The 53679-nt window shown below is 39.2% G+C and overlaps 4 protein-coding genes and 1 long non-coding RNA gene across 5 annotated transcripts; 4 read left to right on the plus strand and 1 right to left on the minus strand.

Moving 5' to 3' along the window:
• Positions 1-5935: 5935 nt before the first annotated feature.
• LOC104958434 (uncharacterized) lies at positions 5936-9155 on the plus strand. The gene is made up of 4 exons (XR_799767.1): positions 5936-6226; positions 7191-7327; positions 8190-8234; positions 8333-9155. It is a non-coding gene; the product is annotated as an uncharacterized lncRNA (long non-coding RNA).
• A 1010-nt stretch (positions 9156-10165) lies between these two features.
• Positions 10166-15723, plus strand: paf1 (PAF1 homolog, Paf1/RNA polymerase II complex component). The gene is made up of 14 exons (XM_010786173.1): positions 10166-10376; positions 11315-11347; positions 11476-11568; positions 11651-11772; positions 11881-11947; positions 12035-12136; positions 12514-12619; positions 12766-12834; positions 12957-13060; positions 13153-13269; positions 13368-13496; positions 13747-13852; positions 14556-14640; positions 14800-15723. The coding sequence occupies exons 1-14, from the start codon at positions 10333-10335 to the stop codon at positions 15234-15236; spliced, it is 1614 nt and encodes a 537-aa protein (XP_010784475.1). The 5' UTR covers positions 10166-10332; the 3' UTR covers positions 15237-15723.
• gmfg (glia maturation factor, gamma) lies at positions 15692-17445 on the minus strand. The gene is made up of 7 exons (XM_010786171.1): positions 17311-17445; positions 16806-16902; positions 16600-16649; positions 16474-16523; positions 16298-16380; positions 16119-16192; positions 15692-15906 (listed from the first exon to the last, which is right to left on the minus strand). Exons 1-7 carry the CDS (start codon positions 17311-17313, stop codon positions 15835-15837), a joined length of 429 nt encoding a protein of 142 aa, XP_010784473.1. The 5' UTR covers positions 17314-17445; the 3' UTR covers positions 15692-15834.
• Positions 17446-18844: 1399 nt separating this feature from the next.
• On the plus strand, positions 18845-31321 carry samd4b (sterile alpha motif domain containing 4B). The gene is made up of 13 exons (XM_010786174.1): positions 18845-19168; positions 20861-21382; positions 21556-22026; positions 22210-22449; positions 22557-22666; positions 22985-23071; positions 23322-23607; positions 24381-24466; positions 24761-24876; positions 25096-25294; positions 25739-25865; positions 27388-27471; positions 28463-31321. The coding sequence occupies exons 2-13, from the start codon at positions 21187-21189 to the stop codon at positions 28489-28491; spliced, it is 2031 nt and encodes a 676-aa protein (XP_010784476.1). The 5' UTR covers positions 18845-19168; positions 20861-21186; the 3' UTR covers positions 28492-31321.
• Positions 31322-31495: 174 nt separating this feature from the next.
• Positions 31496-34469, plus strand: socs9 (suppressor of cytokine signaling 9). Its single transcript, XM_010786175.1, has 2 exons — positions 31496-31588; positions 32410-34469. The coding sequence occupies exon 2, from the start codon at positions 32561-32563 to the stop codon at positions 34208-34210; it is 1650 nt and encodes a 549-aa protein (XP_010784477.1). The 5' UTR covers positions 31496-31588; positions 32410-32560; the 3' UTR covers positions 34211-34469.
• The last annotated feature ends 19210 nt before the right edge of the window (positions 34470-53679 follow it).

Raw genomic sequence — 53679 nt, forward strand, 5'->3', positions numbered from 1 at the left:
CTCAGACCTTTTTCAGGTCACATTGCCACCATGATATTCATCGTCAGCGTGAAGTGTCTATTTCTGACTCATGTTTTACAAAAGCACTCTTGCTTTTAACCGAGTCTGCAAGAAATGGTTACGTGTTCTGTGTTTCCTACCAAAACTCACACTAAAAACAGATCATAGCTCTGAGGCCCCGGCCGCGCCAATTTTTTGGAGAACATCTGCTTTTTCAGTGCGGTCCTGTACCAGTGTATGCCAGAGAGACCTAATGTCTAATAACACATCACCTTACTCTGTCTTTTATTGGCTGTACAGCTGGTTTTTTGAGCTTAGTGGTATAACAATACAGTTCTCAAGTCATGATTCTGTACCAACATAAGAGCCTGTTGAATGAGGAAATGGGTACCAAATTACTATATATGACGGTGATGCTGGGTGGATAACCCCGGTAGATCCGTATCCATATAAACAGAACTAATCTAACATTGAGGAGCACTTGCAAACTCCTCGCACCTCCAATGTCCTGACTCTCTCCGAACCACTACACAGTACTCAAATGGGCATACCTCCCAAGCTACCGAAAAAACCAACTACCTAATGCAAAAAGCCAGAGGACCACAACTCCAGGGGAAAATGTTGTATCCTTTCTCAATGCTCCCCGCTCTCCAGACTGGAGGTGTACGCAATGCTCGCTACCCTAACAGTGATAGAAGTCGCAGTGCACTACAGCAGGCCACCCTGTCGGCCCACCTGTCATTCAACGCCTTAACCACACCCCTGTAACTGCCACCCCTCCATCTGACTATCAACAGGGCGGCCATGCTGACTCCTCAGAAACGAGCGCATACTACCACAGACCAGCAGGAAGTCCGCTGGGAAACAGCTGGAGACCTGCCAGGTGCACCATCAAAGAGGCAGACGAAATACCTGTTTACTGCAGCACCACCTCAGGACCAATGCTTCCGTCCCACTGGATGGTTCCTCGTTTCTTTCGTGCTGCCATTGCTTTAACTTCCCTTTCTCCTATGCTTTCTCAATAATGTTTGAATTTTAGTCTGGATGATTAACATCTGCTCAGACTGCCCCACATACTGTCATACTGGATGTTCTTATCCTTTGAACAATGACTGCGTCGCGACTGAAGTGAAAGCTATCGCAAGTTCAAGCACGGAAGACCAAAAGCTCCATTCTATTACACGTCACTTCTTTAACCCTTCTCCCTCCTCCTCATTAAGTGACCGGGGCGCGTCACTCGCAGCTTTACCAGTTTTTATAACTCCTCTCCCCATTCTCGACAAGCCTATCGTTGCACCCCGCTAATCCCTTTATATCTGCTCTTCCCTCTTGTCAGCTGTCATTTCAGGTGACAATACATACGCAACCTCCTCCACCCTACCTTCTCCTCCGTCTCCTACAGGGAACCAGCTAATCTTCTGCCTTCAGAGACCGGTCCACCCTACTTTATCACCACCACCTATGTCATACTTCACTTCTTTGGGGGTTTCTTCGGAGCGGTTCTTCCCCTCCTGAATGATAATCCTGCAAACCGGGGCCTAATCGCCAAACACCATTCCATTCTTCTGTCTCAATTCTGGCAATCATTATTTCAATCATATTATGTGTCCCAGTAATAAATATGTATTTCATACATCAACGTCTCTCCTGATTGAAGTGTTTTCAGGTAACTTTTAGTGAAGATCTTAGACAGAGAGTGCCTGGTTTATTTTTATGGCTTTCTGTTTTGTTCCCTTCTGCTTTCAGAGATGACTTAAACTGTTTTCAGGCATGTGGATGGCAATGGTCCAAACTGGAATATCTCAGCAAGGATTTTATGGATTGCCATCATCAATTTTGTTCAGACATCATTGTCCCCAAAGATGAATCCTACAGACCTCTTTGATTTTGGGCTTTCCCTCAAGTGACACAATGATGTCAACATTTTATGTCTTTAGTGAAATTTCTCAACAACAGATGGATTGCCATTATATTTGGTACAAATATCCATGGTAACAAGATAATTATTCCGAAGCACTTTGGTGATAGTGTCACTTTTTACTTAACTAGAACCATTTCAGAAGTGGCTTCAAAGTAATCACTGAGAAGGTCTGAGGCGACAGAAAGCTGTGACTCTGTGACACTGCAGGATGGCAAGCATTGATTTCAAAATCTAAAGTATTTCCAATACACTCTAAAATGTAAGGCCAGAAATGTTAGATTTTTTATATTTTTGAGAACATTTTTTTAAAAAGCTTACCATTACAAAAGAATAAGCGCAGGCGGAAACAGAGAGAAAAGATGCTTTTTCAGATGCAGACAATTGTTCTCCTTCTGAATCCTCACTTGTATGCATTTTCTCATAACTTTCTCATAACTTTCTCATGTTCTGAACCCATCTCTTCCATCCTTCTACCTCAGGCCTGAGCCAGAAGAGGAGGCTTAAGCTGGTGTGCAGCAGCAGGGCTTAAGTGTTTCCTCTAGGCCCTAGGGCCTGTGGACAGGAGGAACCGCCGCTGGCCCTCAGCCTTCAGGGGTGGAAAGTATGTGTCGTAGGCTGTGCTTCCACCTCCCACCTCCCACCTCCCAGCCTGGGAACGGAAGCTGGGAGCCGCCAGGGAAAACAAGCAGACAATCAGGTAGGGCCTGAGCGGGGAGAGAGAAAGAGAGGATAGGAGGGGAGGCGGGGCTGCTGGATACATCAGGTCCTGAAAGGCTCAACTGAAGCTCTAGGAAAAGCATACAGATGTAATGGGGTCTGGGATGGAGGTTTTGTTTATATGTTTGTGTGAGCATTTCCTCATCCATCAAAGAAAGTGAAAGGATGTGTGTGTTTTCAGAAGGACAGCGTGTATGTGTCTGTGTATGTCACACGCGCATGTGCATCGCTGAAACATAATCTGATATTAAAGTTCAGAGAGTGTTTGTACAGTGTGTGTGGTTTAGCGTGGGTGTGTGAGAACGTAGGGCACTGTGTATGTGTGTGTGTGTGTGTGGGTGTGTGTGTGTGTGTTTGTGTGTGTTTTGTTAAGGACAGTGTGTGTTTGGTTAAAGGAACAGTGGCCAGCAGGGGAACAGGGTGGGTTCAGGGGGGGGGGGGGGCTGCCAAAAGAGAGAGGAAGATTGTGGTGTTCAGTTTCTCCCCTCTTGGCGCTGCACGTAACCACAGTGTCTATGGGGGCATGAAATCTCTCCTCCTCTCTCTCCTCTCTTCTCACTCTCTCTCTCTCTTTTACTGTTTATCATCTTGCCACAAAACACACCACACACAAACACATGAATAAAACAGGAGCTGTTTCACTGTAATGAGGCAGGAAAACTGAAAAGCCAGGAATTTCCCCCTTTTGATATTTATCAATGGTTTTCTGAGTGACTGACAGGGCCAGCAAATTGACAAGACTGGCATTTGTAAATATTGCTGTGTCCTTTTAAACATCTAAAGTTAGTAATATAATAAAAGTGCTCGGTGAATCATTCAAGAGGCGAAGTTTCACAAATGCTACAAGTAATAAATGATTCAGTCCCGACAAATTGAATTACTGTTTTTGTGGAGCCCAGATTCATGTCAACTTTCAAACTTGTTGTATAAGGCATCCAACTATAAAGCAGTCATATTAGGCTTCACAGTAAAAGTGAGATCAAAACCACATATTTGGTCCAAATGTGACTTTTTATGGATAATGACTTTATTTCCGTTGTAGGTGTAGTGACAGAGAATAAGCCAAATGTACATGTATTTTGTTGTGTTGCTATAAAGTCCAGGGATTACGTAATTATCCTGTGAATGTCAGGCTCCCTCAATTATAAAAGTTGGCTTTTTAAAGGATTTACACCTGCCCTTTACTGGAATCTTCTATATAGTTGACCACCACAAGCCGTCCATTTAGGGTATTTATGAGCGTTGTCCCGCACAAAAATCCAACAGATACAGTGGAAAGTTCTGGGAGTGTAACTCATATTTTGCTAATAAATTAAGGAATTTCAATTTCTACTATTGTTTACCTGAAATTACTTAGAAGTGATGGCATTTCTAAGGTAATTCAAATTTGTTTTTTTTTGACATAAATCATTTTAATCTCAGGAACACTTGTTCGATTTATTCAGATCTTATTTATAATGATTGTTATAGTCTGTTTATCCACTTTACCAGCCGGCAGAAATGATCGGGTACGAAGGGTGTTTTGTTTTTTTTACAAAAATAGTACAGTTGCTGTTGAATATTCCAACTGATGTCATCTCTTTTCTCTGAAACAGGGAAGTCACTAACATTTTATTGGACTAAGAGGTCCCAAAGAGGTTGAACAATGGCTTGAGCAGCCTCTTTATGGTTCGAATTCTTCCCATAAATTCTGTCACCTACTTCCTCCCCCATTGCTGATGAGACAGTTATTGAAATGCGTTCATAATCCAGCTCTAGTGCTATTCTAGCCCTGTAATGTGAGTTTTTTTAACCACTGCTTGCCAAGCCAAAAACGTGATTTTATGAGCCAAAACTGAGTTATTAGTCGTCGGTTTACTGATATAAACAGACATATCTTTAATTCCCCAGCCCTTGCGTTCACGTGCTCTTACACTATGTAATTGAAGCCATATGTGATCAAATCAGCAGCAGTCAGGACTGGTTTGGATCATATGTTCTCTTGAGTTTTTTCTGTAGCAAGGTTCCCGTATGGGTCACTGGATCCGGTGTNGCCTACTCTCTTACTTTTAATACTTGTAAATAAAACTTTTGGCCCGTAATTTATTTTCCTCATTGCGACCAGAGAGGTCGAGAGAGGTTGTTACGTTATTATGAGAGTGCTCTGTTTGATTCTGAAATTGTATATATTTATATAAATAATATATACATATATATATATATATATGTGTGTGTGTGTGTAAGTGTGTGTGTGTCCCCGCATCTGTAGCCTGTTATTCTCATTATACTGCACTGTGAATGAATTAAAAGTAAATATATAAGTCGTCATGAACACATCTGTCCATCAGACAGAGGGCTGCTGTGCCTCCTGTCACCATTAGTGGACGTCTCTTTAAAATGACCGTTCAGAGGAGAGGAGTTCTCATTTCTCTAACCGCCTGCTGCTTCCCCTCCTCTCTCCTCGGTTCCCCTCCTCGGCTCCTCCGCTCGCATCTCCTGTGGGCGGGACTAAGTCTCGAGGATAGGAGTCGAGGAGGGGAGTTAGAGAAATGAGAAAGGGCCCATATGTGTTCGGGGTCCGTCTCTTACCAATGACGTCACTGACGTCAGGCACACCAATTTCCCCGCAGGCTAGGCAGTCAAGAATATTCAAATTAGCTTCGGCTTGATGTGGAGATGTGATTTGATGTGTCGTTTGTCCCCCAACTCCTCTCCAAAGTTGAGATATGTAATAAAATACTCAGAGTTTTCCTGAATTTTCATGCCCAAAGCTAAGCACTAGGCCCTGGGTAAATTAAGAGGCTGATCTGGGGCATTTGTGTCCACTTTCCCTGGGGTACTAGAAACTCAAGTCAGGCATCCCTGGAATCGTCTCAGAGATTAGATGATCAGTGGGGCCTTGTTTTTACTGAAACATGATGTTTCGATGTATATTTCCATTGAAAATGCTAACCGCTAGCCACAAAGCTAGCATCGCAGCCACTGCTCCGTTTTCAGAAACATTTTACATTGTTTTTGTTACTTTCGTTGCAGTGTCTTAAATGTAATTTAGGTTAACTTCCTGTTTGAAGTTGTTGCTATGGAAACAACATGACGGAAAAAAAAGTAATATCTTCTACATATAATAACGGACAAAGTAAAGAATGAAATGTAGGCTATGTTTAAATGTTCGGAATTTGACCGTGTATGATGGTCCTCTTGAGTTGTCGTACAGCCAATGGCGTACAGCCATTGCTCCGTTTTCATGTTTTTTTAACATGTTTTTCACACGCTAGGAGTATAGGAATACTTCAATTCGGTTTGTCATGATCTGTAGATGTGATTTGCCCCCGAGCACCCCTGGGTAAATTACCGTACAGCCAATCACAATGCGTACAATGCGTGACGTCACTGGTAAGAGACGGACCCCGAACACATCGTCTACACCGACACCGCCACTGCCTTCATGGGATTAATGAAAAAAAGGCCCCGACCTAAGAAGGTCCGAGAGCCACAGCTTGGAACCAACCGGAAATGCATGCAGCGTGATAAAGCGACGAGCGTTGTAAACAAACGTGAAGGGTTTTGATAGCTGTAACAGGAATGCCGTTTCAAGAGTCCTTTACTTGAGTGAGTAAATAAAACAATACAATATGCCTCCATGCCTTTTTACTGACCTTCTGCCACGTAACTCTGTACAAGTGACATGTTACACGTTAGCTTTTAATAACACAGTGGCTCCAGCGTGTCACCTTGTGCTATTTACATGTAAGAAAGTCACGTTTAAAAGCAGTCATTAGCAATTGGTCAAGTCAAACTGTAGCTGATCATTAGCTTAACCAGCTACACAGACACGATATTTTGAAACTAGTAGCTAGCCAGATGGCTAGTAAAGTAACTTGTATCATGACTTCAGCTAGCCTCCTGAAATATCTAATCTCATAGGCTAAGTACATGCATCGAGGATGTGTAAAGACAACGTTGTACATGAATATTAACGGTTGACAAAGACAATTCCGTCAGCCAGCATCTTACTTATGCTTTCTACAACTGCATACGTTAGCTAATATTTGACATTAAAGTTAGCTGTGAGGACACTAGCCACTTTTTTTGTGTTTTTATGCTAAAAAAAGTAAAAACATTGATTTGCAAACTCAATAAAGTGTCATACTTTTAATACTATTCAATTATGCATTTGTTTGTGTTGTTTGAGCTATCCATAAACGACCTAGCAGTATTTAACAACATACTATTCAAAATGTGTTCAACAAACCTATATTGGGAGCATTGAATTGGGTGTTCAACAAATATAATTATACTTATTATTAATAAATATATTGTAATGAGTAATGTTAGAAAAAATACTGATAGTATCTTGAAATGCCATATTCACAATAAATGCAACACTTGCTCATTATATACTTGTTTTTTTAATGTATACAATTATAAAAAAAGGTTATGATACATTAGGAACTGTATGGACAATTCTCTGATGGGAGACATGAATACACAATACTTGTTACAGTCACAGTATGTTGGCTCATAATTATGTCCTGCAGCAGACATCGCTTAATTCTACGGTTTGTCCTCACAGAACTCCAGGATGTTGTGTGAAGTCCTGTTGTCATCGTTATGGTTCCTGTTTGTTATCTTCTGGGTCGAGACAATAGGTGTTTGGCTGTTTCTGTCTATGTTCTACCAAGACCGGGCTTTTTACTACTGGGGAGATGGGTAAGAAATGTGTTTCTGTGGTTTACCTTTTTATCTTAGTCATTTATTCATCATAGTTTGTTCATTATAAGACTTAAAAGCAAAAATAGTTACTCCACACTTTTCAGTGTTATTTCTAACTTTAGCAAAAATGTAACATCAAGATTATCCTGGTCGGGATAATTGGGATTCTTCCTTTTATTTTTTCAAATATTCTTAAAATGGCAAAAACTTGAATTAAATAGCCTTGCATTCAATATTACATTAGTGAACATACTTTTTAGTGAAAGACTATCTTAAATAAGTCAATCATAAATCACACGTTCCATCTGCATAAATAAAGCAATATTATGTGAGTGATGTTTTTAAATGATCATTCAAATCCACTAGAAATCTACCAAGAATATTTTTTTACATTTATTGTTTTAAGCGCAATCCACAATTAAAATCCTGTATCGTCTCATTCCGGTCCTTAGCCTTACTTTTTGAAATGATTCTAGCTGTTACAACTTTTTGCCATGAGTAAATAATCATTTCATCTTGTTTCATAAGAAAAACTTAATGAAGTTACAGGTCAACCAGCTAGGATCACCAGTGACTGTGATGCCACTTTGTTCACAACACGTGACTTGTCTGTTTATGTATAAGTACAGTGAGAGAATAAACGATAGAATCACATGCATTGAAAGTTAAAAACCATGACTCTATTTTCTTCATAGGACCCAAATGCAGACTTTATGACTCCTCAAGCCCCTACTGAACAATGGATGGAAAAACACTTAAGACCTAATTTGCAATGTCCATTATTGAATCATTTTTGCATGCTCTGTTCATGGTTTAGTTAACATGATGTTTTCAGAGAACTATTCTTTCGATGTTACAGGGTATTTGCAGATGATCCTGGACAGATGATAAACATGTTTAGCAGGCAAGGACTTCATTCAACATTTTTTAAGATTATTACAAACAAAAATAGGACCCATGCATATTTAAATGCAAGGTTTAATCTCTTGTCTCTCTTCACAGAGCTGATAACGACATGCAGACAGAGATGCAGACCTCAGACCGGCAAAGATGAAGACGTCCTTCTAATGGACTTTCAATAGAATGCATGGATACAACGAAGAACACATACAGAACTGTAGCTATTTCTCCTTTGCACTGACTAACTGCTGTGCACAGCGCTTGTTAACATAAATATATGTAGGCCCCCTCTAAGTAACTGTTGGGGAAGAGTTACCACTAAGACTTATAGGGAATGATTAATACAACTTGTATGTTCCCTTTCAGAACTTTAATAGGCAAGCAAAATCAATGTAGCAGAAAAATAAACCTCATATTGTGTGTCTTTGTTTTAATTTTGTCTTGAGACTTGGGCAGAGATTCTGTTTTATTCATATGTTGTTTCATGCAACTCGAGTTATTGCTATCTGCAGTGAAATATGTTTTGAATATCAAATTGCAGTAAATCTGTGCTGAGTTGTTTATATCAATGTTATAGTCAGGTGTGTGGGTGTATGTTTTATGTCACAACCTTCAACAAATAAGTAATCTAGCTTTGAATATCAGAGGTGATGGAACCATGAACTGAACACGAAATAACTATAACAAAGATGTCATTATTTGATCAAGGAATTTATATTTTGCTCTCTCTTACAGTAATAATCTGGTAATAAAAAACTACACTATTTATGGTTTAAGCATTTCAAATATGGGAAATACAACATCATGTTATCTGTTGATTTTGATCAGTTGTGTATCTCTATTCCAATATAAGACTTGTCAATACTGAGGACACATAATAACCGAGCTATATTTATAGCAACTGCAAAAGCTCAAAATGCTGTTGAAGATAACAGGATGGGGCAGAGAGCCCTGAATTATTTTTTGGACAGAAAGATGCAATATGTAATTTATTTGCCAGAAACAATATGGGAGCGAGTGAACACAATGGCAAATATCCTCTCTTAAAGCAATAGTTATACAAGTATTTGCAAGCCTGTAAGATTATTTGTCTTCCAACACATTGCTTTTCAACAAAACCAGCAAATTATTTGGGTTTTATTTTGTAGCTCAGACAAAGAATGTCAATTTGTTTTTGTATCAATATGTAAAATAAATGGAAGTATTTTGAAGGCATGTTTTTTCTGAGTGTACTTTCGAAATACGTTACATGCCAGGACAGCAGGGGTCGCTGACATAAAGCAAACCCTCTCTGTGAATCTCAAACATCCTATCCTGCCGGGTACAAATAAAAACATGCCATACAAATACTGATTAAGCTCTTTGCTTGATGAGCAGATGAAGACCAGTGCTCTTGGTCGGTGATCCGAAAAATCGACTGAGATTGGAGAAGGTAGACTGGACTGTGACTGGATGAGAGATGGCAGAGGGAAGTGACGGGCCAGGAAGCGAGTTAGGAGACATGGAAGGAGTAGGCGGGAGTTATGGAAATGGAGAATGGGATATAGTGAGGAGGAATAAACGTAAAAAGCAAGGAAATACTAATTCGGATGAGAGTAATAGTGAGGGTGAAAGGAGAGAAAGAGTAGTCGGAAATAGGCAACAGGAGTTCATGGTGGTTGATGGATGGGGCCTAAAGAATGCTAGCTAATCTAAATTGGCATATTCCCAAGTGTGAGTCGTTTGTTCGAGGGAGAAGCGTTTCTAATAAAGNGCAAATTATTTGGGTTTTATTTTGTAGCTCAGACAAAGAATGTCAATTTGTTTTTGTATCAATATGTAAAATAAATGGAAGTATTTTGAAGGCATGTTTTTTCTGAGTGTACTTTCGAAATACGTTACATGCCAGGACAGCAGGGGTCGCTCACATAAAGCAAACCCTCTCTGTGAATCTCAAACATCACCGCCGGGTCAAACATCCTATCCTGCCGGGTACAAATAAAAACATGCCATACAAATACTGATTAAAGTTGATTTTGCGTTAAGCGTGGATCATCTGCCATATAGTTGTTGATTATTTGTGCAAACAATTGTTCACAGTTTCGAGCAGTTTGTTAATAAAAATGGCTCCGACGATTCAGTCCCAATCCCGAGAAGACGGACACAGGTAAGAAATAATATCTAACAAGGTTCTCAAACTGGCTGTTGTCTGCAGTGTTGATGTGATCGAGTTCATTCTTAAACCTTGACGGGACATTATAAGGTGTCTCTGTTGTGTACAACATAAGCTAACAGTGCTAGTTAGCTTGCTAAACTAACAAGCAAGCTTAGTGTCAAGTTAACTTATGCTAACCTGCCTGCTAAGCTAACTAGGCGCGCTAACCTTAATATTGAATACTAACACTAACATATAGGTACATTTAATCTATCGAGTTAGTCCAAGTTATTTAATATAAACGCATTTCAATTTGCTTAAATTGTGTTAGTGATAGCTAAACGTTGTTTACGCTAATAAAGCTTAGCTAGTTCTAATGCTAATAGTAACGTAGAATTTCTTGTTTTTTTATGAGAAATATGGAAATGTATGAATTCTATCTGCATTATATTAAATTATATAACAATACATGTTGAAACAAAAAAAAAACATATATATAGGCTAACAAAATGTAAATAATAATAATGCAAATGTAGACTTATGATTAGGGTGTTAAACTGCAGGATTAGTACAGACTAGAATCTAGTTTAGTTTAATATGTACTAAAAAAAAATATATAGTGTAAATCTAGTTTTAATAGCAGAGTATTTACACAGTGTATTACAAAATGATTGTAGGCCTACCGGTGAATCCGTATAACACGAGTAATAATAAATAAATACTTTGTGAGGTTACCTAACATTAGTAGTAGTAAGTTACTGAAAATGTAAATACTTTATGAACAAGAATATCACAATAATTGACTAAATAGAAAATGTGGACTACATGCATGATGTATCCATCAACCAGAATGTAGAGAGAAAGTCAAAGATGGTATCAAAAAGAGTAGAACATTATCAATGAACTTTATTTATAAGGTTATAGTCTGACAAATATGTTTTCTCTTACAGTCGGCAATCCTCTCATAGAACTGTTCCAGAAAGGTAAGTAGATTAGGCACAGTTTGGTGCATTTATTTTACAGTCTCTCCCTATAAAAGTAACACTTGTGAATGCAAATGTGTCTGGGTTACCTAACAAGTGTTTGTCCCATACTTTTGTGCCCATGACAGGTCAGGGGTGGTCTGTCGAGTGAAGTACTGCAACAGCCTGCCGGACATTCCCTTTGACCCCAAATTCATCACATATCCATTTGATCAGCACAGGTGAATATTCAGCGTCTTCATTCATGAACTATGCACTGATTAACATGGGCGCAGATTGACATTTGTTTTTCTGTTTCTGCAGGTTTGTACAGTATAAAGCCACCTCTCTAGAGAAGCAGCACAAGCATGAACTCCTGACTGAACCAGACCTCGGGGTCACCATTGATCTCATCAACCCAGACACTTACCGCGTAGACCCAAGTAGTAAGTCTCCTGTTGTTTTTACGTCACTTCCTTTTTATTATTTTCATTTTAAAGAGACAACTGGGCTTTATCGTCTCTGTAGACTGACCAAATATTTTACATTTTCAGTACTGTTGGATCCTGCTGATGAAAAACTGTTGGAAGAGGACATCCAGGCTCCATCCAGTTCAAAGAGGTAAGGCTGCTGAATAGGCAGCTGTGTTTTATTTTTACTTGCTTGAACATTTTTTCAATTTAAAATTGTTTTCTTATTCCCTATTAGGTCACAGCAGCACGCCAAAGTGGTGCCGTGGATGAGAAAGACAGAATATATTTCTACAGAGTTCAACAGATATGGCGTTTCTAATGAGAAAGTGGAAGTCAAGTAAGTTGGCTAAATAGGCTTACCGTAATTTTCGGACTATAAGGCGCACCTGAATATAAGCCGCAGCAGCGGCATACCACTCTCGGTTCCACTTTTACTTTTGCGCGCTACCTGTCTCACTCTTTTCCGGCCTCCAGCTTTTCCTGCTGGAACCCGCCGCTTAAAGGTGGGGGTCCGCGGACCGGCCATAGAGCCCATAGAGTTAAAGGTGTTGGCCGTTAGCTGTAAAAATCCATAGATTAGCCGCACCGTTATATAAGCCGCAGCGTCGAAAAATAGGGAAAAAAGCGCGGCTTATAATCCGAAAATTACGGTACTTTGAAAATACCGAATAGTGGACGAATTTGTGTGTATGACATGCGTGTTTTTGTTTTAAGGATCGGTGTATCTGTCAAACAGCAGTTTACAGAAGAAGAAATCTACAAGGACAGAGATAGCCAGATTTCTGCTATTGAGAAAACATTTGAGGATGCACAGAAATCGGTAAGCGGGCCACAACGAGCCTTCCCAAATTATGGCTGTAAACTGCTCTTAAATTCAAGCAACTTCAAGGGTAAAATGGGCATTAGTTGTTGTGGTTTTCTCCTAGTTATTGCTCTTTTTTTAAATGTGTTGTTATTACTCTTCAGATTGCACAGCACTACAGTAAACCCAGAGTTACTCCCGTGGAAGTAATGCCTGTGTTCCCCGACTTCAAGGTGAGCTATAATTTCCCTATTTTTAATTAATTGACTCGGTGTATGATTTTTGTTGACTGTAGTGGGAGAAGTGCAGTATGAAAATAAATAAAAAATGTGTACACTTGTTTCTCTTTCCCCAGATGTGGATCAACCCATGTGCTCAGGTCATCTTCGACTCTGATCCCGCGCCTAAAGACTTGTTAGCACCGCAAGGAGTGGAAAGGATGTCACAGGCTATGATCAGGTCTCTTCAGAATATGTGTTGCATACATGTGCGTTTAAACAATAACATTTTTGTATAAACACTAACTTATTTTACACATCTGTTCAATACAGGGGTATGATGGATGAGGAAGGCAATCAGTTTGTGGCCTACTTCCTGCCCAATGAAGAAACAATCCGCAAGCGCAAGAGGGATTGCGATGAGGGCATGGATTATATGCCTGAGGATCTGTATGTAGAAATATTGCATTAAGAAAGTCATTTAAAAATCACCTTGTTGCTTTGCTTGTACACCAGGGAGTAATAATGTATTTTATTCTGTGTTTCAGGTATGATTACAAGATAGCCAGGGAGTACAACTGGAATGTCAAGAACAAAGCCAGCAAGGGCTATGAAGAGAACTACTTCTTCATCTTCAGAGATGGAGATGGTGTTTACTACAATGAACTTGAGACAAGGTAACTAATTGATCAGAAAATAGCTTGTTTCTTGGTCCATCTAAGAATGTAAAAAGTGATGTTTGCTTTTTAAGAGGAATCATTTCAGCTGGTGTGATTAGATCAAGCTTAAGTGTGGATTTTTATGCCTTAGAAAGTTTAGTGTATATTGGTAACGCACAAAACAAACCGCACCATCACCATGATATTTGGGGCTTTCGTGGGAAACTGTTGGACCTTGTCCTCTAACCGCCTTTTTTCTGTGCTGCAGAGTGCGTCTGAGCAAGAGGAGAGCCAAGGCTGGAGCGCAGTCAACCACAAACGCTGTGCTGGTGTGTAAGCACAGAGACATGAACGAGAAGGAGCTTGAAGCCCAGGTGAGTGTACTTTTTACTTTCCAATTGTTGTTGTTTTCTGACTTGGACTAAAAGTTTTTTCTTTTTTTTACTGTAAGGATATGGGGTGCTCACAGTTGTAAAGTAGGAACATTCCAGATGAACGCTCTGGCTCTTTGACTCTTTCCTAGTTAAACTGGTCAACAATTTAGCTATACTTGCTAGTAGTTTAAAAGCCTCTAATTAGTTTAGGGCATATTTAAAGAAGAACACAGATCGGTTATGATTTTAATATTCTTTCGATAAATTAAAATATGTATTTTTTCTTTAAGGTACTTGTTCCTTATTTAGTCAGTACCTCGTTAAGTTAAAATTAAAATGAGTAAATAAATCATATTTTTTGTCTTATTTAAGTAAAGCTAACTTTGTTTTACTACCTTCATATCTATTTAAAAAACAAGCTAATAAATCATATTTATCATGGATTACACATGTAATACTGATTTACATTCAGTTGGTTATTCAACATGAACGAAACAAAGTAGTTTCAATAGTAAGGTAGTTTGTTTAAACCATATTAGATTATTTGGCATGTAATACATGTTGGCATTTCTTTTGTTTTTAACCATCCGCTCCAACATGACTCAGCTAATCTAATGACTGAAACAGCTATAGCAGTGTAAAGCTGGAGTCTTGGACAACAGTAGTTTACTTGTGACTGATTCAGTTTTATCTTGATTTTCAGGATGCACGTAAAGCTCAGCTGGAGAACCATGAGCCAGAAGATGAAGAGGAAGACCTGGACTTGCTTAAGGACATGCAGGACTCTGGTCAGTTTGCTTTTGATCTACCAGTGTGTATCTCACTACTTTTTATTTATCTGGCTCCTTACTGCACTGTAGTTGAGGTTTGTCAGCTACATTGTTCGTCTTCTGGATTGACGACAGGACTTCTATTTCTATCTGTGATATTTAAACTGCTTCCTACAGGTGATGAGAAAGAGAAGGGCAGTGGCAGTGAGGCAGAGAACTCTGGCAGTGACTCTGAGCGGGAGGAGGAAATACCTGAACCAAAACCAGAGGAAAACGCGGAGGAACAGGGCAAAGAGAAACGTAAGAGGACGACAAGTGGCAGTGGGAGCGAGAGCGGTGGGGAGAGGACCAGAGAAATGCGAGATGAGGAAGAGATCTTCGGCAGTGACGATGACAGTGAAGACAACGAAGAGGAGAACAAGACCTCAGCCAGGAGCAGCGCGGCGGAGGGAAGCGGTAGTGAGGATGAAGGAGCGAACAGAGGAGGCAGCAGGAGCCGCAGCGCCTCTCCAGCACACAGCGAGCGCAGCAGCGGCCACTCGGAGACCCGGGCTCAGAGCGGGAGTGGCAGTGAGAGAGGCTCAGACTCCAGTGACGCCAGTGACAGTGAATGAGATCTGTGATCAGGACAGCAAGGTGACGGCCACCTTTCTTACCTGTATGTTCATCTCCAAGACATCGGTCACTGACCATAACATTAGCGCAGTCTGGGGATGTAGCTTATATATTGCAAATATGAAATGATATTTGTGTGTGAGGACATCTCTTTCCAAACACCTTTTTTAATTGTAGATTTATATCCCACACCTGTAGCCATTTGTGCACCGTATTCTTAAAGGATCAAGTAAAAATGTCTTTGTTCTCTCTGTTTTTGACTTGTCATTGTGTTACGGCTTCGAAGCGGATAATAAAATACAGGTGGATTGTTTTTTTAAGAAGCGTTGGTCAAAGTATTTGTTTTTTTCCCTCATTATTCAATCTGGGGAACCACTTGCATGTAAAAAAAGTATTTTACAATCGGCTTTAAGAAGAACGGTAATTATTTTCGTTTCAAGAAAAAAGTTTACAATCAGTTTACTTGATGCTTTATTCAGAGTATTGGGGAAAAAAAGGGCATTGTTCATGTCTAAAAAGATTGATGACAATAAATAATTGAAATCCATGGGCATTGGTCATGTTTCAACCAAAATAAAAAGTATTGGAGATCCAAATTTAGTTAAAAAATGACAGCTGGTTCTTCAGCCATTCTTCTGTCAAGTCATCAGCATTTCTTGTTTCAAAGACCTCCGCAAAGAAAAACAAAGAGACACATTAATATAAATTAATGTGCAGGTATCATAACAAACAAATGATGCATTTTAAAAGTTTAAATATTCTGATTTAAAACAGTACCTCATCTTAAAGATAATTAAGGTTTTGTCGATATAAAATAATTGTCCCATTTCAATGTATTGCTCAGTATACCACTGGAGTATTGGTAAAGTACGTGTAATCACCTTTGTCAGCTCTGCAACTTGGACCAGTCGATTCTTGCTGCCTGCATACATCATCTGCTGCTCTGGCTTACATCCTGTTCAAATGATTAAACATTTTCCCATAGGGGTTCATCAAACATTCTTTAACTAACAAATGCTACCTTTACATCACTTTTGATCAAGATACCGTGATTACTTACCCATTGGACTAGAGAAGATGAAACACAGAGGGTAAGACACCCTCCCATCAGCATGGACATATTTGTAGCTGTAGACGATGAATGTGCAGTACTGTTAAGGGTTTTAAAACTTTTCAGAGTTGAAGCTGATATACCTTGTGTCAAGCTAAGGATTTGAGTCGGGATAAAAAGGATATCTGGGTTGCCGCTCTGGAAGTTCATTTCTCAAGTCCTCCAGCGAGATGTCCTAAAATAAAAATGTAAGTTACCTTTTAAAGAAAAATGTACAACCCATTAAACAAATGAAAGAACATTGGACTTGCCTCATATTCCTCTTCAAGGATAACATGCTGTTTCACCATGTCTATTTTCACTTAAAAAAAAATCAAACGATTATTTAGGCTTTCGGTTAATTTTGTATGTTAGTTGATGCACTGATATTTGTATTCGATTTCAACTTGTGTTGATCATTTTACAAATACAAATATTCTAAGTACCAAAACATTCAGTATTGGTATTTGATACTTACTCAGTATGGCAGCATTGCTGGTCTCTTTTCGAAATCTTAACTTTTTCAGTTTTTCTTTCAGACTTTCATCCACTTCACACACAACCAGTGAGCTCGACTGCAAAGTGGCATAAAAAAAGGCTCAATGTGTCAGTCTAAGAAATATCAAAATGTCTCCCGTGCTGATAAAGTTATGTGGATTGGTCTACAGGCCGAAAATAGAAACACAAATGTTAAGAGACATATCCTCGGGTCTGTTCAGATTTTGAGGCGCCTATCCACTCTTTATGTATGCATTAAACATTTATAACACTGTTCTGACATATTCAGGGCAGGAAATGTTTTGACTGCAACATGCAAGAATGAAGCTTCCTGTGTGAAACTGAGCGGGGAATGGTCGACTTCTGTCGCAATGGTTAAGTAAAAAATATATAAACACTAAGACGTATGAATGACATCTCATCATATCGAGTGGATTTAAACAGAAAGGCAAAATCTTTCAAACAATTGCATCAGTTTAACCTACCATTCTCAGAGGATTCTTTCCTGCCTTCCTGTATTCAGAGGGGCTTCTTGAAAAAGGCAAACTTGTGACAAACTGACAGCTACTCTCAGACTGTCAAGATCCTCCTCAATGCCAAAGGGAGGCAAGACATGCATCAGCACTGCTTCCTGTTTTGACACAAGTTGAAACCAATAGTTGAAACCAGTGCACAATCAGCAGAGAGTTCTAGAAAACAATCTAAACATCTCTTAGTGCATATGTAATACATGAAGGGAAATCCTTTGCATAAAAAAACCTATAAATCTCACTTTGACAGAAGAAATGTAGTTTAATGGATCCATACTGTTTGAAGTTAAGGAAGTAAAACTTCACCATTTGACTATCAGAATCACTAATGTCGTAGCATCAATGTGATTAGGGATAGTTTCACTTCCAGTTACCATCGAAGTGTGGACATTAAATAGAAACTTGTATAGCACAAAGTTTTGTCATATCCTTTCGCAAAAGCATGATACAATACATTTACACGAGAGTAAAAATATATAGATGTATGTAGTAGAAAAGTAAAACATCTCCATAAAGGTTGGGTGTAGTTACTGCTCTCTAGTGGTGAACACTTTCTTCATGTTGCAGCTCTGGTCACACCCCAGTCAGTGATCTCACAGCAGGTGCCATTCACATCTGTGTGTTCTGTGTCTAGGCTACTGACAGCTGAAGGCAAACACCTACTGTGACAAATGATGTGACTAGAAGACATTTGATTCTAACCCATTCAGACTAATGAGACAGCAGTTTCCTTGATATAGTTGCTGTTGATGCATCCTCAACAGCATCTACTTAATGGAGAAATGTATCTTTATCCTAATTCCTAAAATGATCTTGTCTAGTTAGCTGCAGTAATGTCCAAAATGAGTCGCTCGTTCGCTCCTTTAATTTCCACGACATAATAAACACGACGTTTTTTAATCTGGTGTCAAAACAGTCAATTACCAATTTGTAGATCAGCAGCAAACTGGCACAAATATTAGTCCATCAAGCATAAAGGGGTTTGCTGTTAGTAGAAGAGTCTGGGGTTCAATATCCTTATCAGGAAATTATAATAGAAATGATATTACAATTATAATGAAGAGTGAGGTTTTGCAAATTTATGCTGTTACAAATCAAATATCTTAAGGTTTTACATTGCAAATTAAAGACAATCCCATGGGCTTTGGGGACATCCAATGGAAATTGTTCAGGACTTCCTAACATGTTTTGGATTTATAGATAGGATTAAAAAAAGCCATGTTATTTACCAAAGAAAACCTCAAATGAAACCTTTCTTACCAGGAGGTATATCTATAGATATGCACATGCACATGTACATAAGTTGACCATGCCTACTTATACAAAAACAGAGACAGGTGTTTACTTAATTTCCCCTAACTCATGAACATGGAACATAGTTATGCTTTATATATTTTTTTTATGTCAGGGTAGGAGCTCTTTATTTACCAGACAGTGGGCGGAACAAAACATTACGTACCGTCCAGACGTATGACGTTGTACTTACGTCTTGCGTCAACTCAAATCGAAGTAGATTTCTCCAGGCGTACACTCTTAATTTTCTGCATTGCAATAAACCTTTTGTACATACATTCTTTACCATGGCCTGTTTGAAACCCCGGGAGCTTGCCGCTGTAAAGGAATATCCTTAAGGGATACCTCGAATGGGATCGAAATCAACGCCTCTTTCAGCTAAGCTAACATTATTGCATCTAATAGCAAAACTTGCTAGCTAAGAAGCTAGCGCTAGCTCTTAGCTATCCCTACCCTACCGTCGAGCTAGCTATGCATTAGCACTTTAGCCTAGCTCGCCAACCAGTGACAACTGACAAAGGTAAACAACACACCTTTTGAGTCTGTTTATGGATTATCATAACTCAAACAACTTTAGCGAGTTAACTAGCTGCAACATGCTGACGAATAAAACTGCGTCCTAATGTCCCTGTTTGCACCGCTAAACAGAAGTAACGCTACGATACGGAGAAAATGGGCAGCAATAGCTTTAACGAGAATAAACAATACAACGATTGGATCCCTTAACGCTGGCTTAGCTAACCAAGTTTATGACGTGTGAAAATAAGATTTTTGTAGCATTGAATAACTATGAAGCAATTGTGTGTTGAAAAAGGTTTACTGTTTCGAAGCTTTTATTAGTGAAAATGGCGACACCTGCTGGACAAGCCCTTTGTATTGCATTTGTATAGATGGATTAAATCCAATAAATCTGAGATCATGATACAAAACTGTTAGCTGGTTTAAGGATGTTTCTGTTTTTATTATATGTATTTTGTTTGGTTACATTAATGACACAAAACATCTCACCTTTACTGTTAAATACTAAAGCAACTCATCCCGACGTTAAAACGAGCACGACAGCTCTCTGATACGAGTTTGACTTTACGAGGCCTCGGGTGGTCACTTGATTTTTGGCGTGGTAAAGCGAGACACCGAAATATTTAACATTACTTCTGCTATAAAAAGGTTTGAACGGCGTGATGTGTTGTGTGACTCGAGGGTAACATCACTGCACTAAGCTAAATCTGGCTAACTGCTAATGCTAGCCTGCCCGGTGTAATATTAGCCTGTTTCAACTCAATAAACTTCGCAGATATAATGATAACAACAGTCTGCTGAACCTAATATACAGGCCCTTATGTTTGTTCTTTAATCACAATTTTAGCACATTATGTTACAGGTGCTGCATTTAGAAGTGTTTTGAGTATATAGTTTTGGCATGTAACGTTAGCATACCATTGCCGGTTAGCATATACATAGTGAATTCTATAAAGCTGTTATAAATAAAAGGCACAAGTGGTTGTAAAAGTCACAAGTGGTTGTCACCACATCATTCTTTTGAAAGCAGCCCATTTTGGTGTTGCCTTAAGCATGACTCTGGTAATGGCCTTTACTGTGCAAACATCTTTTGTGAATGACTTATATTTTCATATGACTCGAGCTTTGTTATCAGGATCGAATCTATATGCATTGATGTAGTTTACCAAAAGCTTACCTCAAGTAACACCCTTACAGTTAAAGTTATAACTGAGATGTGTTATATTTCCTATTCTGATTTGAATAAGTCAATGCTGTATGACAGCGTTCTAAAACTTTAAGTAATATTAGTTGTTTGCTCATCATAAACATGTTAAAGCATTTATGTGTGTCCTATATTGTTGTTGTGTGTCATATTATCCTACGTACTGTACAATCCGTCTGTCACCCACTAAGCCTGATGTTCTATCACTCAAGAAAACTTTTTTTGTTTTGCGGCTTTTGGTCTAAAAATAGGCCCAAACAAGACTATTCTTTATTTGTCAAAGGACTCATGTTCACTTGTTTGTATATATACAAGTGTGGTTGGTATTATGCTAAATTGATTTACATAAAAAAGAAAAAAGGTAATCACATTTGGATTGAATGGGTGTATAATGTCTAGATATTTGGTTGGTTAAGGTTATTCATTTAATTTAGAAAAATGCGCTTATTGCCATCTGAAATGTTTCTCTCTGTTCTTTTATTTCAATAGGGCACAGATGATGTGATCCTGAACATGCTAGAGTGAAAAACAAAGCTTTTCCTGTTTGTGGCACTACCAACCACGATTGACACACTATAAGCCTTCCATCCTAGGATATCTTACCAATAATCTACACTGCCACCTGTCTGCAGTTCTTTCTGCACGTGAACCATGTGAGGGCCCCTCGGTCCAGTCTGAGGGGATCCCAGGACTGTTGCAAATACGACCCCGCTGTGCGGGGTGGGACTGATCCTGTCTGCGTCTAAGAGAGCAGTCTTTCCAGTATCCCCCAGCCCAGCCACACGTTACTGTTCTCCCGACCAGGGAGACACGCCATGATGTTCCGGGATCAGGTAGGTATCCTCACAGATTGGTTCAAGGGCTGGAATGAGTGTGAACAGACGGTGGCACTGTTGTCCCTCCTGAAGAGGGTGTCGCGCACCCAAGCTCGCTTCTTACACATCTGCCTTGAACACTGGCTGGCAGACTGCACAGAGATACACATCCTAGAAGCTGAGGCCAACAATGCAGGTATATGAGAGTTTATTATTAGTGAGTGAGTGTTTTGTTATATATATTTAATGATCTCTGTTGATGAAGCATTATTAGAAGTTTCTTCTTCTTAAATGAAAAAATGCCTATATTCAACCACTACTAAAATATGAATTGCTGGTGAATCTCTCTGTATTCCCTTTTGTAAATAGCAATTGTCAGCCAGTGGCATCAAGAGCCAAAAGAGAAGGTTGTGTCCTTGCTGCTGTCCCATCTGCCTCTGCTGCAGCCACGCAACAGCGAGGCCAAGTGTGAGTACATGAAGCTGCTGCAGAAGGTGTTAAGTCACACTATTGAGAGTAGCCTGTTTGTGGAAGAAAGCCGGCAGCTGCTGTCCTACGCACTCATCCATCCTGCCACCACACTGGATGACCGCACCTCTCTGGCGATGTGGCTAAACCACCTGGAGGAGCACCTATCCAGTGGCTACGCCCCCCGGCCCCCATCTAGCCCCTACCACCCTCGCCAAGGCTCAGATGAATGGCCCAGCTCTGCTGAGTCTCTGGACCCGGGCCACGCCTGGCACGACCAGTCCCCTTCATCCAGCACATCTCCAGCAGGCCAGAACGGACACATGCCTTTCCCGGGCGGGATGTCCTCTCCCATAAACAGCAATAACACAGGTGATGTTAGCCATTGTTATTTTTCAAATTTAGTAAAAACACAAGGAAATAGTTTTGTACCAGTGTTTAAGCCATTCTAGACACCCTCTGTTGTGCTAACAGTATGTACCATACAATAATTTCCTTAATTTTTCTCATCAGCATTTCGATTGTTTCTCATATATTAATTGTTTCTATTCCCAGGTCTGGGTGGGCAGATGCAGCCTAGCCCTCTGAAGAAGTCCATGTCCGTTATTCCTTCCAGTCCCCAGGCTTGTGGCTCTGAGTGGGTTACCCATGAGGATATAGGGGGCCGGCAGAACTACATTCTAGACCATGCGCCCCTTTCACCCCAGAGCAGTGTAGCCTCTTCTGGCAGTGAGCAGACTGAAGACCAAGGCTCCGCTCGCAACACCTTCAACGAGGATAGCAGTGGCATGAAAGGTCAGAATTCATCGCCTAACTCAGCCAACGGTGCTCACAAAACCACGCACAGTCCACAGCTGTGGTAATATTAGCCGAAATGTAACATTGCATTTTTTTTGTTCTAGATGTTCCTGGTTGGTTGAAGAGTCTCCGCCTCCATAAATATGCATCACTTTTCTCCCAGATGAACTATGACGAGATGATGATTCTCAATGAACACCACCTGGAGTCACAGGTTTTTAAGCCTCTTTTTTATATACACTGGGGCTGGGCTTTGATTACTCCACCCTCCTTATCAATTGTGAACATTATGGGCCTCTAACCTCATGATACATCCACTCTCAATGAGGCATGAAATTAACCGACGCACCCCACAGTTATATGGAGCCTGTCAAACATACAAATGGTGGATTTTGCCTCTGGCCCTTGGCTTTAATGAAACAAATGGTGATTAGGTTTGTTATTTAGTAACTGTATAAACTGCACAGTGTTCCCACAAGGGATAACTCCCCTGCTTCTCACGGCAACTTGTTACTTTCTCTCCCCGTCTTAGAACGTCACTAAAGGAGCGCGGCATAAGATCGCCCTGAGTATCCAGAAACTGCGAGAGAGGCAGAGTGTGCTCAAGTCTTTAGAAAAGGTAATTCAAGTGGGAGGATGATGCTCTTCCCTTTCTAAGAAAAAGGGCAAACTTGTTTTGTTTGAATTAATTTGTGCTTGTCGTACTTAAGTATGTACTTGTTGAGGATTACGTGACACTTGAGATACTTCCATTCTGTCTATAGGTAAAGAAAGTGTATGCTGTCAACGAGTCTAAAATCCCGTAACCCCAAATTGACCTCTGAATAACCGACGCAGTATGTGCCACTAATGTTGTCATCTCACGGCAGGATATCTTGGAAGGGGGAAACCTGCGTAATGCTCTCCAGGAGCTACAGCAGATCATCACCACACCCATCAAGGTCTACTGCCCCCCCAGCGCAGCACAGATGCTCCTGGACGCAGCCATGGCCTCAGACTCAGCCACCTCCTCGACAGAAGCCACGAAAACAGGAGCAGACAAAGAGACTGAGGGCTTCCAGTCCCACAACCCCCCCTCCTGTGACGGAGACTCCTCAGCCACACCCATCTCAGACGGCGACATTGCAGGACAGTTCACCCGGGTCATGGGTAAAGGTAAGAGTAAGATGTTTTTTCCCATAATGAATTTGATCACACTTAGATTGTAGACTTCCAAGGGAGTTGTCGTCTGTCTTTATAAAGTGCTCTTTGACAACACACGTAAGACACAATAAACAACATAGTAAAATACTGTAATAAAACTGTTCAGGCATTTTATCATTTTGTCAGCATTCAACATAAAACGCATGCCAAGTGCTATATTAATTATCCATATCCACCTTCCAGATCCAGGTTTACTTTATAGACATGAATACATAAACAGGGGGGGTTGTCATGGTACACACACTTCTTGGGTTGCCCTGGTTTTGAGGTCAATGTTCAGTATTTATTTTGGTTCACAAAAACACAAAGAAATGCAGAAAATAATGTTTCATCTATTTATTATTAGCCATTCAGTTTGATTTTATTTCGGTAACTGACACTTTCCTGCAATGTCTTTGTTAATAAAGGAATGAAGTATATCCACAGACATTCACCACTTTATTTTAACAATATCATTATTCAGTTCCTAACAAATTGTTGAATGGTTGAAAGCATGTTGAAGCTGCTAAAGTACAACTGGTGCTCTGCAAAGCTTTTCAGGTAAAACTTGCATCTAGAAAGTATTTTGTGGCGGTGTAATAGACCTAAATACTGTATTGACAGTTTAAGTCACAGTGTACAGAACTGAGGGTGGAACGCCAAACCAAACGCCCTGTACCGAATGGTTCGGGACAAAAACACATAACATTATAGAATTAATATAAACCCTGGATTTTTTGTTTCAGTGTGCACTCAGCTGCTTGTGTCCAGGCCAGATGAGGAGAACATCAGCTGTTACCTTCAGCTCATTGAGAAGTGTCTGACTCATGAGGTGAGAACCTGAAGGTTTTTTTTCTGCTGAATTATGCAAGTATGTGTGTTGCAATTGTTGTAAAGGCCTCTAGTAGTCGGACACTACAATGAATCATACTTAAATTACATAAAGACACATTTACATGCAATTCAGTATTATAGAATCTTGTTATCATCTCCATTTTTTCTTTTGAGATGAGGAATACAAATGTTTCTTTAAAAAATCACAAATTCCAGGAGTTAATACCCTGTTCATTCTCTTTGAAAATCTGACGCCTTTTATTCTTCTGCTGTCTCTTTTACTCCATGTCAGGCTTTCACAGAAACTCACAAGAAAAGGCTGGTCTCCTGGAAGCAGCAGGTCCTCAAACTGCTTCGCCTGTTCCCTCGGAAAGCTATGCTGGACATGCCTGTGTACCGACAGAAAGGGTGAGAGTCTGCCTGCCCTCTCTACCTTTGATCTCCCTCTCCAGCAGGGGAGATGTCAGAACTTATGAATGTTACATTTCTCTGCACCCATCCCTACTGTCTAACTTTTATCTCTTTCACTCCCACTTCCAAATTCTTAGAATAACTATCATTTTAGGTGACAGTTGTCTTACATGGATTGCTAATGTATGTTCCCGTTTGCTTGTTTTTTTGCTCTAGCTGGACCTATGGGTCCAACTCCCTCCCCACAGCAGGCTCTGTGAGTGGAGTGGTAGGGCGGCGGGGGCAAAGGGCGTTCCAGATGACTCCTCGTGGACTCCCAGCCGGGCGCATCGGTCTGCTGAGTCCCGGCGGGATAGGGGGAGCATCCCCACGCCACACACTCACTAATCCTGCGCTGGCAGGCCAGGGGAGACAAGTCAGTATTGGTGCCAATGGACGAGCATTTTAACCCCAGTCTGTGCCACGTCTACCGAAACAGATCGGATCTAGCAGTGATGTCATATTTTATCTATTGTTTGGTGATTTTTTTATTTATTTATTTGAATTAAAACCCTTTGTACTTAAAGCGGACTAGACAACTGAAAGCACTAACCTGATTTCAATATTTCCACTCCTTTATTTGAAATCTGCATAATGTCATGCCCAAGGAGACAAAACAGGCCTGAGTAAACATTTGTTCTGAAAAACAAGTGAGACAAACAGGAGACTTTGGCAGTTAAGACAGTTAGGGATCACATTTTGATTGAATCTTTATCATACCTTGAAGAGTTTCTCTGTAATGACTTAGGTGAGAGATAATAAAGGTCCTCCCAGGATGAGTGGCATTTGAGTAATGAGAACTTGTTGTTTTCCTCTACAGAACCTGTGGTTTGCCAACCCTGGGGGCAGTAACAGCATGCCGAGCCAGAGTCGCAGCTCCGTGCAGCGGACACACTCACTCCCTGTCCACACCTCCCCTCAAACCATGCTCATGTTCCAGCAGCAAGGTATGTATGAGGTCAGGCCTCTTTTGCTTTTTACTTACATGGGCGTATGTAACCAAAGTCTGTCCCTGCCCTTGTTTTCATTTGAATTTTCTGTAGTCTTTGCTACAATGTACAAATGTTACCAGACCAGCGATTCCTATGTGTTGCTTATCTATAAGCCCTTTTCATTATTTAGGTGAAATCATAATTTTTTTCCTAGCTAGGCTTGGTGGTTTTGCTCTAGTTGAATGTTTTAAAAGCATTTTTAGCAGTAGAAATGCACCACACTGATACACACTCTTTACAACAGATATCAGTACAAGAATAAACACAGTGAACAAATGATTACAAAAACAACCTCAAACTAAGTTTTATTTTACTTGATTCACAACAAAGGTAACCCCACCCTAAGGGACATTAGAATGACTGACTGTGTTGGAAAACTTTGTGTTTACTACTGTTTTCGATTTGATAGTGTCTGAATTTGGGAGTAACTATAGTAACTGCAAAGTCGTAACAACATTAACAGAACATTTTGATAATATATCACATATGTCATTCTCCCTGTTAATTGATTGAAATGAATGTGATTATATAGTTGATGTACAACTGCTGCCTGTAGCTTTAGCAGTGTGTCAGCTCTGTTGACTTCAGTTGTTCTGCATTATTATTATTATTATTGCACGGTCAGACGCCTGCAGACATTAAAGAGCTGCTGCAGCCTCACATCAGCAGCAGGTCTCAGATCAGGGTTTTCTAGGTGTTCCTTGCTCCACGCCTGAGACCAAAGGCGACTGTGCTTTTGAAGTTGTAGCCCCCGAAACTGGAAAATCTCTCCGATTTGGTCTGTGGACAAAAAAAACTGCAGCCAAGGACTTTTTTTATTAGACTTGCTTTTTCTTAGCTTTGGTGGATGAGCTTGACGTCTGCATTTTCTGTCTGTTGTTTTGTATTTTCCTTACATATTTTGTATGTTGTTGTGAAGCACTCGTTGATGACTACTCTGTACTGTTATGTGGCAGATTCAACTGTATGTGTGACACAGAACCAAATCCCCAGGTAATGAGCATAATCGGGTCAGAGAATTGTTTGAACATTAGAATCAGAATCAGAATCAGAAACGGGTTTATTGCCAGTTAAGTTCACACATATGAGGAATTTGACTTGATGTCATGGTGCATACATAAAATATAAAAGAAAGAATCTCCATATAAAACAAAAAATCTTTAAGGACACTGTAATAAAATATAGTTAAATAGCAATAAAATAAAGCAGTAATTTACAGCAAAATGGAATGCAATGAGTTATAAAATATGAAATTAACTTAATCGGAGTTCTTCAGCAAATGGGTACAGGATATTTTCACTTAAACAAGATAATAATAATATTTTTTTCCAGGTAAATCAGCAAATTAATGACTTTTACTTTGATACATATTCAACTATGATTTAGTGAATTTAGAGCGCTAAATCAACGGACTGAATGGCATTCCTGACTGTCATACAAACCTAAATCTTCTTTCCTTTTGTCCTCCTCCTCTTAGAATGCCAAGTTCCCGGTGCAGACCTGGAGATCAACCCCACATTGGAGTCACTATGCCTCAGTATGACGGAGCATGCCTTAGGGGGTAAGTGTCCTCAGCAGCCCGCTGCTAAAGCTACCGACTACACAACAGCACCAAATTCAGTCCATTAAGTTGGCCATGAAAGAAAATAATTTAGTGAGGGATTTGTGTCCACCAGGAAGACATACTAACTTGGTCAAAGTTTGTTGACTTTTATCATTCATATTTAATTCATTACATTTGTTTATTAATTATTAATAACATCGGGGAAAAAATAACATCTGAATAATGTCGTTAGTCAAGTCACGGTATGGGTCCTCTTGCTGAGACATAGAGAAAGACACACACTTATCTCTGAGCATTATATGGTGTATCTAAATTACAACATCTGCATTATTGTGTCATACAAATTTAAGGGTTAGTAGCTCTGTATTACTTCTCTCTAGTGTTGTGTGACTGACACAGAAAAGTGTCCCTGTTGCATTAATGTTTATATAATATAAGAGAGTAAACTTTATGTATTTCCCTTTTATGTCATAGAGACAGATGAGGTTACTGAGATATCTATAGTTTAGCCTAGTTTAGCTTTCTTTCTAGATGTCTAAGATCAATTATTAAGGACACTGGAATGTATCCACAAACAGCAGTGGCAAATAAAAGACATGCTATCATACTTCATGTTTTGCTTTTTAAAGGAAATAGCATCAAACCTCCTTTCAATAACATAAACAGCCATTGTAGAGGAAGACATGTTGACGACAATAGCCACAAAGTAATTTGAGAAGAGGTTAGTGTTATGGTTTGCCAATGTGGGGAAGGAGCTGCTATTTATCTAGAAATATGATGTGTTCAATGGCTGACATGCCATCCAAGTGCATTCAATAAATGTAAGAAATTCATGGACACATAAAACGACATCAATAACATACTTTTGCTCCTGGGAGAAAAGGGACTAGAACTATTCCATTCCTCTTAAGGATAACGTGTATATGGTGCAATATATTTTCTGATTGTAAATGTCTTGAAACATGTTTATTTCCAATCTCCTCCTCAGATGGAACAGACCGGACATCAACGATATGAAAGGAAGAAATAAAAAAAAATACACTTCAGTTGAGGCCTGTTCAGTTCCTCATCACCCAGCACAAAGATATACGTATGCTTAAGAAAACCAGGCAAAGCAGTCACTACAAAATGACAAAAAAACTGTGTATATGTTCTCTAATATTTTTGTACTTTATTATATACAACTAAGTTTATTAAAAATGGAATACAGATGATTATTATATTGCAGGACAGAGAAAAAAGCAAACTGCTCCATGTCACCTGCAGGACTGTGACATGATGTGCAGAGGCTCAGTTTGCCGTGGTCTGAGAGAAAAGCGGTGGATTGGTGCTGTCTTAAACGGGCTCTGCCCTACAAGTTACTCTTCTTTTCCTCCTGCCTTGGAGCAAGGCTTCTTTCCAGAACACACTGACAGCCACAGCCCCTGCACCACATGAGTACATTCAGAAAATGTCCAGCCAGAAGTAAGGCACTTTCATTAAAAGATCTCTGATATTATCCACTAAACTGTAATTGGCCCTAGGAAACACTGAGGTTCCACTTGTAGACAGTTATTGAAACGGATACCAATACCCTTTCTTGCCACCCTTATTGTTCTCTAACCAGTGCAGTGCTTGTGTTAAGGTGATGGCTCGTATTGGTTGAAACTTAGAACTCTTTCCTTGATTCTTTTATCCTCTCTAGAGGACTGGTTTTCATGGCAAGAGGAGGACCAAAAGGATTAAGGTAAAGCTTGTAATTCAACCATTTTTCTCTTGGTTATTTTCCCTGAACACATAGTCAAAGAAGAAGTGACTACTGTCCTCCTCTAAACATTTACAAAGCCAAAGAGAAGGGTTGTGTGATTGTTAATTTGCAAAGGCTATTTGTAGTGAAGTGCAACAGAATGGTATAATTTTTCTTTTAAAAGAACAGCAGCCTGAATAATTTATGCCAGCTGCAATTTGTCTGTTATTTTATGCCCTACTATGTGGATGATGATGAATCCCATTTTGTGCCGAGGAAAATCACCAGAGGGGTGAATAAGGGCTGGTGAGGTTTGTGCTGTGCGAGAGCTGATTTGATATTGAACTGATAAAAGCGAGGAGGGTAGAGTGTTTTCAATTTACACTTTAAGCTGGGCGAGAAAACTAAATGAAACCCATCTCAACCCTCCGGCCACCTTATGATTGGCTCTGGTAAATGAAGCTTGAGCTTGTAATAAATGCTCCGGAGCGCAGCGCTTCACCCTTGCAGTGCCCTCTTCCTCAAATGGCCAACGTGACGATTTGATGAATCATTCTTTTCAAGGTGCTTGATGATGTCCATATTTTCTGTTTGTGTCTCAATGTGTTTCAGTCTCCGAACCCTAACATGATCATGTGGTATCAGTGTTGAATCAAAAAAACTTGTCTTATACAGCCTCTGTCTTTGAATGTGGCAGAGCGGAGGTGCATGTATGTGTAATATGGTCTTAACTTTTGGATTGCATCATAAGGCAGGGATGACCATTCACGTTTTATTTCAGCACAGCCATCGGAGTGTGTCTAGTAAAGATGGTTATTTACAGATATCTTTTCCAATTGTATTTTGTACTCTCCCTTGGTATTGATAACTTATGCTTATTTTCTATAATCGCATGTTTTGCCACACTAATACAGCACTGTTGTAGATAGAGGACATGGTGGTTGATGGGGCCCAGTGTCACCAACAGCTAAAGCAGAAATCTTGCAACTAATGTTGTATGTTTATACCGCCTAAATTTCAATGTTTACATCCCTGGGATAATGCCTAATTCATTTTATCTGATGTCATGAATACTCCATTGTCTCACTATGTAACGCATTAAAGAACTGACGCCATCTCACACGAGATGGCTGGGTAGAGCCTGAACTGAAAGCCATCTACCCCCCTAATTCATGGAGTGTATGAGCCTCAGTAGGTTCATTTCAAGTGGTAACTGTATGGGCATGTAACGCCTACTTTTTCTGGTCATACGGTGACTAGAGATAGCTTTTCTCGCCTTGTGATTGCACTTTGGCTGTCATGTCGTGATCAACTGTTCATGTGGTGCCTGAAATGCACAGCTCCAGCATCCTTAATATATCAATTTAATGGTCTTGAGTAATGTTCTAGTCAAGGATTTCTTCAGAGCAGGCTCTTGGATAGATCTGACTTACTAAAAGCATCACACTCACTCGTCTTCAGTGAGTTAACAATGCTGACAACTTTAAGACTCGGCTATATTATTTTTAACTTCACTATACTGTATATCAATTATGTTATGTTACAAATGGCTCAGATGATCCTTTTCATTGCCTCTGTGGATTTGTACAGCCTACATATTACTGCAAAATAAGACAGGTACAGTGAGGCAGGTTTCTGTAAATGTCCTTGCAGAATCAAGACGCATCAGAGGATGACGATGCTTATCTGAGCCACAGATTATGTGATTATGAGTAAACTGACACTAATAACAGGCCAAGGAATATGTTTACTCCATGTTTACATTCCACTGATGCATGAAATGAGTTGGAAAATGCACTTCACAAGCATCCACTAGGAGGTACAGAGCCTGTGTCACATGGAGACGTCTACCAAGTGGTCCCAAGATCATGTTAAAGTCCCTGCCAGGCTTAATTGTTATTGAATTGATGCAGCCAGATGTAGGCTACATTGGATAGTTGTCTTGTACAATTTATATTTAATTCTGATTACACCCTGACATTTTCTAATATTTTATGAACCTTTTGCATCCCATGCTTATTCTACTTTTGTACTGTCACTCATGTGTGAATGGTCTGAAGTGCAGCATCCGTCGGATCATTGACAGTCGAAATAAAGAGGTTCAGTTATTTTGCAACTTCAGTTGTGGTTTGTCTTTTCGTCTACTTTCTTTTTTACACTTGTCATGCCTTTTAGCAGTTGGGGAAAAAAAGCTATTTGTATTAGTCTTAAATGTCATATTAAAGACATCCTTAATGTCCCGTTAATATTACAACAATTAAGTTTTACTTCCGGGTTACACGATTTTAGCCGAGTTCATTTATCAAGCCGCCTTTTTGTTAACGCCATTAGTTTATCTAAGAATAAAGAGAAGCCTTTTCATCTGGAAACTTTACAACAGCTGCTGAGGTTTGTACACATGTTGTGTTATGTTTGTGAAGGCTAGATATAAGTTGCCATCAACAAAATGTAACACTTTATCCTGTAGCAATGAGTAGCCTACCCAAGTTAGCAGATAGCTAGCTGCTGCTAACTTAGCCGAACAGCTGCTCGGTTTTAGCCTGGTAGCTAATGTTATTGTTATTGCTTGAACATTTATAATTTGATCAGTCGATGTGCTCGGAGAGTTTGTCAAGTAGCAGACGCTTGCTAGTGTTAGCTTAGGTTGTAGCGTTGAAAGTTTGGATTTGTTAATCGACCGTCCACCTTTTCTCGCAAATACTAATGTTTTTTAATAGAGGACATATCCTGTTCAGGAGAAGAGCGTAGTTGATAAGCAATGTAGTTCTCTCAATTTATACCAATTCATACCGGTAGCTAAATATTCTGGTAACCTGCGAGTTGGTCGCTGGCGTAACGTTATACAACTGTGCATTTTACGTGATTTTCATTAACTTTCGAACATTTTTCACGCTTAAAACTAACTTTTTTTATGACACTTTCAAAGGAAGTAGATGGTATACCAAGTAGTCAAGCGCATATGTAGGCCTAGTTGTATTTATTTATTCAAGAAGGGACAATGCACATTAATTAACAGGAGCACGGAAGTCCATCATGTAAATGTGCTATTTAGAAAAAGAAAACACCTCTAAAATGTTGAAACATTAACATGGCCTTCAGGAAGTTAGTATTTGTATCAGGGCAGATGGGTTAGCACTAGTTTCAAGTGTATCCATATTAATATGACTATTTTATCTCAAAAAGTTAATTACCCTTACCTTGTTTTCCAGGTTGTTTTTACTCTGTGACCACAATGCATGGACAATGATGATGAAGCTTCAAACTAGAGATGTGGATTGGAAACTTCCTGCCAAAAGCTAACAGCAATTACAAGTCACCCATTGGCAACACGTTTCAGTTTTTCTCATCACATAATCTATCATGTCATTACCAAAGGAGTCAGGAAACCGAGGAAAAGATCGAGAGAGAGGGGCTCGTCCCAAAGTGAGACAGAGCCGTTCTGAGGAGAGACGAGATGCACGCAGTGGACGCAAAGGTGGAAAGGGGAAGAAAAAAGGCCATGCTTCCTATGAACCAGCAGCTGAGAGGCCTGTCAGTGATGGCTTTCAGTATGGTGAGCTGTTGAGTGACCTAGAGACCAGGGACCAATCCTCCTCCTCTTCTTTGAAAGAGAGTTGGAGATGGCAGGGTTTGGAAGCCGCTGCCTCATTACTAGGACAAGAACAGGTAACAGTCAGGCCTGGACTGGGAACAGTTTGCTCTGCTACAGAGAAACCTGGCGAAAGTGAGAGTAGAGGGTCAAGCAGCACACGGACGCCCTGGCAAAAAATCCAAGATGCAATGGGACAGTGTTTCCCAATAAAAACTCACAGTGCAGCCGCACCACCACCTTCTCAATCTCCGTCTCCACCTCCAGAGGCTCCTTCACCGTCAGCTGCCTGTGCATCCTCGAGGCGCCTGATCCACCTCAGTGAGTTGATGTTGGATGACTGCCCTTTCCCTGTAGGATCAGAGCTGGCTCAGAAGTGGTACCTTATTAAGCAACACACAGCACCCATCACCCAGCCTCATGTGCTTGATTCCGAAGTCGTGTGCAGTGCGCCGACTTCGGCCATGGCTGCTGTGGTGGAGGACGTAGATGACAGGTTGCGAGAGCGCAGGCGCATCAGCATTGAACAAGGCGTCGAGCCACCACCCAACGCAGAGATCCACACATTTGAGGTGACGGCCCAAATTAACCCTCTGTACAAGCACGGCCCCAAGCTGGCTCATGGTATGAGTGAGTTAGCCGAGGCCGAGAGAGCCTCCGTACATCAGCAGCAGCAGCTCCTTCTCCAAAGACAGCAGCAGCACCAGCTCCTTCTGCAGAGCTGTTTGGACACTCTGGATGAGGTGGTTGCCTCCGCCTCTGCTTCAGCCCCCTCCCAGACCTGTGAACCTATCCCTGACCCTCTGGTTGACCCAGAGGTGTCAGCGACCAACGTGCCCTCCAAAGCCATTCTTCCATCGACCGAGGATCACAAACATCACGATGGCTACCGCATTCATACTCAGATTGATTACATCCACTGTTTAGTTCCAGACCTGCTTCAGATCACGAACCTCCCGTGTTACTGGGGGGTGATGGACCGCTACGAGGCAGAGACGTTGCTAGAGGGAAAGCCTGAAGGCACCTTTCTGCTACGTGACTCTGCCCAGGAGGGATACCTGTTCTCTGTTAGCTTCCGCCGCTACGGCCGCTCACTCCATGCACGCATTGAACAGTGGAACCACAATTTCAGCTTCGACGTGCATGACCCCAGTGTCTTCCATGCTCCCACCGTTACGGGGCTGCTGGAGCACTACAAGGACCCCAACTCCTGCATGTTTTTCGAGCCCCTGCTGTCGAACCCCATCTATCGCACACAGCCCTTCACTCTGCAACAAATCTGCAGAGCGGTCACCAGCAGCTGCACAACCTATGATGGCATTAACATGCTACCCATTCCTAATGCTTTGAAAAAGCACCTGAAAGAATACCACTATAAGCAGAGAGTACGTGTACGGCCAATGGATACCTGGTGGGAATGAAGAAGAACTAAAATAATAGACTAAAAGGACTAAAAGAAACTACTAAATACTCCCAAAACTGAACTGAACCAAGAGTTCTTCATTCAGTCTGCCTGTATTAACCTACACTGTTAACCTGCAATATACTTATTTATTTTATTCCTGCTGTACATGTCCTAACAATTCTACTAAATTACACTGATGTTACTATATAATCTCACTGATCGTGTAGACGCAAAGTTCTTTATGCTCAAATTAAAGAAAGTTATTTAGATCAGAACTACGCTCACACATCCTCTGTGTTCTCAAGTGTGACTAAATCAGCTTAATTATCTGACGATGGGAAGCGTGTCCTAGTGTGAGTCGAGATGATTGTAATAGAGGTGTTCATCAGACACGTGCTGAGAAGGTGGAATACATACTGACACGGTTTTCTTCTTGTTTCTGAGGTGTGGTAGTGTTGAACAATCAAACTAATAGTTATTCTTTCCCACAATTAACCCACCACTGATTAAGGGGAGGAGATTGTTTTGGTGCAATGCTCCCTCATATTTATTAAAAGTAAAGGCTTGCACTATAAGAGGTATTATTCACACATTGAGGTATGATCTTGTGCTTGCATAAGTATTCTGTCAGGGTGCAAATGTGTCAGATTTCCCCAGCCACTCATTAGATTAGCATTTGGATGGTAATGGTGCTCATTGTGTGCCTTGTTTTCACGGGTGGTTCAAATGCAGGGAAAGAAGGAATACATTATGATCAGATTTAACATCATTCAGTTGCTTTGTTTTTGGCTAAGATTGAAACCATCTCAGGTATTCTGCCAGTGCCGGCGGTCTTCATTAATTTTGAAGTAAAGGATCAAATGTGACCCTACTGAACTTGTCAGCAGCAGGTGATGCAGCTGTATTTTCAGAATACAAATAATGAAGCACAGACGACTGAAAACCTTATTTTGCTTAACATCTTACTATTGTGTTGTCGAATTCTAAATGTAGTCTCTCTAAGGTTAGAGCTTTGGTCTGGCTGTTTATAAATTGGCATCTAATTGCAATGTAAAGACCTGAATCCTTAAGAAATGTCATGTTGTTGCTTTACTTCCTGCTGTGCTTAATTGTTTTTAAAGAGGATCGGGGGGGTGTCTACACACTCATTTTCCATTCCAAATTACCATAGTAAATTAGCACTTATTAATCTTAATTAACAAAATGAAGGGTGTGAGGAATTATGGCTTTTGAGCTTTTTTTCTGAAGCTCGACATGTCGGTTACGGAGACAAAAATCTACAAGTTCCCGAAAGATTAATTAGTCTCAAGCAAAGACCTAAAGGCACAGAGGGAGCTAAATAATACAGTATGAAGTCAAGGGACATGTGCTTTCACGCAGTCACACAAATGGACCGCAATTTACAATATAGTATTATATTGTGTTATATGTGATTTGTTGAACAAATAAAATATGCATATTAATTATATTAAAATACCTTGCAATAATTATCTGTACATTGCAGATGGCCTTTCTGCATACGTACAAATAAAACACAACACAATAAAAATTAAAAAGCAATTATTTCTCGACCGACTTGCATTTGCCCGATTATTTTAAACTCATTCAAGGATTAATTGCATGAATTACCTATGGTTAGGAGTCATTTACTGCTATGTGGGATTCACATTTAGTTATAATGAAAACGCGAAAGAAAGACCACACTGCTAATGGTTGTGTGCACTAAGTAATAATCACAAAAGACAACCATGCCAGTGTTAATGTGAAAGCATGGAGAATTGATCCCAGATCATCTTTTGAACCCCTGAGATGCTGTTTTCTCCTTGAGATGGCCAATTTGATATGCAGAATGTAAATCATCCATGACAAGCACTCTTCCACTAATGAAGCAGCTATAATTTAAACGGCAGCATTAAAGCCTTCATTCAAAATGCAAAGTCAGGACCTTTGACCTTTGTATACCTAATTAAGTCATCACAAAAACTCAACTATAAAATCAGAGTTACTGTGTTGGAAGACATTTGACCCATCATGCATACACAAGTGTGTGCTCTGAACCCTGTAGACAAGCAATTTTAGATCGCTCAAGGCTTATGTCTTGTATTTCTAGCACACTACAATGCCCTGCAATCACACATACCTGGCAGATGGGATCCAATAATAAACATTTCTAGACTTTTAACACTTCATTTTGTGTCCAATAGTTTCTCATTTTTATTTAAAGGAGCTAATAATGTGCTATAATTAACTGTTTGTTTTATATTTCCAATATAATAATGTCCTAGTGTAACCAGAAAGTCTTTGCTGAACATGCACATTTGACAAATTAGTTTACAGGCAAGTGTACAATTGAATATTGTCCAAATATCACATTACATCAGCTTTTGTAACTAAAGCAACGTGTAATCAGTGCAAGAGGATATTCAGTACAGCAAGAAATTGGCAAGTAAATTAGTTTAGGTGGTACTGCATTCAAATCAATTATAAAGTAATAATGAACACAAATGTAGTTTAAATAGAGCAGTTTATTCTACTTAATTCCTGTGCAAATCCTTAATTGAGTACAGCCTTAACTCAACACAACGATCTAAACCGTCTTTTTTGCCTCTATTTTCCCTGTACCTAGTCATAAATTAGATTGTTAATTGAATGAAATTGCCCTTGACATTATTAGGAAATTACAGACTCATAAAATAAAGTGCTACCTATACAACATACAATTATATAGCCTAGTAATTACGCACATTATCTTCACAAAACAGCACATACAGTTTTTAAAAAAAAATCTAATACTGGGTTCCCGTCAGTGCTGTATTACATGAAGCACAGCAGGTGGCTGCAAAGAGCTTCTGAGTTATTTTACAATGGCTGCCACCAGGCCTGTGTGTTCTCTATTTGGGGTGGATAGAGATGGTGGGAATGAGTGTTGATGCTGCAGCTGGCAGCACTGTGGCACTCATCACGCAGGTATTACAGGTCCTGTGGGAAAAGGGAGGACTTTTCTTCGCCTGGATCAACGGGCCCAGAGGGACAGCATGCTCAAGCAAAGCAGAAAGCGTATTGGCTACACATACTTAGTGTGTTTGTGTCTGTTTGCTCCTCTTTTTTCCCTTCCTTCCATTGAGGGAAGAGCTTTTACCCTGAGCCTAATCTCTACAGTTGAGCATCATGGGGGTGGAGAATAAGCTTGGAGTACTCAGAACACCTGGGGACAATTACTTCCCCAAGTAGTAATCGTGCCGCTAATAATCTAACAAACGCCCTCACAGGGCCCGCCGTGGCACACACTTGGCTTTTCTGAGGCTAAAAATGTGCAGTGACTGGGCCTGTTTGTATGTCTATGCTTGGCTGCTGCATGTAGACCCATATAGATTGTGAACTCAACAACCATGAGATGCAGTGTGTATCTAGGACATTAATTCAGAGGAGGATGCATCAAACTGATTTCAAGTTTTTGCAAGATGCATAAGGCCAGACGTGATTCTTATCCACCCAGAGAGCAGGAATACATTTCTGTGACAGATCACTGCACTGCAGCTGAGAGAGTTATTTTGGGTCGGTTTATGAGTCGCGCTGAATTTGAACCTTGACTTAACTGGGAACATTCTTGCATATATTTCAAATTATACCTTTTTCAAACTGCACAATTTGTCAAACCAAATAAATATTTCTGAAGTTAATACAGTTTCAGTTCTTAAAAGTCTAACAATTTCTCCCTGAGGAGGTACATTGCCACACAGTGACACACATACGCTTGATATTTGTTTCCCTCGAAGCAAGCCTTTGACAACAGAATATTTCCTTTCCCTTCTATTTAAAATCCAAATGCACTCCCATTCTCTCAGGCGAGTCTCATATGAGGCATTTGCTACAAAAATACATCAGTATTGTAAATTGGAGCTGCTTGTGTTCTTCCTGTACAATCTGCCTCTGTTGTCCGCTCTCCCCTGCTATGACAGCTTGTTGATGGAATAATGGGGGTGTTGGGCATGCTACAGCTAAGCCATTTGATACTACACAGATTGATGGGTTTGCAGTGTAAATGACACACAGCCCATATCCTAGGCTTCAGCCTATAAAGTCATTAACTAACAGCCTGGAAATAATGAAGGAATATATCGTGGACAGATGATGATGTTTGCTTGTTTATATGAACATATATACTGTATATGATTAGCTTTGCTAATTAACATATCCGGCAATTTTCTATTTTCATTTGTCAAAATTAAGTTGTGTATCATAATGTGTTTGTAGCCTACTACAAATGGGCTCCAATAGAGCAACAGATAATATATGTAATTATAGATAAGCATTGTTTGTTTTGAGGAGACTGGTCCATTAAAATAAGCATTCACAATGATAGCCATAGAAAAGACCCCGTCATTATTGATAAAAGGTAGGGGAACATTTATAATTGCATAAATCCTGCTCTCTTGGACTTTTATGATGTTGCAAAACAGCTGCATTGACCGGTGTGATAAAATGAAAAGTACAAACGAGAACGGAGGGTAGACCTTGCCAGCTAGTTATCACAAGACTCATTCGTCACAGTGGGCAACCTTTAAACCGAGTGATATTTTCCGGTAATCATTTCTCATCCTTTTAACATTTTGCCACTGAGCGAACACACTCAATTTGCAGGGAAATATGTAGTCGGAGTTCAGGTAAATTCATCTATATTTTAATTCTAATTATCCTTTGCACCAATTTGCTGTAGCATAGCCTGTACAATAATTAACATTAACCTTTATGCAGGCAGATGTTTGCGGTAAAAATGTGATTTTCTAAGGCTGACCGGCTTAAAAGTTTGATTTTAGTTGTTGTATAAGTCAGCAATGGCTCAGCTTTTGTTGGTGCCTCTAATGTAATCAGTTTCGAGAATTTTAGAGTGATGATTACAATGCAATCACATAGCTGCAAATTTGTTTTACTCGGACAAAGGCCTGCAAAACAAAACACAGGCGATTTTTGTTATGTTGACATTTCAAACTTTCTTAAAGACTTTCCTATAAAGCTAAAATGAAAATGAATACTTTTGTACTTTGCATGTTGTTTGTTGAATAACCAGAAGTGTCGTATCAGGGTGCTCGTGTCATATGCTACAGGAACAAATAATTAATTAAGACAAAATTGTTTATATGAATGATAAGAATATTTTGATCTAAAATAATCTAATCCAATACATTTCAAAGATAATGTAATTTCTTATAAAGAAAAGGATGTGGTTGTGCATGCCGGGTAACGAAAGGAGAAGGGACCTCATTATGTTACTTCCCGCCAACATCTTTGTTTGGCCAAACAGTCAAAGAAAATATAAATGGATATGCACCCCAGGGAATTGTTGTTGCACCAAGTCGACCCTTTTGGCTACCTTTTAAATATTTTCCTAAAAATGTGTTTACATTTTCTACCAAGGTTGGGAAATTCTTATTCTATTTAAGTGTTAAAAGTACCAGACAGAGGAGGAATACTCTGATACAAGTCCTGCATTCAAAAGGTTACTCAAGTAAAAGTACAAAAGTGTTAGCATCAAAATATACTTAAAGTACAAAAAGTAAAAGTACTCCTTATGCAGATTGGCCCGTTTAAGGATAATGTCTATGTTTTGATTATAATTATTGATGCAAGTGTTATCAAAGCTGGGAAAGGTGGAGCTGGTTTTAATTACTTTGTATGCTGGTGGATTGTGAATTTACTCCAGGTAAACTAAAGTGTTATTTAAGTGTTTATTATATTATTAAAGTAACTGAAGGTATTAAATAAATGTAAAGTACATATTTACCTCTGTATTGTAGTGGAGTAGAATTACAAAGTAGCATTAACTTGAAAGTAAAGTACAACTATCTCAAAATTGTACTTTTGTACAGTATGAGTATGTGCTTAGTTACTTTACAACTCTGGTAAACAGCGACCATTAATGAGTTAGTTAAGTGAGATAAAGAGAGACATTTAAACTGCGGCTACTAACTAAATAATTTGACTGAATGTAAGGTAAGCTACTTTTATTTATAGCACATTTTCCGACACATGCAATTCAAAGTGCTTTACAACAAACACTTAACAAGAAGACAACAGAAAAGAACACAATAAATAAACATAATGGAATAACAGATTCATAAAAAAACATGCATAAAAGAGATACAGAATAGTTTTAAAACAACATTGTAAATACGGTAGACCGCTAAAACAAGTTAAAAGACTTCTGGGTAAGCAGATGAAAAAAGCAGCGTTTTTAGCCTCGACTTAAAATAACTCAGCGTTGGCGAAGACCTCAGGTTTTCTGGAAGTTTGTTCCATTTGTGGGGAGCTAAAAAATAAAAGCAGCTTCGGTGTGTTTGATTCTTAGCCGGGGTACAATGAGTAAGCGCGCCCCCCGATGATGAAGGACACGGGAGGCAGAAGGAAACACACCTGTTGCTAGCCAGAAGCAGCTGAGGATGCTAGCATACACAGGCTAACTTTGGAGGCACACTCCATTTAGAGCTGCAAGATGTGACAGAGGACTAAATATATTTCCCCCAAGGTTTGAGTTACAGTTGCAATGTGTGTTCCTCCCTGAGATGTAATGGACTGGATTAGATAAACGCCACATTTTTATAGCCATGCACTATTGAGGAGACAACAAAAACGCCTTTAGGGGAAAATAATCACAAAATCAGAACAAACAGAGAGGTGCTCACAACGCTGCACAGCACGTAATGGATCATTTATATAATGGGACACTGAAGAAGATACTTCATATGATGAGATCAACGGAACCCCACTTAATCCTCCAGACCCCCGTTGGCAACATCTGTGAAGAATCCAGACAATGTAAGTCATTATTTTTAACTTTGCATGGCTGTGCTGCACTGAACATTAGGTTGGCTGTTTTTATTCTCGCATTGTTTATTAAATGTGCATTGTGTCTGTGTGTGAGCGGCTTGCTTTGGTTTGTTTATCAGCATCATCGTTGTGGTTATTGATTGTAGAGTGCATATTTTGGATTGGGCTCAGTTTTCTGGGTTATGGATTGTTGTTTGGACTAAGTTTTTAATAATGCATCTGCCTTATCCTGGAGCTGTGTGCCTGCCAGCAAGTTGCTCTAGCTTACAGTTTTTATTTAATTAACTTTTGTTTTTAGACTTATAAAATATGTTAAAATGTATGTAACATATTAAGCTCAAGCTGCACTGCTATCAACATATGAACAAAATCCTCTGGAAATGAAAAAAAAACCCACCTCATGGTCATTGTACATTTGCTCAAGTATTGTAATCAAGTACTTTTTTGAAACATTTGTGCTTTACCTGGGTGTTTGTGTTTAATGCTACTTTATACTTCTGCTCTGCTACATTTCAGAGGCATTTATTGTACTTTTTATTCCACTACATGTATTATAACACTCACAGTTAGAAGTTAGCAAGCTGATGCTGTATAATGCAGCACCTACTGCATCTACTCAGTATTTCTTGTATCCAAATTTGGTCCACATTGACAAACTACAACACTAAAATGCTCTCCCTTGGATAAAACAGGATAATATCATAACCATAATAATATTATACTTAAAAAAGATCTGTCGTGCCGAACAAGTACTGTTACTTTTTATACTTGAAGTAGCTGATAATACTTGTGTATTTTATATTATTTGGAAATTGTGTATGATGATTACTTTTCCTTTTGGTACTTTAAGTATATTTTGATGCTAATACTTTTTAGCTTGAGTAAGATTTTGAATCAAGAATTTTACTTGTAAAGGAGTATTTTAAGGCCATAGAATTTGCACTTTTACTTAAGTAAAGGATCTGACTACTTCTTCCAACACTGTACAGGAGAGGTAGGCCTATATGTCAGCAGTGGTTTACGTTTACATTGCCTGTATTAACTGCTTCATGGCATTACTTTTGGCAAAGCTATTATCTTAACAATGCACCCTTTTTTTTTTTAGACATTAGTGTTTGAGAATGGGCTAATGGGCTTGCATGACAAGTAGTAAGGGAGGTGGTCTTACCGGGAACATCTGCCTCATGCTAAAGGTTGAACCGTATATTTAAACTCATTGCAGCCTGAAAGCTAATGTATCTACAGTATGTCAGGCTTTTTCATGATTGATATTTTTTTAAACTAAACATGTCACTCAATAACAAGGAAAGTGTTTAACACCTCTGTGTCCAGTTAATTTATTTATTACAGAAGCTTACTCAATCAAATCTGGGATAAAAAACAACGTACAAGATCCCAGAATGCAGAGCAAATTGATTTCAAAGCCAAATTTGCCGACTCAACTACTTCCAATTTGACAAAAGAAAGAAGAAAGTAAAAAAGAATACAGATGCACGTTAGGGTCCTATCAAAATCCTGATTTTCATTTACATATTTACAACCACTCTTTCTTCTCCATTGAAGCAGCTCAACCATGTTTGCAACCTACGAAAACACATAACAAATATCTTCTCTAAATAAGACAACATGGAGAAGTGGACCGGAGTACTCTGTAATTAACTGGGCATAGCAGGTGTGAAATGGCCTCTAATCATGCTACAATGAAAATCAGCAGGAATCTGGCATTTTCTCGGAAATCACTCTTTCACTGTTCCCAGCATACCAAAAACACAGTAATTTTTTGTGAGCAGGGATTTATTTTTGGCAGTTATGAATCATCATGTTGCGTCATCACTGACAGATGTAGTGTTGCATGATTGATTTTCACAATTATCAAAGGTTATAACTCAAATTGTCAGATTTGTATCCAAAAGTAGTGTACATACCATGGAAACCACTTGTTCTGGGTAAATAAAGCCTTATTCATTTAATAAAGAAAAAGGATGGGAAAGCCTTTAGCTAAATAATTAGGGCACATATTGCTATTTGCAGGATGTCGCTTAGATGTCTCGGTTGTCTTATAGGCCTTTATCACAGAAGACATTTGGACTTGTCACAGTAGGAAAAGCGAAGGTGTAAATAATGAAGTTAATGACTGTTGAGATCCATTTAAGCTGCATTGATTTCAGGTTCCTGTTATTGTGCATGCTGGCTCTCTGTCCCTCTCACTGAACAGAGACATTGTTAATGTTATTTGTATCAACTGTGCTTTTCCCACAAGTCAAAATGTTTGCTGTGAGAAAGATCTATTATAACAAGCGCAAATTACCTGTATGCTTAAACACATTCTGCGTTTAAAGTGCGAATACTGGACAGAGCAAGAGATAGAACTGCTAAAGGGGTGCATATCCTTTACTGTATAATATATGCCTTAGCAAGGCCATGCCGTGATTCATATGTAAGAAGTACTGCATTCTGTTCTTTATCAATTCCATATAGATTCAAAAATGCAAAAATGTGCAAAAATAATGATAAAAAGCCAGAATATTCAAAAATCTATGAATTACAGAGCATTTTATTTAAGCTAAAACAATTTTTTTTGTGAAGCACATATTTGAGGACAGTATAGGTTTTAAGTATGTTTTAAGTACGTTTTAAAATAACTGTTCGCTTGTAGAGCAAGACATTTTGCTGCCTCTTGAGCTTTGGTTTTGTATTGGTATCGTGGCCATCAATTCAAAGCATGGTTCAGCTCAAACTTAGCCAATGCTGCATTATTTCATATTTAAATTCTCTTTTAAAATTGACCTTTTAGTGACTGTGTTTAATGAACATACGGACAAAAACACATGAATTCATAAAACTAATTAGAAAAAAAAAGCTAAACTGGCTTAGCGCCAGATAGTAATTGTTAAACTACCGTGCCAGAGTCCTAAAATAATCCTATTCTATCCTATCTTAACCCTTTCTGTATGATAACTATTGAACATGTGGTTTCTGTTAAGAAAATGTAGCAAGAACAACCTATTCTTCAAAAAATAATAAATTGAATAACATGTACATTTAAAGGAAATATATTGTAGTTTATGATTTGTGGGGATGGGGGACCTGGTGTAATTCAGCAATCTGTGGTTCCAAGCATACACAACTTTGGAAACTGCACTAGGCAATGCCAACATTGGGGGGAGACAGATTATGTGTTACTTTACAGCGGCTACACACTACAGAATAGATGTGGCAAGGCAAAGGAACACACACACACACACACACACACACACACACACACACACACACACACACACACACACACACACACACACACACACACACACACAATCCTGCTGCCAATTTCTTGTTCCTGTGGTGAGACATACCCGTGGCAGCAAATTATCTTGGCACAAAGGATTGTGTTTTACCTATTAGGTGGACAAAGAAGAAAATGCGCAATGATTTAGTCTCTCATGGGTTTTCCTGGGTGGTGTAGCATGTCTTTCACAGCTATTCAGAAAATAAATCCTGCAGCGGCAGAGTTGTGAGTATTTTTTTGTAATGGCCATGTGACAAACTGCCGATTTGTCAAAGTGATGTTGCACCAGGATCAACACACTGTGCTTTATGTTTCAGGTAAGGTTTTATGTTCTAAGACTCGGTGGAGGCTATTTTCAAACACGTAGAAACATCAAATTTCACTGGCATCTGTTAGATAATTACAGCACTATGGCATTCAAAAACTACATCTGCAAAATCACTTAAAGGATAACCCTATCCGCCTTTATACTGTGCTTTATATGTACTTTAACAGACATTTCCAGCGATTAGTTGAAACCTGTTTTTTTCCCAGAATGAGACATTTGTAGAAGGTGTTGTGTTTCATTTAATTTTATCTTTCAGCCTCTTTGCTATAAAATTCCCTGCTTGAGGGATTCAGATTTGCAGAATCATTGACATCCCTTCAATCATTTCTAAAAACATTTCAAAAAAGTATTAGTTTTGGCTCACTGTTTAATTTCCAATTGTTGTCCTGAAAATCCTGAAATGTTTTTAGCCCTTGTTCAACAATTAAGTAGTCCCACAGTGCACCTCTGCTGTATGTCGTCTTAGTCATTCTGTGTTTGTTCAACTGAAGGCAATACATATTATAAAATAATAAAACTATTTTAAGTATTTATATTAAAAACTCATCCCCCATTCGCAGACCAAGATGCTTCCCTGTTGAAAGACACCATTCATCTCAGAACTGCACATTTTTTCCTATAAAGTTTTCACAGCTTTAGCAATCCAAATCCAAATACTTCTCAACTAGTAAAAATATCTATTTGACTACAATACTGTTGAATAAACTACTTCTACAGGATCCTCCATCAGCCTGTCAATGTCTCAGTTATTAGCTGGAAGTCATGTTCAGTGGTAGCTCACATCGACCTGACACATGGAGCTGAAGGGCAACTCAAGACAGAATGTCACATGTCGTATCAATGGGGGAACAATGACAGTCCATGGCCGTTTTGTTCAACGATATGTTCCTGTGATATGCACAAGGTAGAAAAAGGCCAGTTTCATTTTATGAACAAATTACATTTTTCGATCATATCTTTAATGCTTCTATAAGGACTGCAAGAAATATTACATTGCCAATACTTTTACATGTTGAAATGCCTTTCAGCATGCAGGCAGGGCTGTGACAGAAGGGTTTAAAATAAGATTTAGGCCAAAGCACATTTTTAGCACGAAGTACATAGCATGTGACTGCAAAAAACGACACAAGGATTATAAGCACTAGCTGTGTCAGAGTTTGTAAACTGCGTTATTATATAGTTTTGCTTATGTTAAAAGAGGCCCTCGTGGGCCACCAGATGCTCAATGGTCAGAGCTGGCAGCCCACATACGGTCTCTGCTGCCCAGTGGGAGAGTTTGATCTGGCGCCCAGAAAGATCAGGCCTCCTTCCCCTCTGTCTCCCCCCTTTCAACACTGCATCTATCGATAAGGGCACTCCCTGACCCAAAATTACATTTGAAAAAAGGCCACTTCAATTAGTCAAGACTTTTCTGCTTCTTTGGATTTGTCGTGGAGGCATGCGACCAAAACAACATTTTCTTAATGCATTCAAGGTCACACAAGGGGAGAAATTGATGTACACATTTTATGGGTGAAGTACTCTTTTAAACACATAGAATGGTGACATTTTTGCCTGTGCAACGGCATCCTGAGAGGAAATGTTCCCATAGTGGGCTTATGAAAATCCAAATTGAAAGATATGATTTCAAACACAAGCCTCTCTGAGAAATCCGTTTACCTGCGAAAAGTACTGGAAAGTCATTTGCATGTCCTACCCGTTCATGGAAAACCTCCTGATAGAGCTGACACACGGCTGCACACAGTGTGTCGGGCATCCTGCCCTCGAGCCAGGAACTTCAGCAAAGTCAGCACATTGGGGCTCTCTCTAGCATCTAAATACAACTACCCAGATATGAGGAGCTGGGCCTGTTTTTCTCATGTTCAACAGGGGAGCCAGAAGAGCATCATGTATATATTATCTGTCAGAACAGATGGGATGGTCTGTGAATTTTGAGGGTTTTTGAATGAGGTGAAAGAGGGAGTTCTCACCAGTTGTCTTTGTTTGAAGGGCAAACTATACATTCAATAATGCATAACATAAACAACAGGGCCTTGTAAAAGAGAAGCAGTGTAGTCAGGAAATAGAGATTATGAAACAAGAAACAATTCTTATGATCATATAATGAACAGGATTATGAAAAATATCACAGATGATCGTTTTATAAATGCTTTCAAACAAAGCAATTTTAAGAAACTGTAAATCAATTTAAGTTAGGAAGGTGCAGTTGTCCAGTGTGTTGGTGTCGTCTAAATGAGTGTGAGATGTAGACATGTCTGAAAGGAAATAGGAATAGAGAGATCATTTATTTTTTTCTGATGTATGCATTACTCTGGAACACGGTTCGTTGCATCGACCATTAATCAAAATTCAAAACTAACTTTTAAAGATCATTTATTTCATGTGTTATTTGCCTTCTGCAAATGTGACATGAGAAAAACATTCGTAATAATATTGGGAAATGTCATTTTCAGTTGCATTACCAGTCCCTGCACACACTCTAAAAACAAATGCCTTGGCTCGACAAAGAAAATCAACGCAACAGTTTGTATCGATGTTTATTGAGTTAAGACAACTTCTAATGAAATTGTCTTAAAGCAACAAAGTTATTTGAGTTAGGGGAGAAGGCTTTCCCTCTACAATCAGAGGTGTTTTTAATTACCACTTACTTAATAATTGGTAGCATAAACACAAGTTTTGAAGTTGATTACTCAAAAGATTAAGTTGTTCCGACTAGTTTTACCGTATGATTTAAAAGGAATTTTAAGTTGTATGTACTTAATTACCATCATTGTGAACACACGTTTTTAAGTTGACAACCATTTATAAATTAAGTTGCTCCAAATATATTGTATTCAATAGTTTTTTTTCTTAGCTTTTTCATGTTTTTGCCTTTAAAGAAAGAAATTAATTGATTCCACAACAAAAATATTAGGCAATTCACTTTTTATTTTGAACTGCAGTTGTTTATTTCAACACATGATGTTTCAATCAGGAGAGAATTCATTTTGTTTGAACATTTATTGACACATGCCATATGATAAGGTGCATGAACACCTGAAATCACAGCTGACTGCAGGAGAGAGGAGAACCATTTTATAGTTTGGCTGCAGCACGTTGATTGGCTGCTGGAGAATGAGGTGAAATGTAATAGGTTAAAGAGAACGCCTGTGATGAGCTGATTATATGCAGCTGCGGAGTGAATGTATAAACACCCAGTCTTCCTGAAAGAACTTGCGCTGAGCTTCATTTAAATCTTGAAAAAAAAGATAAATAACACAAATTTAAATTGCCCCACAAATAATAAATAAACACATTAACCATATTACCATGGGAAACGGGGACACAGAAAATACATGCTGCCATCACATCGAAGTTAGAGGCCTTTGCATATTTAAATCCAGTGCCAAATATGTAAAATCTGTAAAGTTTTTGTAAAACTACAGAAACAAACTCTCAATGGCCCCAAACTGCAGATCACACACATCAATTTGACAAAAGATGTAACAAAGATGTTTACACTGCAGACAGTCATTGTTTCAAACAGTATGAACACATTTAACGCAGAATGCTCATTCATTTGTTTCCCTCGACTACGATGGTTGCCATCGTATGGTCAGATCCTGGGGTTGACCGGTCACTGATGAAGGCGATATTCATGTCCTTTTGAAACACATTAAATAATAAGTTAGCGCATAAGAGATAATGAATTAGGTAATTTAAAATGTTACAGCAACAAAGGAAGTAATGAGGCACGTCTCCTCAAGATACACAGACTTTAGTAGACACTTTTAGTAGTTTTAGTTTTTTGATTTTAGTCTCTTTTCTCATTTGAGGTTTTTTTTGTCATCTTTTTGAGTCTCCTTTTATTCTTTGTGCTTTACTTTTGAAACCCTCTGTATTGATTTTAAGTCACTTTGTGGTCATTTTGCATTTAGCTGAGTCATTTTGTTGTCTCTGTTGTTGTTTTTTTGTCTCTTTGTAGCCATTATATGTTTTGGAGTTGTTTCATCCTTGTGTCTCTCTTTACTTGTTTATTTTTTCGTTCACTTTGAGTCTCTTGACATTTTGTAAATGAAGGCCATGATTTGAAAATGAGCATTTATATTCAAATAAGTAGTTGATTTTAAGGCATTTGTGTGAAAGATACATATGAAGTTAAACAAAATGGGTTTACACATCTTCAGACATCACGAAATAGTCCCAGCCGCCAGCCAGCAGAGCAGCTTCAGGTTCAGTGTGAGTTTAACGGTTATTAAAGCAGCCTGGGAGAAAAAGACCCCCCCCCCCCTTTCCCTATTTCCCTCCTAACAAACCATAGACACACAATGTGGGAATGTTATTCACCCCTGCTAGACCTTTCAGGGCGTTTCAAAACAAAGCGTGGGTCAGCAGTTATTGTGCCCGGTGCCCAGCAGCACCCAGGGCCTGTTTACACCTCTGCCATCCACCTGGACCTGGGACCTGTTTCCACGTGTGTGTTTCTGAAGGAGAGTTCAAAGAGTTCTTCTCAACAGGATTGTTAAGGTGAGGATGTTGAAAGGGATGTTTGGAGGAGCTGCTGTGTCCCATGTGGCCTGCAGCTGAGCTTCAGTTATATCAGAGACCTCGGGGTTGTGATTATTTATTGAAAAACAACTTAACCTGTTAAGAAAGATTTGTATTTCCATTTTTGCCAAGTTTCCAATGCATGTTAGCCTACAGCTCTAATCAAATCGCTTTTTTGGTTTTCTATATTGAGAACTTAAGTACTACCTTAGCCAATGTTCCTATCGAGCTGAACCGTTAAAACACTGCAGACCTTTTGATTTGTCAGAGACAATCACCATCGGGGCATCAAGGGTCCTCGTGCACTATTCCAGGGTTTTTAGACAGCAAACTACTGCCAATAGTGACTGGATTTTTTTTAATCTGCCGAATAAAAAAGAATGGCAGATATCAAAACCAGCATTGCCCCTTTGTTTTGGTGATTGGATCTTTTCTAAGAAGAAAAACAAATATTAACTTCCATGGTTCTTTAAGCAGAGCCTCAACATGTCCTGTAAATATGACCCAAGACTAAATAATAATACAAATAATGTATTTATACTTCTGAAATGTAGATTGTTTTACTTTTAGGCCAGGATTTTGGAATACAAAAAGTGTTTTGTTATTCTGCTTGGTGCAAGTGTAAGTTTGTGTTTTCACCGAAATACATTTCGTGTTGATGGTGGTGGACATTTTAAATGTAATTGCATTTGTGTATTTCTAGACTGAAGATGTCCTTAAAGAAACGGCTGCTGTCCATGTTGTTGTGCTGTGTTTACTGCGTGGCCTCGCTCTTCCGCCTCCACCCAAACCGCAGCAACTGCTTCTCCCACGGAGCTCGGTGAGTTTGTGTTTTACACAGGTTCTGGGTTTTTACTGGGTGTTTTTCCAGTATTCTTATTTTTTCCCTCTGCTGCACTTTCCCTTAGAGGATAATTCTGAGATGTTTAAACGTGGACTCTATTTTCCCAAGTGTGTGTCTAGTTGACTAATGGGGACAATGATAGTTAAAAAAAAAATACCAGAATTTCATTTTGTAGCCAGTTACATTTGGCGGTTTTCCTGCCTTGTTGTGACCAAGAATCATTTTCACAACTGAGACATGAGTGAAGGAATTTAGCCAAAACGGCAATTTGGACTATTTTACACAAATGTCTAATAGGATATAAGTGATGCTTCTTTGGAAAGGCAAGCTTGAAAACTGCAACGTGGAGGAATACAAGTGTGATGGGGTGATTGTTGTTCTTTCTAACCACGTCCCTCTTTATTTCTCATTCTTGTTCTTCTTGATTTCCTCAGGAATATTGTGTCAGTCGTCCAGCAGCTTTACCAGCGTGTCATTCGGCTGCTGCGCACCACTCTCTAATCCACAGCGCCACTGTCTGGATTCATAACAATAATGTGGGACCTGTCATTAGACACCGGTCACTGTCGCTGTCATTAAGCATGTACTTCAGTAGTGCTGATGAAAAGAAGAAGAACCAGAGGAAGAGGAATGGCATCACTCCACGTTTTTCCAAACATGAAGTATCCACCAACTCTTAATTGGGCTTCAACTGCCCTGCATTACTTTGACAATATCTGAAAATGTTTTTTTACTGAAGATTAACATTGTAGGCAGATGCTGTGTGAGATGGTTATGAGGTGGACAGGACAGTCATATTTTAAATGCATTTTGAGGGTTTTATGTGAGCTTCTACAAATAATTTTAACAAGAGTGAAATATCACCATGAAACCTACTCAGTTGATTAACTACATTAATACGAATAGTTTTTGTAATCAAAATGTTATGTTTTGATATGCAAATGTGACATTATTTTAATTTGCATATATTTCCAGAACCTAAATCTGAAGATTGGATGAAGACAGGTTCAAAATGTTGGATTCAATTTATTGACATATTGGAGTCAGACATTTTAAGGGGAATTTGTGTAACCTCTTTGCATCACTAGTCACCAGGCATTAACCCCTCCACACATGGGTTATAATAAAAATCTTTACAATAGAAAGTATTTAGGTGACATGATTGATGACATTACTCCAAAATCTTATTTCTCCTTAAGTATGTAAGGAAATACAGCAGGTCTCAATATATAAACAGATTCAAAACAATAAAAACATACATTTTCTTAAAAAGCCTCTGTGTCGTTTTTACAACATCTAATGTTTAACTATATATTTACAGAAGATAGGATTAAGATGTTTTTCATGTTATAGAAAGATTATATTTACTTTCATCTTTGGTAAAATGACATAGGGACAAAACATTAACAAACCCATTACTGCTAGAAACTAACAAACTGTGTCTCCTCACAGCGCATGAGGTAGCAACAAATATATTTGAAATGTCTTGCAAAATGCAAACTAGTTTTTCAGATTAAATTATTCCTAAAAAAAACAGCAAAACTAATGGTTTTCCCACTACAGAATATCCACACTACTCACTCAGTCCAGTAGGTGGCAGTAATTCACCTCTATGCTAGTTTGCCAATCCCAAATTAACACCATAGAAGAAGAAGCTTGATTTGACATTAGCCGAAAATGAGAAGCTAACAGGAGACGATAAGTTTTCTGCTTGTAAAAGTCATGCCACGTATACGTAGGCCTCTTTAGTCATGGGAAACCAAGTGGAATAGCCCTTTGCGGATTGTATCTACACTCCAGGTACGTGACATGTTAGCTTTATTCAACGGTAACTAGTTGCTAACTCGCTATCAAACTGGCTGTTAATCTCCACAAGTGTTAGCCCACCGTTAGCCTAGCAGTTTCAAACTAACCGTCAAAAACAGACGTTACGACAGTATTTTCATTTTTTACATTTTTAGTCATTACTGGAATTGTTGTGTTATCCTCCACAAAAAAAATTCTAATTTAGAAAACACATTTCTCCCTGGTTTCCTACTTATTTAGGGTTAATAAAAACATCTTGCAATTTAAACCTTATTTTAATTGTATTACATTTACGTTTAAATCATTACTGAAAATAGTGTTTTAGATATTAACAATAAGGTAGGGTCTGTCTTGATCATATGCAAATAATATATATATATATTTTTGTTTTACTTTTTTTATTCAAGATATATGAACATCCTATTATTTGTGTACAAGAAGTTCATAGTAGATATATAAAGCAATGAAACAATTGCATAAGTAAATAAAAAACATATTTCAGATTAAATATTTGTTTCGATTGACTTTTTATTCATAATTGTTTTTAATGTTGTTACTATATTGTTTTAGTTCTTAGTTAAAATGTTAAAATGTGGTTTGAAGTCAACCCAAAATAACAATATACAACTAAATGTAATTCTCGTGACACTGTTGCTGTCACAGACCAATCCCTGCCCTCCCCCGGCGCACCAGCCAATCGGATCGCGTTATTCTTGATTGACAGCTCTCGCGGCCAATAGCAACCCGCACAACAAATATGACCGCTCTCTCCGCGGTGTTGGGCTCAGCGGGCATCTCTTTCCGGCGCAGTACGGTGGGGATGCTGATGCTGAGGAGCCTCGTTCATCTGTAGCATTATTAGAACTCATCGTGTATCGCCATGTTGTATTGTCTGAAGTTGCAGCACTGTGTTGACCTCTTTGTGGGCCTCCTGCTCTTGTTTTTAGCGGGTCTGCAGCAGGTGGAGGCAGAAGCTGAATCTGCAGAGATGTCCAACCTGAACTGGAAACCGTTCATCTACGGAGGAATGGCCTCGATTGTCGCAGAATTCGGTAGGCTACGTGATGGTGATGCACCACAACATGCAGATACTCACCGTCCTCTGTTATGCTGGTTTAAACGTTTGTTTTCCATGGCAGTGTATGTGCTATGCAAATAGTCCTTGCATTTATGTTTATTTGCATAATAACTGAACTTCTCCATGTTTAGTTCTGACTCTGGGGACAGAAAGCTGACCAGTCCCTGGTTCAGTTATTATGCAAATAAACATAAATGCAAGGACTATTTGCATAGCANCCTGTGTGTCAAAGAATAGATTTCAAAATACTGCTGCTGTTTATAAAGCACTGAATGGTTTAGGCCCAAAATGCATTTCTGACCTCCTGCTAAATGATGAACCATCCAGATCTCTCAGGTCTTCAGGGACTGGTCAGCTTTCTGTCCCCAGAGTCAGAACTAAACATGGAGAAGTTCAGTTATTATGCTCCAAATATCTGGAACAAACTCCCAGAAACCTGCAGGTCCGCTGCAACTCTTACTACTTTTAAATCCAGGCTGAAGACTTTTCTTTTTGACGCTGCTTTTAATTGAACTATTCACATCTTAAACTGCACTGTAACTTTTATTCATGTATTTTGTCTTTTAATGTTTATATTATCTTTGCTTTTTAAATGCCATTTTCTTAATGTCTTTTATTTTTTCTAAAGCACTTTGAATTGCCTTGTGTCGAAAGGTGCTATATAAATAAACTTGCCTTGCCTTGCCTAAAGCAAAACCAGTTCATACATATTTTTAAAGTGTGTTTCTCCTATGCCTGCAAATAAACATAAATGCAAGGACTATTTGCATAGCACATACACTGCCATGGAA

The sequence above is a fragment of the Notothenia coriiceps genome, unplaced genomic scaffold (genome assembly GCF_000735185.1).
Source record: "Notothenia coriiceps isolate Sejong01 unplaced genomic scaffold, NC01 NC01_scaffold00028800, whole genome shotgun sequence".
Classification (NCBI taxonomy): Eukaryota; Metazoa; Chordata; class Actinopteri; order Perciformes; family Nototheniidae; genus Notothenia; species Notothenia coriiceps.

What these genes read in the sequence shown, in the direction of transcription:
- socs9 (XM_010786175.1), top strand. Translation starts at nt 32,561, where the DNA reads ATGTCATTACCAAAGGAGTCAGGAAACCGAGGAAAAGATCGAGAGAGA.
- gmfg (XM_010786171.1), bottom strand. An exon ending in CAGCAATGCTGCCATACTGA is followed by an intron (nt 16,650 to 16,805) that starts GTAAGTATCAAA and finishes TTTTTTTTTAAG; the next exon opens with TGAAAATAGACATGGTGAAA. An exon ending in TCCTTGAAGAGGAATATGAG is followed by an intron (nt 16,524 to 16,599) that starts GCAAGTCCAATG and finishes TTTTTATTTTAG; the next exon opens with GACATCTCGCTGGAGGACTT.
- paf1 (XM_010786173.1), top strand. Translation starts at nt 10,333, where the DNA reads ATGGCTCCGACGATTCAGTCCCAATCCCGAGAAGACGGACACAG. An exon ending in TATCCATTTGATCAGCACAG is followed by an intron (nt 11,569 to 11,650) that starts GTGAATATTCAG and finishes CTGTTTCTGCAG; the next exon opens with GTTTGTACAGTATAAAGCCA. An exon ending in AATGAGAAAGTGGAAGTCAA is followed by an intron (nt 12,137 to 12,513) that starts GTAAGTTGGCTA and finishes TTTTGTTTTAAG; the next exon opens with GATCGGTGTATCTGTCAAAC.
- samd4b (XM_010786174.1), top strand. Translation starts at nt 21,187, where the DNA reads ATGATGTTCCGGGATCAGGTAGGTATCCTCACAGATTGGTTCAAGGGC. An exon ending in CATAAACAGCAATAACACAG is followed by an intron (nt 22,027 to 22,209) that starts GTGATGTTAGCC and finishes TTCTATTCCCAG; the next exon opens with GTCTGGGTGGGCAGATGCAG. An exon ending in CACCCGGGTCATGGGTAAAG is followed by an intron (nt 23,608 to 24,380) that starts GTAAGAGTAAGA and finishes TTTTTGTTTCAG; the next exon opens with TGTGCACTCAGCTGCTTGTG.